This window comes from Buteo buteo, chromosome 3 (assembly GCF_964188355.1).
Source record: "Buteo buteo chromosome 3, bButBut1.hap1.1, whole genome shotgun sequence".
Taxonomy (NCBI): Eukaryota; Metazoa; Chordata; class Aves; order Accipitriformes; family Accipitridae; genus Buteo; species Buteo buteo.
The window spans coordinates 47,399,271-47,460,218 of record NC_134173.1 but is presented as its reverse complement, the minus strand read 5'-3'; the positions used below and the strand labels follow the sequence as shown (position 1 = coordinate 47,460,218).

At 40.6% G+C, this 60,948-nt stretch overlaps 3 protein-coding genes across 4 annotated transcripts; 2 read left to right on the top strand and 1 right to left on the bottom strand.

The window, feature by feature from the left end:
• Nucleotides 1-1,522: 1,522 nt before the first annotated feature.
• CHMP4C (charged multivesicular body protein 4C) lies at nt 1,523-19,790 on the bottom strand. Of its 2 annotated transcripts, XM_075023502.1 has the most exons (6): nt 14,654-17,161; nt 12,319-12,483; nt 12,035-12,235; nt 10,977-11,091; nt 6,983-7,091; nt 1,523-4,744 (listed from the first exon to the last, which is right to left on the bottom strand). In XM_075023502.1, exons 2-6 carry the CDS (start codon nt 12,393-12,395, stop codon nt 4,680-4,682), a joined length of 567 nt encoding a protein of 188 aa, XP_074879603.1. In that variant the 5' UTR covers nt 12,396-12,483; nt 14,654-17,161; the 3' UTR covers nt 1,523-4,679. The 2 variants fall into 2 exon arrangements, with proteins under 2 accessions (XP_074879603.1, XP_074879601.1); XM_075023500.1 differs by lacking the exons at nt 12,319-12,483; nt 14,654-17,161 and adding an exon at nt 19,419-19,790 and having other exon boundaries at nt 12,035-12,212.
• A 694-nt stretch (nt 19,791-20,484) lies between these two features.
• Nucleotides 20,485-32,165, top strand: ZFAND1 (zinc finger AN1-type containing 1). The gene is made up of 8 exons (XM_075023499.1): nt 20,485-20,643; nt 21,178-21,220; nt 23,183-23,222; nt 23,583-23,710; nt 23,797-23,888; nt 24,703-24,827; nt 31,057-31,212; nt 31,351-32,165. The coding sequence occupies exons 1-8, from the start codon at nt 20,589-20,591 to the stop codon at nt 31,519-31,521; spliced, it is 810 nt and encodes a 269-aa protein (XP_074879600.1). The 5' UTR covers nt 20,485-20,588; the 3' UTR covers nt 31,522-32,165.
• Nucleotides 32,166-37,359: 5,194 nt separating this feature from the next.
• On the top strand, nt 37,360-48,586 carry IMPA1 (inositol monophosphatase 1). Its single transcript, XM_075023498.1, has 9 exons — nt 37,360-37,452; nt 39,140-39,220; nt 40,427-40,560; nt 41,991-42,095; nt 43,429-43,474; nt 43,617-43,725; nt 44,460-44,568; nt 46,099-46,250; nt 46,673-48,586. The coding sequence occupies exons 2-9, from the start codon at nt 39,158-39,160 to the stop codon at nt 46,789-46,791; spliced, it is 837 nt and encodes a 278-aa protein (XP_074879599.1). The 5' UTR covers nt 37,360-37,452; nt 39,140-39,157; the 3' UTR covers nt 46,792-48,586.
• Nucleotides 48,587-60,948: the final 12,362 nt, after the last annotated feature.

The following is a 60,948-nucleotide window of genomic DNA, read 5'->3' as shown; positions in this document are numbered from 1 at the left end:
GAGATAGCACAGGGAGAGGGTGTAAAGGGGGTGGGGGAGTGGGATGCCCAAACTGTCCTGACAGGGCCTTTGCACAAAGCTCATCTCAGTAAAGAGGAAGAGAACGATCAACTCTATTAAACAGCAACTGGGGAATTACCAGGAGACTTTTAGTTGCAGGGGGTAGAAAGTCAGCTAAGCAGACATGCAAGCAAAACACGAAAACACGAGGATGTGTAGCGTGCAGAAGAGGGGAGCAGGGCAGCAGAGGGGCCTGCGTGACCCTGCCAGACACAGCCATCCTAGTTATACAAGGATGTTTAGAAATTTCTAGGCACATATTAACATTTCATAACTATATTGGCTAGCTTTATCTGTTGCACTGCAAATAAGGATCCCAAGCGTATATATAGTTCAGCGAGGGCCAGTTAATTACGCATTGATAACAAAACAATAAACCACTTAAACCATGATCAGTCAGTGAACTGGGCAGGATTTCCTTACAATACACATCTGACCGAACAGTGCTACGATGGTGGGTCTTGCAGCAGTCTCTGCAGTGGGGTCAGACATGACAAAATATGACAGCTATGTAAGATTAGACTGGTGATAGCTGGCATTTCTTTAGATGTTCAAGCTAGTCCCTGTTGTTAAGTAATTTTTTGAGAGTAAAGCTGCCTCCTTAACGTTTCTAAAAAAAAATTACATCAATAAAAAATTTAGGCACTACATCATATAAAACTGTGAGATTTTCTGATCAGAAATAGTCCCGAACATGTCCATCCTCTTCTTCCACCCTCCTCAACCTCCCCCCTGCCCCCAACAGCTGTATACACAGCAGGCATGTGTATGTACCAGAACAGTTCCTTGACATTTTGTGATGAAGTCTTTAGGCTTCACAAAGAGGCAAAGACAAGCTGCGCAAGCAATTGAACCCATTCCAGACCAGATAATGAATGACAGTCTTAAATCTTTGCTCCAACACTTTATACATATGTGTAAATATACATGTGTGTGCATACATAAAATGTGAGATGCTATACATACACACACACACTTTAAGGAGATTCTAATGAGATGCATGAAAAAAATTCATTATTTTATTTTTTTTAATTTATCCTTGCCTACAGGAATTTGTCTTCTTCATGTTTAAAAAGACCTGACCATTCTTCCTTTCAACTAAGGCCTGGAAAGTGAAGTCCACACATTTCTCAAATAATGAAGAAATCTTTGCAGGGGTGGAAGGAAAAAGTAGGTATTTTGGACACATTAAAATAAAAGAATCTCTTGCAACACAACAGTTAAGTGCAAAGGAATGCAGTCCAAACACCATAGCATATACTGCTTTCTTCTTTTTTAAACTAAATCAACCTTGAAGAATGGTTGAATTCTAACCTGATGTTGAAAGACTAATACATCAAAAATCTTTCAAAATATCCCCACATCCTCTAAGGAGCACTGTATCCTAATGACAGTGTAAGGAGAGTACTTACAGGTTTGCCTGATAGGAAAATAAATTTAACACAGTCATACAGCACAAATATGACACCAAAATATTTATTTACAGCATATATATTAATTCTTTTCACTTTATTAATGTACTTTCCCCCTTTAAAAGCTACACAGATTAAAAATGTCCAAGTCTGTTAAGAGGAGAAAACATTCTCAGAATAAATAAGAAACAAGAAAGGAAGTCAGCTATAGTACACCATCTGCTTCCATAGTCCTCGTGTAAAATATGTTCCAGTTAATAGAGAGTACATTTGCAATAACATGTTGACACTATACACTCTCGTCTGCTTACATACTAAACAAATACCATGTTGGCATGAAGAGAGACATATGTTCAAAAAAGGAAGAGCCATTTGTCCCAGCGTCATCTGAATTTACACAGGAAAGAGCCACCTCCTCAGCCGAATTAAATCCCTAGAACCCCTTTGCTTTTGAAGAAAACCAGTCACCTACTGTCTCCCAAACAAACATAGCAACAAGCACTCCAGTTCTAGAGATCTATACTGTATTTTGGTTTGTGTACATGACTATAGTATCTCCGAGCATAGCTTCACCAACCAGACACGTCCTAGCCTGTGAACTGGTATGTGAGTCTGTCCTCCAGAATCACCAGCCACTACACACAAGGTTTTAGAGAAATTCACCCAAACAACCAGTTTCTTTTCTTCACCCTTCACAAATTTCGTTCCTGAAGTGCCTGGTCTGAAATCAACAATCTGAAGACACCTGAAGCTTCCCAGGATCAACACTTGGCCAAAACATTGCTGGAGGTCAGCAGTCAGCCGCTAGCTTGCAAAGGAGATGACCTTCCATAGGATTTCTTCTCCCCTGCAGGGTGTTCATATGGAAAGTTCTTGCACAAAAACAGCAGGTCCGTGTATTCCAAAGCAGACTGAAAATCACTTTAGTTTCAAATTGGAAGCTTAGAGACCCTTTTGGTTAGGTTGTAGAGCACTTTAAATATGCCAATTACTACGTAAGTGCCAAGTATTGGAAAACTACTCATTCGACCAAGAACAGATGCTAGAAGCCAGCTCTTCCAGGCTAAGCACGGGACTATGTTGGCATGGCCTCGCATTTAGAAATACCAGATGTGTTCACATGCACAGCCAGCCTTGCACAGTAATGCAAACAGTGTACGCTAATACTTTCTGTACCCAATTCAGAGACTTGCATGGACTGCATGCCTTGAAAACAGGATTCCAGACAAGAGGGTTAGCAAATGGATTCTTACTCAGAATATTTGTTATTTTATTAAATATGCCTGCTTACAGCTGGCATCTTATCCTGAATTTCAGCAAGCATTAAAACTAAGTAACATTTCATTAGTGTTTAGTTTCCTACTGAGAGTTCAACATATATTTTTAAATATAAGGCAGTTCTTTAATTTTTGTTTTGTTTTTAGAACACACATTGAATAGTTCCAGGTTTTCTCTACTCTCAACATAAAGGGACAATTTTCCTGGTACCTCCAAACTTTGGGATAGAATTAACATGCTTAATTTTTTCCAGTAGGAAATTTATCTCAAGTAAAGTGGCAAGGCTTGATTCTCCTTTCACATGGATGCAGACCAAAAGCAATTCCACTACAGAGAATGAAAAAGTCCTGAAAAACTGAATCGCTCCACAGGGTTTGTAAATTTTGGGTTTCATCCACGGAACTCAACTTGAAAGGTTCTGAGCACGCCAGCACGCCATGTCCAGAAACACATATTAACTTACGCTTAACCTAAATTCCAATAAGCTGAAGCCCATTGTAGCCTATCAAAGCTAAACACCCAGCAAATCACAGCCTAAAGCCCACAGGAGAAGGGGTCAATCTTCTGCTGCTATAGATCTACAGAAACCAAGTCTCCCACTATTTCCCAAGTGGTTCAATCATCAGTAAATTTAAATTAATTTGAAAACAAGAAACCTAGATCAATGTGACTTTGCTTCCCACAACCCTAGGAACTCCACAGTGTTTTACTATTTCCTTGTGATTGACAGAAGGCTACTAGCATAGAGCTTAAGTCTTATTTAATAAAATTTGTTAGCACAGAGCAGCCTATCTAATTTTTGGTTTGTATTTAAATAGTGATTTCTCTATGTATGTAGTAGTTTAGCACTCAAAGTGGCATTTGTTCCATAAGCTAAAAAGCTGTCAGTTGGACAATTACGTATCAACTTTACAAGTAATCCAGAACCAGCTTTTAACCAGGGTTAAAAAGCATTTCAAATACAACATGCTGGTATTATTTCTGTTCAGAAACTGAGTAAGAGAGAAGAACCAAATGCTCAGAAATCAAAATTATTTTGAAGTTGTATAATCAAAAAAATATGTTACTAATTCATTTGAGGATGGGTATTAGAATACAAAGTAAAGACTCACCCTAGAAATACACTGTGGAGGACAACACAGGAAGGTCAAAGCTCTTCTGGATTTTTGACAGTATTAGCGGAAATCAGTTTTGTTTGGCAGGGATCTGTAAAAACTTGGACATTTCATCTTCCCCAATCACTGTAAAACTGTTCTTTAACTGAATTGGAAATAGTTCAAAATATGATTCAAGGTGACCTATAGAAGTACACAGGATATTCTGGCCAAGGTTAAAACAAAACAAAAAATCTATCCCACTTCAAAAACCTACAGAAGAGTCTCCTCTTAATATCTAGGATACTGTAAGTTGCTCCAGGCAGACTGTTCTCCATGCCCAAATGAATGGCTATTAGCTCTTGAGCTCAAAGGAACTTGCAAGTCAGGACACATATAAAGCTGTTTTGCTAATATTCAAATAGTCTGAATCAAATAACCCTCTAGGATAGGGCCTTGAGGACTTATTTGACTTTTTCATTTCAACAATGAATCCAGCTGTGTGCATAAGTGAGGCCCACAGGTTTTACAAACCAGCCAGATATAGTAAGACACTACCTAATAAAAACTGATACTAATAACAAAACAAATCTCTGGCCAAGGCTGAAAAAACTTTGATGCTTGGAGGTTTTGGCAACTATTGCATTTTTTTGTTTGTTTGTTTTTAAACTAGTTTTGTAGTAACAAATAGTAACACTATTCTTAGCAAGATTGGCCATAAAAAAAACCCAGCCTGTATGAAATGCAACCACACTAAATAGGTACAGTTATAAAACAGCATTACAGCTCTTTACATCTGCACTATAATGTTCAGCATTATAAGAAGACCATGCTCTTATGAAGCCCAGGCAGCCAGCTGCTTCATTTCATCTTCATCCTCTGCTCTCTTCCTGGTCGATGCTGCAGAGAAAGAGAGATTAACAATAACCACCAACTAAAGTAACAGTCAGAACCATTTTATTTGTTAGCATGAGGACTTGCACAGTGCTTTTCAGTTTGAAGATCTCTGATCAATTTACTGAGTAGCAAGCTAAACAAAGGTAACGCAGTAATGAAGCTGATGAGAGATGTGACTATTTTGCCCCACCATTATCTCACCATATAACCCTGAGGTTAACAATATAGGTCTGATGTAACTCCTATTTAACAACTCCCACAGAAAATACCTTTTAATCTCTAAAAGCTGTCAGAGAGAGCAAGCATCCACAGAATGCTGCCAGTTCTCTCACTGCCACTTGAGCAGGCACAAGTGACCTACCCCTGGCCAGCTGTGCATCCTGCTACCTTTCCAAATAGTGCTCAAGGGTTCTGCATGTGCAGGTCCAGTCTCCAAACAGACTCACCCCATTTTAATGACAGCAGTCATCTATTAAAGGGGAGAGAGAAATTCCTGAACTTATCTTTGCTCACGTGACATCAGTTAACTGCTGTGGTCACAGCAGCAGCAATTCCCAGCTCTGTACCAGGTCCCACACACACTTCGTCTCTCCTTTTTCTACCCAAATCTCCCATCACACATCTTTCACATTCGCTGAACTAAAACCTCACCCAAATAGTCTTCATTCACTGACCTACAAACTACATGACCTACAGCCCAGGTTCAACCTCAGGCTGACTCCATGTGTGGGCTGTGCACGTCAGGATCTGCATTCCTCCAAATATAAGTGGAACACTGTTACTGGATGCAATACCCTTCTGTGTACATTTACAGCACCAGCTGGCTCCTGCCTGTGGCAGCCATACAGCCAGGAGCCACAGTCTTGAGAGGGGCTGCAGCTACCACCTCTAGGGACTAAAGGTGGGAAGAAGACACGGGAGACCAGGGGTCCAGTCCCTACTCTAGAAGCAAGTGCCACTGGTTTACTATGCAGCTGGGGAAGGTCACTATGCCTTGCTCCATCTCTTTCCCCATCTCTAATATCTGGAGGGTAACTCGCATCTCCCATTAGAAGCATTATAGAACCATTAACTGTTGTTCTTATTTTGCCATTGCTGCGTAACAGTAAGCATCCAGTTTCATAAAAGATAAGCCAGTTTTGCAGAAGCCTTAAACTGTATTAATGTAACCAGCTAATTTTGCCTGAAGCAGTCATACAGATAGATGAAGTAGCAAATTAAGATAGTGAGAAGCACATGAAGATGGCCTGGGTTTAATAAAAAAGTCAGCTGGCACAGCTGGATCTGGAAGAGGATGTATGAACAAGCCATAAATGCCTAGACTGCAATTTGCACTGGGTTCTCCTAAACGCATTTTTTTACTAGCTATTCTGCAATTGACTCTAGTAAATGAGGCAACAATCCCAGACTGAACATTTTAAACTGCTTCTCAGTGGTTTAAGTGCTGTCTGCCAAAACACATGAGAGTCTCTGAGCTGAGCTGGTCTAGGTAACCTGTTCTGCAGCAGAATGCACCATAAACAACCTGTGCCACATGTGTGCTACCCTTGCCACCAAATATTTATACTCTTTTACCAGCATTAGTACACAGCAAGTCTTTCAGCTGATAGAGGACAACGGGAACATGGTAAAAGGTACAGTTAAAAGTTGGCTGTCTCTGGCTTAATTCAACATGAACAGGGCAGAACTACAGAAAAATAAGACTACCACTTAATGCCAGGAATAAGTCTGTTCTGTGGAAGGAAAGCAAAGGAATGACAGTATTTCTTTAAATGTGTACTTCCTGCTGCATCCTTCATTTCTAATTAAAATACCAGTGGCAAATATCAAACCACTACCCTACAAAGCTGAATCTTTGTGACGCAAACATTATGAATCTAGGTCAGACTCTAATTAAAAAAGACTAAGGATTTAATTGCCAAAAAGAGAAAAAAGGTCTTCCCATTCCTCAGTGATCTCACTACATTTCAGCAGAAGATGCATTATCATATGTGCAAAGTCAAGTTCCCTGAGTTTGCCTCCCCAAATCTACATAGAATTTGATCCTAAATGCTTTCATACAGCAAACCAGAATTCCACTCTGTTTCTTCTGATAAAGAGATACAAAAATAAGAAAATGAACCTATAATACTTTAAAGGTTAAAACACAGTTAAATACATATCTGGAGCTCCCTCTTCCTCTCCTCCTGCTCAAGCATGCCTTAATCATGAGAAAAGTAAAATGGCAAGCAAGCAATTTACCAGGGCGAGAAGGCAGCGATGTGGATGGAACACTTGGCAGTCTGACATCTCTCATTCCCTTGTTTAATTCTTCTTGCTCCAGTTCTTCTAATTCTGCCATCAACTCATCCTAAATTCAAGGAAAACATTATTTGCAAATTCATTGTTCTGACAGTGATTTCAGGCAAGGGCACATTTCACAACCATGAAGCAAAGCACTACTGAAAAAACAGTTTACACCTGAAAACAAATACCAAAAGCAGCATATCACAAGTGTAATTTTTACTAAGTGTGGGCAATAACAATAAACCTTAACTGAAAGTTGAAAGGACAATGGAAGTCAGAAACAGGACAAGGAATAAAATTAGAAAGAAAACCGATAGCATTGTAGTACTTGTCAAAAAGGCAAACGGGGGGGGGGGGGGGGGGGGGGGGGAATGTCCCTCTGCTTTGCTCAGGTTTGTTCCAAATCTAGAGCCTGTACTCCTTAATGGATTCTAATTTTAATGTGCAATTTCTCCCATTTTAAAAAGCAAACAGCTTCCACTGGTTATAAGGTAGAATATCATTACACATTATGCTTTTGCCCTATCACACAAGTCCAGGATGATATATGATTTCAGCACTGGAATCAGAGCTGTCCTCCCGGATCTTGTTATTTACTCTTGAAGCACATAACACTCTTGGGCTTTTAGCTGCAGAAGCTGATTTGGACAGATGATCTAATCCACTTGTATAATACTAAAAATAAAAAGGCTACACACTTAAAAAAAAGCTGAAATTCTTTGGCTGGAGTTTCCCAGAGAAAGGGAGCTAAATATTACATATTCATAGAGAAATGGACACTTGCCACGTTGATAAAATGGTTTAAAAAGAAACAATGAGCAAAAGTGGCTGGGGAAAAAGCAGCTGCAGCAAAGTGAGATCTACTAGGTATTGAAATAGGCTTTGCCTACACATTTATACCTTGCTTATCACCAATGTGGAAATTAAAACGATAATTACATAACCATCACAGGCCTTCCTAGACTTACTGTCCTGGTTTCAGCTGGGATAGAGTTAACTGTCTTCCTAGTAGCTGGTACAGTGCTATGTTTTGAGTTCAGTATGTGAAGAATGTTGATAACACTGATGTTTTCAGTTGCTTAGTAGTGTTTAGACTATAGTCAAGGATTTTTCAGCTTCTCATGCCCAGCCAGAGCACCTGACCCAAACTGGCCAACGGTGTATTCCATACCATGTGACGTCCCATCTAGTTTAGGAACTGGGAAGGGGGGGGCAGGGATTTGGCCGCTGGGGGACTTGCTGGGTGTCGGTCGGCGGGTGGTGAGCAATTGCCCTGCGCATCATTTGTACATTTCAATCCTTTTATTATTACTGCTGTCATTTTATTAGTGTTATCATTATCATTATTAGTTTCTTCTTTTCTGCTCTATTAAACCGTTCTTATCTCAACCCAGGAGTTTTACTTCTTTTCCTGATTTTCTCCCCCATCCCACTAGGTGGGGGGGAGTGAGTGAGCGGCTGCGTGGTGCTTAGTTGCTGGCTGGGGTTAAACCACGACACTTACTTTCTCATGTTTTTATATTTTTAAGGCCAAAAAAAGACTACAGTTTGCCTACCTGACCTAGTTCACAGTACAAATACTACGATATCATCTAAAAACTTCAGCACCAGGTCTACACCTGATGATATTCAATTGACAGCTGATCTTTCAAAGAAATGTGCAAGTTGGGGCCTCATGTCTAACTTAGGCATTTAGCTGAGGTACAACTGTGTCTTTAAGTGCCTCAGTCAGTGGTGTGAATACAAGCTTCTTACAAAGTTAGTATCTAAGTTTTTGTAAAGTCAACTGGTATTTTCTGGGAAACAAGACCTCTAGATGGTCATCTAACACTCCCACACACCAAATTAGTCCTTACCAACCTGTGCTGAACAAGTAAACAATTAAGAGGTGTGTCAGTCACAACAGGGTCTTAAAAAAAAAAAGTGAAGGAAACTGATCATGACCCCTACACTTTTAACATAATAGTGTAATGCCTAGAACATTTGCTCTTGAAGTGGGAGACCCAACTTTCAAGTTCTTCTAATCCTCAAGCATGGATTTACCTTGTTTCCTGACAACTCAGACATTGCTCTACAACTAGGCTGTGGAGTACTGCAACAGCAATAACAAATGCCCTTTCTCATTTTGAACCTAGGCCAAAAAGATTGCAGAGGTGAACTCCCAGGTTCCAGGCTTTGTCCACTGAAATGTGCGTATTTTGCATTTGATTATCAGAAACAGCCCAGGCAAGGGTTGCCCCTCCCAGCAAGCATCCTACTCAGGTGGGACAAGCTTTTTTGCATTCTTCATGACATACACTGTGTCAACCCAGGGAGAAAGTACCCTTATGTTTTTGTGTCTATCTGGAGCAGTAGAAATTACATGCTTTCATGATCTCTTTAAACCTATGGCACACATGTGAAGAGGCAATCGAAGCGTGCAGTCAAAATGTCCTTCAAAAAAATAAAATTAAATATCATCCTCCAACACAAATCACCTCATAACCCAGCAATTAAATCATTGATTCTAGCACTCTTAAACTAAGTGGCCTGCAAACCAGGTTTCCCCATTACTGGACAAGTGCTATAAGTATTAGGCTCCTATGCAAAAAGCAGGTGCTGGTACAATGATGCCCCATGTGACAGTGGCTTGTTTTCCCAGAACAGAAAACACGCCCATCAACTTAGACTAGTACCTCCTTAGGAACTTCCAGGTCAATCTACAACATGCTTACTAAGTCTAGACTCCTAAAATTTAAGCACTGATGAAAAGTAAGTGACACGGTATAGGTGTTTGGGATGGCAGTATGTTTTTCAGTTGTTTGAAGCCCAGTTTCTACAGGCCAAATCCCATTTCTCGTGCCGGTACCGATTGAATGTTTCTTGAAAAGTCTATTTACACTCAAAAGTGGAAAAACAAAATACAAAGAATCATTACCGTTTTCAACAAATTATAACTGTTAAATGAAACCTCCCCTCTCACCCCCAATCAAGCAAATATGATATAGCATATGTATTTTTCTTTGTTGTCCATTTTGGCACATAGGAATGAATTAGTTGGGGAGAATGTGAACCATTTGATTCTTTAGGGCATTCTTTAAACGATCCCTAGTGCTTGGTCATTTTAAAACGTAGTTAAAAACCAAAACCAAACTGGTTGTGATCCTGAGCCTGATCCCCAGTTCTGCATTCCACAGACTGCAGGAATTTTGAGTATACCTGACCCCTGAGTCCTCAGCCATGGCTGGATCAGAAGTAATGTCCTGCTTAGATACACAAAATCAATTCCAGTGACACTGCATGAAAGCTACTGCACCAAATTTTCAGGTGGTCTTAAATGCCTTGTGGGGGTTTCAGAAGAAAAGCACTCAAGGAAGAAACCTTATTACCTCCAACAGGAATTACTTCTACTTAATAGATCTACTTCTGTAGAAAATCTGGAAAACAGGGAGAGGACCTGCACCTCCAAGGACCAAAAAAGAACTTAAAAAACCGGTCCAAATATTCAGAATTGTGAACAGCAGCCAGTTCATAGCTTAGGAACATGTTAGTCAAACGGATGTCTATTTGGAGCACAAAAAATTATATGTTTCAGTGTCCACTTGGAGCAGTACAAATTACATGTTTTAGTGGCCTCCTCCTTCCATGGTACAAATAAGAATAACAACTACAGGAGTGCAGTTAAAAATTGTCTTTTTAAAAATGTATATATAAATAAAAATATTTCTGTATTTTACATATATAGATTTTAATTATATTATATATATTATTAATTTGATTTATTTTATATACGCGCACATGTGTGTGTATATATAAAATAATAAAATGTCCTAGATAGGGTAAACTAGGATCAAGGAATTTCACATGCACACCTTTTGAGAAACAAACCACTGGAACAAACCACTGCACAACAAAGTAACTATGCAGTCATTGAACAGCTAAAACTCATAGGCTTTACTGAAGTACTAACCTCATCAAACTCATCAGCAAAGGCCGCTCGGTTTGAAATAGCATCTGAAATTTCCTGGGCAACATCTTGCTGTTCAGTGATATCTTGCATCAAATCATCAATTTTGTTCAAGTCCCTGGCAAGATAACATGGAAAAAATTTTTAAAGATACATCATTCAAATGCTACAGAAGAGACTCAGAGAGACTTGAACAGACCCTATTTTCTTTTTCTGTCCATGGCTGTATAAACAGCAGAACTCACAGGGAATAATTTCCCTCACATACACCTTAATGTTTCTTGGCAAGCTTCTGTGTGTTTTAGCCAGTCCAATTTCTTCCACTTTGGGATTATAACAAAAGTCAAACTGCAGCCATCTGTGTCTCTCTCCCTCTCTGGGCTTCTCAAACCTTTAGCAGCCAACAGTCACATTCCCTGGGCAGATATCATCTCCTTCCCGAAGCGAGCATCTTTATAGATGGATCTTTTTTGATGTTAAGCTTTCACCAGAACTGGGGGAACTTAACACAACTATACCCCATTTAAAAGCTTCCCCTTATTGTTAACTTCATTATTGTTTCAGTTCCTGTTTACTTCTCCCAGAACAACCTTTCTGATTTAACTCTGTTTATTCAGGCAGGAAAATGCCTCATGAAACAATATAGGACATATAAAAATATTACATGCACAAAAAAATTACCCTTTCTTTTATTCAGGTCTAATGAATACTTTGAATCGCACAGTCTAGCTTATGGACTTTGAGGAGTCCACTTAATTTCTTCAACTAAGTTTTCTTCTGGAAAAATCAAGGGCAGAGGCCAGTCTCTACTGCCAAGGCAGACTTAAATAACCAGGTACCACACAGATCCTCCCTAGTTAGCTGGACTTCCTTCTAGACTTGCTGTTAAGAAAAGATATTTTTCTGCCAAACATAACATTACAGCACCAGTAGCATTCCTGACATTAAATGCCTGAACCCAAAATGAAGTCAAAACTGCCTGACTTGATACAATCGGCTGTGGCGAAATAGTTTGAAAGTGGTTAGTAAGCTCAACTTGAAAGCTATTAGAAAGCACTTACATATTTTCATGCACTTTTTTCATAGCTTGTGCAGCATAACCCATATTCTTGAGCACTTCTGTGTTGGTGTGGGAATTTTCCAGTGCCTCTCTCTGGAACTCAATGGTCGACAGCGTCCCATCAATTTGACTCAACTGTTTCTCATATCTCTTTTTTCTCTTCAGTGCTTGTAAGGCAGCTGGAAAGCAGAGGCAAAGTGCACTGTGTTTTTATATAGCAAAATGCAAGGATAAGTAGTTCAGCACCAAGCCAACCTGCAGAATTCGTAATTCTCACTCTCCTACCTTACTAGTAGGAAGACAAACTTTGACCACACCAGTTCAGCAGCCTGTTTATCACCAACATGCTGTTGCATGAACATGCTGGGAAGCCTCTTTTAGATTAACTCCTTTTAGCACCACAGGGAAGAGCAGCTTCTTCCTCCACTGCGGGAGATCTTGAACTCCATCCTGTGCACACAGGCAAAGCAGGGAAGGTGGGGAGGAAAAAGAAAAATGTCAGAGAGAAGTCAGAAAGGAGGAAACAGGGGAAAGAAAGAAAAGAAGAGGTTGCAATACATCAGTAAAAACTAAGGAAGACAGAGTAAGAAGATCTGTCATGATAACCAATGCTCCACCAATGCTGCTCTCTAAACTTTGTTGCAGCAGCAGAAACTGTCAAGTGCAATGGAAAGCCCAAATGCCCTAACCAAGCAGGTGGGTTAGATCAAAGGAGGACTCACATTTCTCTGGCTTTCAGCTGCATCTATTTTTTACAATCACTCAGGAGCATGATCTTTAAACCTTAGAACTTGAAAACATATAGAACTTTGTAGACACAGCCACAGTCAAATCCAGCTACTCCCCATTATCTTTGTAAATCCTTGCGATTAGTCTTTTATATTTGCTAAGTTATGAGCAGCATACTTTGCCCAGAGTAAATCATTACCAGAATAAATGCACATGACAAGCAGGAGGAGAAAAGGGCTTTATCTTGGCCTCGGGGTGTGGAACACACAATCTTGCCACAAGCATTTCCTGACCACTGTCCTTTCCAAACTACACATGTGCCAGGCAAGAAAAACACCAAACAAAACTAAGAGACTAAGTTAACCCATTGCTTTTTCAATGCTATTAATAGGTGTGTCCTTTCCCTTGCATCTTACATTTAAACTTTCAAATCAGGGTCAGAGCCAGCAAGCAACAGCAGCACTGCAGGCCCCCAAACTCAACCAACAGCAGCACTTACTGTTGCTGTCCTATTCAAATAATTGCCTACCTGCAGTAACACTGAACCTTGACATTGGAGTACACAACTTGTCAAATGCAGTCAGGATTACTCCAAGGAGGTGGCATAGATTTTTGGTAACGACATACTAAAAAATTTAGTGTTTTCTTGACAAATGCTTGAATCAACATGGTCAAAATCAGTCATCATTAGCTGCACAAGCACAAGCATTCACACTGGCTAATACACACAATGCCTTCTAGCACCTGCAGTAAAATGTTCCAGGACAGCAAACCACAACCACAACAGATTAATCAGTATTCAAATGCAAGATTTTTCCCAGGTTTTGGGGGATTGTCTGAAAATCATGCATATTCTGAAAGAGATGCATGAACACCAGATGATGTCATGCAAATGGCAAATGTGAGAATTGTAAAATTCTCATTGGCAATTCCAAAATACATCAGTTTGACTTAATCCCAAATAATCTTTTTACCTACTTATTACTTCTTTACTTATTTATGCTTATCATTGGTAGTGTTAGGACACCAGCCACTTCCTTCCTTAGCTTCAGTTGAATCAAAATTTGATCCTGGATTCTTAGGTTTGGAAGCCAGAGATTCCAGCTAAATTTAATGGTCTGAAACTGCATAACACCGGCTGTGCCAGAGAGGACTCTAAAGCCCTGTGGACTGAGGAGCACTAACTAGCTGATGCAGAAAGGCTTCAACTGGAGTAAGCAGCTACCACAGGGCAGTATTTCCAGTCGGTGCTTTTCAGAAATGGGACTCTGTAATGGTGCTGTTATTATTGGCTGCTCAGAGAGAAAATGGATTTCCTCAGTTACACACAAAGCAGTTGTTTTCAAAATCCTGAAGGTTCCTGTATTAACATTTAATTAAACCACACCCAAATTAAGAAACCACAGAAGCAGCTAAACTCTGTGTGACTTCACCTATTCGTAAACAGCTTTTCCTCGTTATTGTAGTGCAACATATCATCTTTATTAATTCTCTTTAGTTTTACCAATGACTTACAGAACAAAGCACTTCATAGGAAATCAATTCACACTCCTTCCTTATCAACCAAGGCTTAATAAATTCCCACATCACACCACATGACTTCTCATTTATATTAAACGCATGTCCTTAATTGCACAGTGTTTTGTTTTAGTAGCTCCTATAGCTATGATCTGAGAATCTCCTTGCTATTTGAAATCTATTTTTGTTTTACACATTATCATGAACTTTTAAGTGCTTTTCTACTGCACATACAAGCATTTTAAAATTGTGTGCAAGTCTTACAAGAAGATTGAAATGCTTCACAGAAATGCTACTGAATTATAATAACCAAACTGAAGAAGAACATATCTATCAAAAAAATAAAGAAATTGAGCAAAGAACATAAACTTACTTCACTGAAGGTCTAAGAATGGCACTGAAAAAGGCTGTTGCTCATTCCAAAGATTTCAAAGAAGGAAGACAGCCCAGGGAGGAAGAGTCTAAGCAGGGGTAGAGTCTGAGGAAGCAAGTGCAATTAATACCATTTCAACCAGGAAGAGGTGGAGGTCTTCTCCAGGAAAAAAGCGATCTCATATACTGTTTCTGTTGTGCTCCAAAGAAGCCAGTTCAACTCCTGCATTTCATAATAAAGTGGTTAGCAGTTGGCTGGGTTTTAGCATGTTTCTTGTGCTCTACTTCTGAGTCCAGCAAGCAGGATACAGCTCAGATTAGGAACCACTGCTTTTAATCTGAGTGTTTATTTTATTTTCAAGGTAAGTGGCTGGAACAACAGTAGACTATTATGTCAGCTTAACTATGCATATTAAAGAACTACTGTTATTAACAGACAGAAGGACATTTTTCCAATATCACTACCATGCTGATACCTTATTAAGGAAGCAGAAATGGCCAACTGGGCAATAGTAAGCCTGGCCACACTGAATATCCAGGTTTCTAAAGGAAAGAACAAAAGTAGCGACATAGAGTTGTGCCACCCTCCTCATGGTTTCATGACAGATCAGATTGAAGAGACAGTACAGTGATAACAGCACCTTTACCTGTCAAGCCCACCACCAACACCCATCAGTACAGGAATTACCGATGATCTCATCTTCTGAAGTAGAAATAAAAGCATTGTCTAGTAATCCTTAAAATTCCCAGGGGGAAACTGGTGAAGAAGGAAAGGAGTGTTTCTTCAGAAGACATAAAACCACTGTGAAAATACTAGATTTTATTCTTGGATACAATTCACAAACCTCCCTTCACTCCTGCAAGGGACTAATGGATTACAACTTCCGATCTCCCTTACACCAGGGACAACCAAAAGAAATGCTGCTGGAGGCCATAAAAATCATACCAACCTAAGTAAACTCATTATCAGCATTCATAATCCTTAAAACCTTGTAGGGGAAGCCACATACAGTTACAACTGAGGGGCTAATTCAAGAACAATAACGCACTTGACTTATTATAATCATTCCACTTCATGGCAAGACATTTGAAATGATCATGAAGATCAGAGAATACCTCTAACTCACAAAACAGACACACTAAAGGCTTCCTCCTGTCTCCCCACCAGAAACCCTCAGTCCCAAACTGTCATACACCCTGTCATAGGTATGACAGCCCTGTCCACATTAACACACAACATTGTTGTTTGGTTTCAACAGCATTCTGGTTACAACTAAGTCACTGAAAAGGAATGCTACACAGCTACGTAAACTCTGCCCAAACGTACCACACAACATGTTTAGCAGCATCTACCTGTAAAAGCCTACCTGTTATTCCAACTTACTATATACGTTTTGTCCTCAGTAGTACTAGGTGGCCCTTTATGGTTAAGATTTAATCCTATTCTGGATTTAAAAAAAAAAAAAAAAAAGCAGCTATGGCTTCTTTTAACAATTCTTTTCATTTAGCCATTTTTTAGGATCTGTGAAAGATTGCAGGCTGAAACAACACTCATTCACACGTATGTTACTTGCACAGGCACAGTTCAGAGAACACATTTCTTTTTAAACAGAGTTCTCAAATACTCAGTATTACTTTCTGTCCTTTAAATTTTCCTGTATGACCTTCAAAATATTGAAGATGAATGGCCAGCTCACAGATGGAGTTGGCAGCTGTGTACTGGCTGAAACTGAGATACCCCAAAAATACAGCAAGAGATATAAAAAAAAAATCTTGACTTTGTATCTGGAATGGGGAGAGATTAAAAGGCAGTGCTAACCATGAAAAGAAATACTGCTTATCATGACATGACCTCTGCAGGAGGGATTCTAACACACATCGGTGTTCTGAAAACCCACAAGTGGTCCAGCTACAGTAAGATATTAATGGGAAATGCTGGAAATGTATCACCCCAGAAGCACAGATGATTTCAGATTAGGTACAGGAACTGCAGAGATACTCAATTCACAAAGGAGAAGCCAAAAATATTTAAGTGATGTTTCACATCTATTTGCATAGCTAACGTGTTACGGCTTTTAAATCAAGTTAAGCTTACTGATGCCACGTGAACCCATCCAAGAATCATCTGAACTTGTGAAAAATTGCTGATGCTTGAATCTGCTCTCTCTTCTGTCAGTAGAACTGACTCAAACTCACATGCCTAAAAATCAATGAGATCACGCTAATTTGGTGCATTTTCTATAGATTTTCTGTCTAGATACATCTTGCTCTAGTCTGACACTCCCATTTTAGTTTCCATAGGCTTCTCCACAGAAGCAATTAAGAAAAAACATTAAAAATTACCTGCAAGGTCCCTTTGAAACATTCACTTAAACAAGGCAATGTAGATTAAAACTTTTCTTCTCTCATTTGTGTGTATGTTTACATAATGCTACAATAGATGCTGGTTAGCGCAGGTTCCCTCTGAACTATACAGTACAGTATACCAGCTAATACGCTGTTATATGTATATCAACAGCAATTAAACTGTAAAACAACTGACATATCAAATGAAGGGGTATTATTGGGGATTTAAGTTCACTCACTAGCCCACAAAATTCAAGCACTTTGGCACACCAAGGTTAGTTTCTCATTTCTCCTCTGACTGTAGTTACACTATCCTGTTTTGGCTTTAGAACCGGTTTTGGCATGAAAAAACGCCCACTCTGCACTTCTTGCCCTACTCCTGTCTCCTTACTGTCCTTAACTGTAGGTCCCTGAGCAAACGACAAGATAAAACAGAGTTATTCTTAACCACGACCAGCTCAACAATCCAGTTTGCAGCCTGGCTCCACAAAGAATTGCATAGATAAAAAACTCAGGGAATTGCATACTGAGCACAGCAGTGGAAACAAAGATGTGGGAGAAAAGCTTCATTTGTCAAACGCTGCATGCCTGAAGCACAAGGCCAACAAACACCTGAAACCAGCATCAACCGGCCGAGTTAAAGGAGAAGCAGATCCACCTTCTCGCAACAAGTACTCATTCCTGCCTGTGCACCGCCCTCTGCTTCACAGGTGCCCGAGCACTCGTGCAGCTGCCGAGTCAACTGGAGAAGTGGAACTTAACCTACACTGGGTAAAAAACATAACCCAGCCAAAGAAAACCCATGATGTTTGACAGCTGCATCCAGCTTTCTTGAAACACACCCTTCAGGGAGCTCTGCCAAGGAAAGGAAGGGAGCAGTATGAAGGCAGGAGCAAGGCAGGAATCATTGCTTCTTCCTGCAACCATGCCAGCTCAAAGTCCAGGCTTGGGATGAACTTCCAGGAGCTGGCCTGTTTTCTTGCATCAGCCCTGCCACTCGGGCATTTGCACAATGAACCCAGCCCCAGGAGTGATCTGGTCGCTGTGTCCCACAGCAAATTAGTTTTCAGCTGGATCACCTTCCTGAACCACGTCACTGTGCCAGCACACAGGTGCCAGTACCTGCACAAGGGGACAAGACAGACACTCGGGGGAGTAGAAAGTGTGGGACCGGGACAACCCTGGCAGCTCCCGTGCTGCAGAGCAACAGACTCAGCTGCGCTGCCGAACTGGCTTTACTCCCTCTGACTGTTTCAGCCTTCAAATCTGTCCCATCTTGACCCATGGTTTTAAATCCTTTCTAACTAAAAGTTAGTTTAGCTACTCTGCCTTTTGCTAATAACTATTAAATGCTAAAGTATTACAAATACGTTGAAGGGCTAACCAACGCACCTTTAATGTGCGGCTCCTCACAAGTTCTAAGTTACATGGCATTAATTTTTTACATTACCAAGCAACAGAAAGAGCAGATGAAAGAGCTACTTTCTCGTTATGTCACAAATCTTTGAAATGTTTTTCTTCTGTTTTGAAGTATTTAAAGAAAGATAAAGCTCAGAGTAGACAAACAGGACTCCAGGTGACTTTAGGAAGTAATTAACTTGTTTCTCAAAGGCCTGTATATCCCCCAAGACATTGGCTACCACCATTTGCTTCCCAGAGATGACAACATCGGTACAAGCAGGATCCAGACCTTATTATCCCTTAGTACCCTCTCCTTTGCAGCTAACAGCAGCCCCGACCAATGGTCACTAATGCTCTGAACTCTAATTCATTTTTTAGTGGTATCACGTACTTCCTATGTGATTTGAGGCGAATCACTTTGCTCCTCCTCTTCTCCAACCCTCATAGCTGGGATAATGTGAATGCATCCATGAATAGCCAGGAGATCCTCGCACGCTTCAGCTCCTTTGCTATCTGCACAACCAGTGCTCAACACCCAAGCTGTTCCCACGTTGAACAGTAGTACTTTGCGCAACGTGCACCCAGCCGATACCCACACCGACTGCGGTGCAAAGGGCAAACAGGAGTATCACACAGGAAACCACAGACAGCAAATGAGCGAGGAAGACGGCATCCTATTACCAGACCACCACAATGAATCCACCACGCATTAAACCCCAACAGATGCCAAAGACCCAAAGCCACCACCCTGTCCCACCCGGCCTGCGCACACCGCTCGGAGTCCACTGCTGAACCACGGAACGCGCTGCGCAGCCCACAGACGCGGCCCAGCAACAGCCCCTGCGAGTCCGCCCTCTCCTCAGCGGAGCCCCGCACCTAGAGGCCTTCGAAGCCTGGGGTTCAAAGCCTCGCAAGCCACCCAAGCAGCCGCCGCCGGCCCGGCAGGGCGCGGCCGGCCTTCCCCGGCGGCGGGCGGAGGGCAGCGGGGCCCGGCACGGCCCCGGCCGGCGAGGACTCACCTCGCTTGTTCTTGGTGCCGTGCTGCCGGGCTGCCGCCAGCTCCCGCTCGATCCTCGTCTCCAGGTACTCCTGCTTCTTGCTGAGCATCTCCTCCGTCTCCCGCAGCCGGGCCAGCGCCTCCTGCGGCGACGGCCCCCCGCGGCCCTTGGAGGCGGCCGAGCCGCCCCCCTTGAAGAACTTGGAAATCTTGCTCATGGCGGCGGCGGCGGCGGCCCCGGCCCGGCACCCGCCGACGGAACGGTCTGACCGGCCCGGCGCGGCCCGCAGGAGCCGCCGCCCCGCCCGGCACACGCCGTGACGGCACTTCCTGGGCCCGCGGGCGGCGGCACCGCACCTGGCGGCGGGGCGGGGCGGGCCCGGCGCCGGGGAGCTCGGCGGGGCGGCCCGCGGGAGTAGAGGGCAGAGCCCCGGGCGGGGCGGAGGAGGAGCGGCGCAGGCGGCCGCGTAGTGCGTGGCTCCCCCCGCTGTCCTCCGGTCTCACGCCGGCGGCAGGTGCGCTTGGGAGGCCGCACAGGTGCGGGCTGCCACAGCGCCGCCGGCCGGGGCCGAGCACGCGGGTTGGGGCCGGGAAGGTAAACGCTGAGTTCTGAGGAAAGGCGGCGTTTAAAAGGACGGGTGCGTCGCGGAGGAAACCACGGCGGCACCGATGAATTAAGAGGAGCGCAAAGCCGCGTTCCCCTTCCCTCTGCCTCTTGGAACCGGCCCCGCTGTCCGGGGGGCTGGCGCAAATAACGACAAAAACAAGACGCAAAAGAAATGCTCTTTCCCCCGGTAACAGCAGCCTGATGCCTGAAGAGCACCAGCCCCGCGGCTCTGGGCTGACCGGAGGCCTGAGGCGCCGCCGAGGCGGGACGCGGCCCGCTCAGCGCAGGCTGCCCCGAGCCCGGCGGGGCGAACGCTCCTGACGGGGACCCACCGGCTCCGAGCCGGCGGGGTCCTCGCGGCCCGCCCACCCCGTCCCTCGGGCCCCGCCCACCCTGTCCCTCGGGACCCGCCCGCTGCGCCGCCGGCCACGCCCCGGGGCGGGGACTGTCGCCACCCGCCCCGCCCCGCGCAGCCGGCGCGCGGTATCCTCCAGTGGCCCGACAGCCCTTGCGCGCCCGGTTCCTGCAGCTTCGCTGCCCGCACACCCCACCCCCTTCCGCCCCGTCATTTGCCAGGCGCGGAAAATGGCGGAGCTGGAGCTGGGGCAGCACTGCGGGGTGGCGGATTGTCGCCAGCTCGGTAAGGGAGGGCGCGGCGCGGCGCCGGCAGGGTCGCGGAGACGGGGCCCGGCCTCCCGCGGGCCGCCGCTGGCGGGGGCGGGGCCGGGGGCGGGGCGGGGGCGGGGCGGTGGTGAGGGGGTGCCTCCCCCTGGGGAGGGGGAGGACTGCGCCAGGCGTCCGTCCGTGGCGTTCTGAGTGGTCTCGCAACAAATTCAATTTTTAGCACAACTGGCAAGTTTGATGGCTAGCCAGGTGTTCTAGTCTCAAAGTTGATATCGAAAAAAAGTTTAATTTAAAGCATCGTTCCAACTTTTGGAATGTATATAAGTAGAATTTACCTGCTCATATGCTTTTCAGTAATACTAGCTAGGGGAGTTAAATGTAACTGTGTTACAAGAGCCACTTCTAGATACTGTGTAGATGCAGCTGCTAAGTGTCCTTATAAAGATCCTACCCCATGATATAGGTAAGCAAAAGTTAAAACATGTAAAAATTAAGCTAGAAACAAAAAAAAAGACCATGTTGTCTAACTGAAAACAAATCTCTGTTTCAGATTTTCTCCCCTTTGTATGTGATGGCTGTTCAGGTGTCTTTTGGTAAGTTCATAGAATCATAGAGTATCTCGAGTTGGAAGGGACACATAAGGATCATCGAGTCCAGCTCCCTGCTCCTCGCCCGACTACCTAAAACTAAATCAAATGACTTAGAGCACTGTCCAGATGCTCCTTGAACTCTGACAGGCTTGGTGCCCTGACGGCTTCCTTGGGGAGCCTGTTTGAGTGACCGACCACACTCTCAGTGGAGAACCTTTTCCTAATGTCCAATCTGAACTTCCCCTGACACAGCTTCATTCCATTTCCTCGTGTCCTGTCTCTGGTCACCAGAGAGAGATCAGCACTTCCCCCTCCACTGCCCCCCTTGAGGAAGTTGTAGACTGCGATGAGGTCACCTCTCAGCCTTCTCTTTTCCAAGCTGAACAAACCGAGTGACCTCAGCCACTCCTCGTAAGTCTTGCCCTCCAGGCCTTTCACCATCTTGGTCGGCCCTACTTGGGACACAATGTAATACTTTCATGTCGTCCTTACACTGAGGCACCCAAAACTGCACACAGTACTCGAAGTGGGGTTGCACCAGTACAAAGTAGAGTGGGACAATCACCTCCCTTGACCGGCCAGCTATGCTGTGCTAGGGTGTGGTTGGCCCTTTTGGCACACTGTTGACTCATAGTCAACTTTCCATCAACCCAAACCCCCAGACCTCTCTCCGCAGGGCTGCTCTCCAGCCTCTCATCCCCCAGTTTGTATGTATAACCAGGATTACCCTGTCCCAGGTGGAGAATCTTCCACTTGCTCTTGTGAAATTTCATGCAGTTAGTGACTGCCCAGCTCTCTAGTCTACCAGATCTCTCTGTAAGGCCTCTCTACCCTTGAGGTAGTCCACAGCTCTTCCTAGTTTGGTAATCGTCAGCAAACTTACTTAATGTACATTCGATTCCTGTGTCCAGATCACTTATAAAAACACCAAGAGCAGTGGACCTAAAATGGAGCCCTGGGGAACCCCACTGGTGATTGGCCACCAGCCTGATGTAACCCTGTTTACTATATAACTCTTTGAGCCCAACCCATCAGCCAATTGCTCACACATCGTATTATGGACTTGTCTAGCTGTGTGCTGGACATTTTGTCTAGAAGGACACTGTGAGAGACAGTATCAAAAGCTTTTCTAAAATCAAAACCCATCACATCTACTGGCTTCCCTAGGTCAACTAGATGGGTGACCTTGTCATAAAAGGACATTAAGTTGGTTTTCCTATAAGGTTGCAGTGTGGCATTTGTGTAGACCTAAATGTTGTATAAAACTTTCTGTGACTCAATTCAGATACATTTAGTTAAAAAATAATTGTTTCATTGAACTTGCCACGTTTTTCCCGAGCAGCTGTTGTGGAGCTTTGAAATCAGTGGAAATATCTCTAGAATACAGGTAGATTATTTTGGAAGGCATCTAGCTAGACCCTGTTTTGCACTGATTTGGGGGGCAGGGGGACGGGTGGTATTTTTCTTGTGGAAAAAACTTAAAGTTTCTTCCAAAGTTCAAATCAGGGCCTGCACTTTGATTTACACTTCATATTAGCAGAGGGCAGCTGAGATAAGATCAGATAAACTGAGGGCAGACTTGACTTTAACACGTTAGAAGCCTTCAAGGGATTTCTGCTGCTGTGGAAGGTGATTCAGAATCCATTAAAACAGACAAACTCCATTTCATTTGACCTGAATTCTCAAGCGTGCTAATGTTCTTATTCTCTTGAAATGGCTTGTTATCTTGGAGTGTAAGTTCCAAGGGCTAAATGTTTTACATACTCAGGAAGAATATGATCAATCCATTCACGACGTGAAATGCATAGGTTAGAATAAATTTTGGAGAAGATTCATTATTTAATTGAAAAGTTCCCATAATAATACTTGTCAGAGCACTCTTTAAACACTTAAATGTTTTCACATGCAGTTTTCTTTTCCTGAAATGTTGATAACGGTGTGATATTTCCTTCTTTTGCCGCAAAGCCTTCAGCACAGGAGCCGGGATGCTCATGGATGTTCTGAGGTAATCTAATAATATGTGACTACCTTAAAATTAAAATTCCATGCAACCTAACTGTATATTTTCAGATTAGATATATATATGTAGTATATAAGTATGAATTATTTAACTGAGAATTTGACAAGCTTAAAAAAATGAATCTATTCGTTTTCTGCCTGTCAGAAGTAAATTGAATTTGAGTAGGATGATGGTTGTTTTCCTAACTCTGAGCTAAACTTAACCAGGACAAAAGTAGGAGAGAATTACTGGACTGGTTTTGCCCACAGAACAGAGAGCTAGCACAGTTCTTCTGGAAAGCTGGGGTGGTGACTTGTATCTGTAATATCTGTTTATTTACACAAAATATTTTGTATTAATGCCTAGGTGAATATAAAAAACAATTCTGTGAAACCAGATCAGCACAGATCTTACCCATGCTCATACAAGGACTGCAACAGAAAGGAGCTTTTGCCAGTTTTATGTCCTTACTGTGAAAAACATTTTTGTCTAAGGTGAGTGGAACAGAGTGTTTAAACATCAATACTCATTCATTAGTGTATGGAAAAGGTAATAAAAGTTTTTACACTGTTGTTTACAGACACCGGCATCAATCAGACCATGAATGTGAGAAACTGGACACACCAAAACCTCGAATGGCTGCCACCCAGCAGCTAGTTAAACATATTACAGGCAAGTACAGTGGGGAATATATTCTACAATTTCTTCAGAAGGCTATTTTCTGAGGGTTCAGGTTTGACCAAATAAGAAGAAAGAGTGGGGGTTCCTTGTTTAAATAGCCCTAAACTCACATGTCAGCATGTAATAATGTTCATCTAGACTGAGACAAGACAACAGTAGCATATGTCTATAAAGAAAATTTTTAAAGATTAAATAGGGCTCAGGTTTCTTTCAGAATTATTGTCTTGTTTGCATTCTACAAGTACTATAATGTAATGAATTGTACCTAGCCATTATTATTTCCTTATTAATTCATGTGCAAATAATGCAACTGTATTGTATTGGGTGCGCATGCCAATCTGCTGGGATTATACCTATGCAACCAAGATGGCAAAAAAACGTGAGTCTACAACGTAATGTTTTGCAGCTTTTAAACAAGCTGTCGGACAGGAAGGAGAATGAACAGCACTGCCTAACTGGACAGTGGGGTTATGCGTAGAAAGGAGGACCTGAAACTGTTGCCATATGAATGCTGTGATGGCCTCAGGTGTGGAAACTTAGGAATTTTTATCTCTTTGGCTTTTGCAACCTATGTTAACCTCATGATAGTGTTCATCTCCTTTTCAGTGTAAAGGAGTTCTGCTAGAACTGTAACAATTCCAAATATTCTTGAATAGGAGTACCTGATATGGCCTTGGGAGGACATGAGAGGGACATGAAAGGGATGGGAACCCTGGAGATATAATGAGGCCCAGTAGGCTAATTCCAAGGTACGTTCAGGAGACAGTCTGAATCATCACACTAACAGTAATAATATTGTTCTCAGATTCTAAAAAAAATGAGGAAGCAAAAAGCAAAAAACGCAAAGGAGCAAAAAACAGTGAGACAGCAGCAAAAGTGGCATTAATGAAACTGAAAATGCACGCTTGTGGGGACAAGTCCTTGCCTCAGGTCAGTCATGTTTGTTTTCAATAATTGACTTCTCAAAGGAAATGGGAAGTTTTCTAAATTTCTTGTTCTTCATCTAGTTCCGTCAGTTTGGGTTTGGATTTAATTCTTCAAGCCCACAATCACTTATACATCTATTTCAGCCTGGTACCCAAAACCAGTCTCACGAGTCATGTCTTTTATAAGGCGTCTCTGTAGAGCAGTCAGGTCAAATTCCTTTATTTTACAGCAGAAATGTATTTGCCTGCCATACAGCTATCACCCAACACTGGGGGGACAGACAGGTTCTTTTGGGGATCCTTGGCAGAATGATGACGGCACTAAGCCTCAGTGAAAGTTAGAGGGAGTCCCCATTTAGAAACAGTTTTCTTGTTCCAGCGGGCATCTAGTGGGTGTCTGCCAGTTATTTAAGAGTCTAACAGCCTTAGGTGGGGCTTTACCCCATTTTCCTGTATATAAACTTTGGCCTAGAGCTCATTTCAGTAGGTCATTCCACTTCTTGACTGTGCCATTACTTTGGGGTCTGTAGGACAGGTGAAACACCCAGGCAACACCATTCCTGGAATTTTTTTTTTAAATGAGTGCCATTGTCAGACTGCACAGCAGAGGGCATGGGAGCGTCAGCAAACCATTGATTAAATCCTGCCACAGTGGTAAGACCATCATCTTACTGGCAAGCAAAAACTTTCCATAAGCCTGATATTATTTCAGCTCCAGTAAGGATGTAATGCCACCCCTCGGGTGTTTGAGGGAGAGGTCCAACATAATCAATTTGCCAAGTGGACCAGGGGACTTATTTCCTAGCCAAAGGTGACCTCCTGGCTGGAGTCCTGGCATTGTTTCTTCATCAGTTGATTCTATAGCCCAGTTAGTGTTGCCCTGTATCCAGCTCACAGAATATCCGTGCCAAATAAGTTTCCTAGTTGCATTTGCTATTTTGAGCTGCAAGGTAAGGCAAAAGGGAAGTTCCAGTTTTACCTTAAAAATTCAATAAGGAACCACTGCTTCCCTTACTCGGGTTACTAATATTTTCTGATGTTTCAGAGGGATGGCTCCAGGACATCATTCTGCTTTAATCATGAATAGTTTACTATGGCTCAAGGGGTGACACTTGGTCTTCAAGTGGCAGAGGGTAGGGCCATTTGTACCTCCACCAGTCCGAGCCCCTTGTCTAGTTCCCTAATACTGCTCTCTGATAGGAGATAAGTCAGGACATTTTTGTGGTTTAAAAGGGTTTCTTTTTATGGAAGGGGGTGAGGTAGAGATGTGGATAGCTTCCTTTGCTAGCAATTGTAGTTTTTTGGTAGGCAAACCATGGAGCAAGTCACCAGTGTACCCCTGATTTATGCAGGCATGCCACAACTTGGTTCACTCAGATCGCGCACTTCCAGTTTGATTAAGAAGTCTCCTGATGGTATTATATTCTTTATTTAAATTGGCCTGATGGCAGTGAGGGGCACTTGTTTGACCTCCAGGTGGGACTGAGGGAGTTAGGACCTGGCGCTGCTCCCTTTATATGGGAGGGTTAGGATTTAGCTCTTGCATTTGCAGAGCACTGGTGAAGAAGGGATTTCTGTAAATAAACACTGGCATATTTGCTTAAAGATTAATTTCCATGACCCCACAGCTCCTTTACCATCACACCTCAAATCAATGTCCCAAGGACTAGGTTCATCACCCGGGGCTTTGGCTCAATGTAATAAGGTGATAATAGCCGCTGTAATTATGCTTCCTGCAATTCATCTGGAGCCTGCCAAGGAATTGCAGGTTCCTTGCTCTGATCTTGATAATGGACTCCTCTTGCCCACTGAATAGCTAAGGTCCATAAGGTTCAAGCGACATTCCCTCAGAGGGTGAGAAAAATTCCAGGACCTAAATCTAAGTCTCTTGCCTGTCCTGCAAACAGAGTTACTCTTGCTGCTTTATCATGCCAGAGGGGCACAACCATTTAACTATTGACTGCCCAGGTCATTTTTGGTACGTTGCCTGAATTTTTCACAAATAATCCACATTAAAATCTCGAACATTAGTAGTATCCCATCTCTGTGGATTGTTCCCCTGTGGGTCATGAGTAGTGATTTCTTCTTTAGTCAAGGGTTGTATTGGTACAGAATCAATTACTTCCTCATCAGATTCATCTGGGCTGTCCCAAATGTCTCCATCCCAGGCACTATCATACATAGCTACACAGATCTTTATGGGGTCTATACTGCTACCTTTTAACAGGTTTTCAGTATGTTTTCTTGCTTTTTCTATAACTTGTGGCACTAATTGTTTTTCAAGATACATTCTTTTTTCCAGACTTGTGATCAGCCTTTAATTGGGTTAAACTTGTTCATTCCTAATTTTCCATACTGCGGCTAATAACCAGCACATTCCTTCCTTCTATCTGTCCTTCTTCACTTTACACATATCCTTCCATTTATTAAACTCATTCCATACGGCTTTTGGATATGGCTTATTGCCTCTAGCCACTTCTTGTCCCACTTGGGATCTTGCCATCTATTTTCTGTAAACCCCTTTCTCCAGGAGTCCCATTTATCAGGGAAATCAGTCATCATCACTCTGACCCAAGGATTCTGCCGACTACACCAATTTATTCTGTCACCCGACACTACAGGGACAGACAGGTTGTTTTGGGGATCCTTGGCAGAATGATGACGGCACTAAGTTGTAGTTACCAATAAATCTTTATTATTTTCACAGACTTCGATGATCAGCATAGCATAGAATTTTATGATCAGAGTAGTACAGGATTTTTATAATCAGAATCGGTGTAGCACAATTTTGTAGGTAGCGTAGCACAGGATTTTAGAGCACAGATTAGCTTATGGTTCCTAATCACCTGGACCCTCTGCAGATTGGGTCAAATCTTAACACTTGGCTTGCACTGTCAATATCACAGTCATCATCTAGGCTCGAAACATGTAAAAGAATATGAGTCACTCAGTCCTTGGAAGAAGCAGACAGTGAAGGTGTCCCTGGCCAGCAGGGGATCACGGGTTTTGCAGTCCAGCGGCAGTTCTGGTCCAAGTCCCACTTAGGGCTTATAACTTCTTGATTTTATGGACAGTGCTCTGTGTGCTGCTAGGCTTCCCTGTTCTGTGATGGGGTCATCACCACCAGGTTGGCCAGGTGCCTGGGACCTTCAAGGCCGGTAAGGAGGGGAGTAGTCAGCCTGGCGCCCCAGGACCTTGAGGCCAATAGGGAGGGGGAGAAGAAGTCTGCCTGGTGTGCAAGACCTTCAGGGCCATCAGGAGTGGGGGGAAAAGGCAGCTTTCTTTGTGACCAGCTCAGTCGTAGAGAATGTCCGTTTGCCTTATAAAATGGCATTAATTATGCTAACCTTATTAGCAGGGGTCAGGAGCAGGGAGTACCGATCACACATGGCAAACCCATCTCAAAGGGATGGGTTTTCCTGCTGGGGTTCTGAGAGACTTCTGACACAGACAGGACACAGCTTGCACAACTCTGTACCCGTCAGATTGAACCTGTTTCATATGAAACTGAGCTTTGTGTCCCACAAAGCTCCATTCTTATTTCTGCTACTTGGGTTTAATAGACATTTATTACATTTCTGGATGAGGTATGAAGGGCCTGAGATCTGTTGTTCCTGCCTTTGGGTTGCAAAAGGGTTTTGACAGTTGCTTTATGTTTCTTTCAGCCTTTAATATCTTTGATTCTCGAAGCATTTCACAGATTCTTTATTGTTTTTCACTACTGTGGCCAGTCAAACCTGGTGTTCAAGTCATTTCCACATATCAGGATTATGTTGGGTTTAGAAACACCTTGATTCTTTCATCTAGGGTTGCACTTTAGATCTGTACTTACGCATTCTCTTAAAAGAACTGCATTTAAATTACTTTTCAGCACATTATTATGTTGGAACACCCAAAGTTTAGGCCTGTTATATTGATTTTGTAATACTGAAAACATTGTGTGATAGTCTTATTGTTAAGCCTTACCTTAGTAGAGTACATTTAATTATTGTTTTTAAAACAACTACAGCTATTCCATTATTGAGTACTCTTATGAATTTCTTCTTTTATACTTTTTTATACTTTACACTTAGAAATTAGGTAACTCTGCTTAGGCAGAATTCATAATACAAAGACCTGCTTGTAGCATTCTTCGCAGATAGTACCACTTTAATAAATATGTGGTGGAGGGAAAATGATTAATTTCAAATATTGTGGAACATAATTTAAAAAATCCACCCTTTATATATATATAAGAAAATTTTAAAATTTGCTTCCTAATTCCAAAGCCAGTAAGCTCTAAAAAGTGTAGCACAAATTACTGTATGCTAATTTCTCTTACTATTCATTTTCTCATTTGGATATTAATTGTTTAATCATCTAGAACAGCGATAATTCTAACACTGATAAATTAAGCTTGTTAACCTTCAGCACTTCTCTATTTAAATTGCTTCCTAGGGTCCTTCTAGCCTTCTTCTGCCCAGTTTGTTCCAGTTTGATGACAGATTTTTTTGAAGAGAAAGTTTCTGGAATGCCTTTTAGACACATTAGTTCTCTCATCACTATATACAGAAGATTGACACATTTTTCTTGGGGTTGCACAGCAAAAGGACAGGGTGCAATGTGCACAAGTTGCAACATGTGAAATTCCAATTAGATAATAGGAAGAAAAATCACAGTGAGCGTGGTTAGACTTTGGAACAAGCTGCTCTGAAAATTTGTGGAATCTGCATCTTTGGGATGTTCAAAACTTGATTGTATCTGACTTGGAGCAACCAGATCTACCTTTATAGTTAGGTCCAGCTTTAATGCTCCCCCTGCTTTGAGCATGGTTTTGGACCACATGACACCAGAGGTCCTTCCTGACCTTTCTTATTCTATGATCAGGAAAATCAGACTATCTGAGAAATACCTTTTCTCTGACCTCTTTGTTGAGATTAGCTTTCTGCAGGTGATTGCTTCTTTTGATGTCAGACCTGGTATGGTTGCCCCTCTTGAGACTGACCAGCTCAAAACAGGAGGGCCATGCTGTAAAATAGTGTTAGTTATTGTGTCCCTGACTGACTGGTATTTTCTTGGATATGGCACAGAAATTCCAGGAGGCATATCCCATAGTTAGGGATGCAACAGTAGAATGAGCTGTTTTGTGAATTAAGTTCCAGTGAACTGCAGGAGACTGTCTCATCATCCTTGGAACTGGAGGAGCAACTGTAGGAAGGTACTGGGGCACTGGCAGCACTTGAGTGAGGTTAGCATGTGTCCATAATAGGGTGGCCACTGTGTTGGCTGTTTTACAAGTTGTGGTCATTTACATTTTAGCAAGATTCAGGTCCTGCTTCCCCAGCCCCTTTGTAATGTTCCTGGATGTTAAAAGATTTTGTGTGTGTGTGTGTGGAGAGCACTCAAGTTCAAAGGAAAATGCGCAGGTTGAAATTCAGATTCAGTTTTATGAACAGAGCTGGGGAAGAGCGGTTCCGTATTTTTCTGGGGGAGGCATAATTAAATCCTTTAAAAAGAAGACTACTGTCTTGTTTGAGAGTGTCTGGCTTGGACTCAGTAAGAGCGGTCTGAACTGATGAATATACCAGTCATGCTTACTCTGTGTCTTCTGTTGAATGTCAAGAAGAAATAAACCTGAAGAAGGGATTGTCCCAATCGCATTTAAAACCTCTCCCTCATAGGTTACCCTTGAAATTTCTTAAAGAAGTCTAGTAGATACTGAAAGAGCATTTAGTACATAAAAGGAGGAAAAACAGGATAAAGGATTACCTGGCCATGACCAGAATGTTGGTTTGTGAAGCAGGCATTTCTAGTATGGTGAATTGTTCTAACTGCCTTTGCATTCCAATTTGAGACATTATACTGCTGCCAAAAGCGAGCACTGCTTATTTAAACTCACCTTTTTCTCCCCAGAGTAGTCATTATTGTCTAGTAAACCCAGGGCAGAGACCTTTTCATGTCTGTCTATATATAACAGTCTAGCTGTGGGACTCTGGCAAAAGATGTTCTCTCCACCTTTCTGAACTTACTATCCATCATATACATACCTGCAGCTGGAGGGGATGTGACTTGATGATCTCATTTATATTGTGCAGTAAAATGGGGCCTTGGTCCTGATGGAATAGAACAAGTTTCAGTTGGTAATTTTTGGGTTGAATTTTAAGTTTTCTACTGAAAAACTGTTAGACGTGTATGACTGTAATTATGTGTTTCTTCTGTGAATAATTTTTCGTTTATTTTTCCTGTTTTTCTAGACAGAAAGAATTTACTTTCAAGTATTTTTACCAAAGGGGAACAAAGAGAAAAGCAGGCCCATGTTCTTTTGCAGTAAGTGGAGTATTGGCAAAGTAGTAGATTTTGCATCTTCCTTAGCAAGCCTTAAAAATGACAACAACAAATCAACATCCCAGGTAAATCAAACAAACATTTTCCAGCTTGTTAGGGTTTGATTTGGGTTTTTTTTTCCCCTTTTTTCCCTCCCCCACCCCGATTCTTGCATCTCAGATAGGCAAATCTTGATGTTAATTTCCATGCTACTTGTCTTACAGAAATTGAGATTATGCCATACTGCCTCTGGAGAAGCTTTGCCATTCGAGCACACATTGGAAACATGGCTATCTGATAAAGACTATCCATTGTACAATGGTGGAAATATAATTTTGGAGTATCTTGATAATGATGTTCTATTTATAGAAGACACAGAGTCATACTTCAGTTAATCACTAAATTATCACAAATAAATAAAATCAAAGAATTTTTTAGAAGTGTGGTATTCAAACCAAGTCCAGTTTTCTTTTAAAATCACTGGTACCCCAGAATCTGTCCTCAGTTGTAAAGGCGCAGTTCCCGTCAATTTCTCAATTGCTTGACTGACAAAAGAACTATGTCCTGAAAGGAAAATTAGTTATTATAATAACTAATATTACAGATACTCACTTTCTAGAATAAATTCTTGCTTTATTTGGCTGTATAATGTCAATAATGTTTTCCTAAATTTTATATTTATTTTTGTGTAAATAATGGGAAAAGTATGTATTAAAATCAATAAATAATGAAAATGTAAACTTGCAGCATATCAGTTCTCTGAAGGAAAGAAACACATTACATTATTGCAGCATCTTTTCTACATCTACAAGAACAGATTTCATTGAGTTTGGAATCCAGCACTGTCCATGCCCCAGGTCCACATTTTCTTCTCTCTTCATAATAGCATAATGACATTTAGAATGAAAGCTTTCTGAAGCAAAAGTAAATTCACACAGATGTCTGTCTTGTGTTTGTAAATCTCAGCATCACTGTGTGATTAGGTGGGCGATAAAAAGAGAACTTGAAATTATCCTTTTCTAATTCTTGTGTAAAAGAGGAATAAATATGATAAGAAAGGACAAAATACAGTTCAGCTAGAAGCATAGCATTCAACAGCTTGCAGTTCCATCCTGGCATTTCTGACCTTAGGTAAATCTCTATTGTTTCCTCTTCAGCAGCCTGCAAGATGGACTTACTAAGTTTTAAAGCGGTTGCTTACAGTGATTGTACATAAAGAAGTTACACCTCTGGGTGTGTACATATAACCTATAGAATTAATGGCTTTCTTAATTGTCAGTGTCTTAAAATTGTTTGGTGCTCATTGAAGAGACTGTTCAGAGTATCAGTAGTTGATGTGCTCCAGTTTTTGGATCTCTTTTGGTGGATTTCAGAGCTGGATTGTAAATTAAAAGCAAACATAGCAAGAAGAACCACAAGACTATTTTTATCACAGAGCTGTTTTGAATTACTGAAACACAAAACTACATAATGTTGCACACAAATATTAGGGCCAGCACTTTCCTAACCATAAGTTTTGATGTATAACCAAGGAGTCTTCCATCATCTTTCTTGAATGGGCCTGTTACAACATAAACTCATTCTGCAGTGGCCTTAAGCCTGTCTCTATTTAAGCTAGAGTAGAACCCTTTCAAGACTAATCCCTCCAATTTGCTTTCATCTGTTTGCAATTATTCAGCCAATGTTCTCCAACTGAGGAGCTGGAAAGGCAGTCCTACAATGACAGAAAGGATAATGTATGAATGGGTGTAGACAGAGGAGTGGAAAGCTCAAGCCTCAGCTCCATTTGCAAAGCTGTAGTGTGTTTCTACCACTCTGTGGTGCTGTGCAGTGTGAATGCACTACTGAGGCAAACCTATTTATTGGATACTAAATAGGCTAGCAAGATTGTCAGCTGCAACATGTAAGGTGTGATCCATTGCTACTGAAATGACCAAGTGGCTTGTGATTAGGGTGCAGTATTCAGACAGGGGGAGAAACCTCCATCTGCCACAGCCTGACTCACTGCTAGATCAGTGTGACTTACCTTTCAACAAGTCTGAGAAGAGAAGAGCTACCTTTCTTTTTCAAACACAGGCCACTTTCAGGTAACTATCTTCATGTGCTGTTCTCATGATCACAAGGATGTTCCAGCTTGTATGTGCACATGACTGAATGTGCTCAGTAATGCCTGGAGATGTAACTGGGCTACAGGGAGACTGAATGTCTACATTGTTCAAAAATGTCAATATGATGCATTTCAGGGACATTACCCTGCCATTGCAGTTCATATATAGAAGTGGGGAGAAACTCTATGGGGAGGGCAGGGGACATAAGGCTGAGGAATATTAGTCCTGTGAGAAACGGAGTTTTGGTTTGGAGAGCTGACATGAGCAAAGAGGTGTACTCAGACCTGCAGGTGGAGGTGGACACTGCACCACAGTCACCTGGGCATTCACAAATCTGGGTTTGGTATTTTGGCTCATTCAGTTACCATGGTCACTAAATGAGAAAAACTGTCCCAACTTTTTCTCTAGTACGTGCTTGCCTAAAGGGAACAATTGTCCACTGGCTATAATGCTAGATTCTGGTTCATTTGTACCAGTTTGAAAACAAACAGATAGCCATGCATGACATACCCATTCTAGGTACAGCTGCAATAAAAAAAAAATCACAGTGTAAGAGGAGCCTGCCTTAGCATCTTTTCCAAAGGTACTCTCCATTGGCAGAACAGTAATGTCGTCTTGTTCAGGTGGCTGTAAAGTATCGTGGGGTGTGGTACTACCAAGTAGTATACCTTTATAACAATTTAGGAATATCTGTAGGATTATTATATATGGATTGGGCTTGCATAAAAACCAAAAACATCTCAGTAAGCATGTCACTGTTAATTGTTCTTATTTCACTTTACAGTACTTTTCACTGTAGTTTTAACATGACTTAGGTATTGATAAATTATTTTACTGGATGTGGTGTGGATGTCACAAAAAGGAGGGTGCTTCTGGTTTCCATGAAGGAAAGGGTCTTCAGTGGCTGAGTATTTTGGAAATCTTTGGTTCCTGGCAGCTGGAAGTATATGTGCATTTCTCCCCTTTCCCCCGCCTATCTCTCCAGCTGTTTGTCATCTCCCTTTCCAGCACAAGAGGAACAATTCCCTTTTCCCTTGTTATTTCTTTTCCTCCCTTTCCTCCGCAATTCTCTATTCACCTTTCTTTGCGTCTTAGGCTGCTGTGGTAAGGAATATGCAGTAAGAGGCCAACCATCATTGTGGGACAAGAGAGTCGGGGAAGAGCCCCAAACTGAACTTGCTCCCCCTGCTGTTGTTACAGAAACAAGTGGAAAATGCTGCTACAGAACAGGGTCATTTTTCTTCAGCAGAAAATCCTCATTCTCTACTTACTCCCTTCCTTCTAGCCCTGATTTTTCTGCCCTAGCAGCTGCAGGCAAAATAATTAAAGTAACATTTGTTGTGGATAGAGAGAAGATAGACTTGGGATGCAGGAAGTAAACCTCTGGGGAGATCTCAAAGTTTTTACCAGGAAGGTTGTTTTCATCAATCACCAGTTATTACTAAGGGCTAGCAGCCTGTAAATGACAGTATAAATATGGGAAGTCACTGTTGATAAGACTCTAAAAAGTTTTCACATTCACTTTCATCTTATTCCAGGAATGTGTCTGGGATTGTATATAGAACCTCATTCCACTTAGTCTTCAGAAACTGAGAAGCAAAACCAAATTAAGGTAGTCTGACAGATAAATAACTGAGGAGAGGCGAAAACTCTGTCCTAATCATCAACTCTAGGAACAAGAGCAGAAACTTTCCCAGAGCTTCAGTATCTTGCCTAGGCTAGAATTGCTCACATTGTAGCTGATTAGACTCTAGCATATCTTTACTTAGCATATGCAACTTTTTGTTTTTCTAGAGCTTATTATCTTAGTACATTTTCATAGGGAAAGTTAAACAACTGGATTTGAAAAACAAAACAAAACACTTTGGAGAAGACATTTGACAATTGAAACCATTGTTAATTTTACAGGCTTGTGTTTAGAAGTTGCTGAACTGTTTCACTTCAAAGTTAATAAAATGTTAAACTCACTTCTAGTAGATGTAAAGAAATTGTATGCAAAGTTGCTTAAGTGAGAAGAGGAATTTGTTCAAAAGAAATAATGACTTTATTATAAAAAGTACTTTCAGCCGAACTGTTAAAATAAGTAAATGTCAAGCTTTTTGGTTGTTATATCTGTATAGTAATTTTAGAGAATGCACAAGGTCAAGGCTTTGCAAATATTTTAAAGCTGAAAATGCTCTTGGTGGCAGCTCCTGGCCTTGTTCCACTTCAAATACTGCTACAAAATTGCCTAGCATATATTTGTGATACACCTAACACAGTGTGGAAAGGGTTACATTAACATCAAGGGCTCAATTTTGCTTGGATATGCAACTTTTTAGATCAGCTGGGCAATGCTGTAGCAAACAAGAATTAATACATCACACTAAGAAAGCAGGCAGTAATCACTTATACTTTTATTTTCATCAGTTTCCTTTTGTGTATCTGTTTCAGAAAAGTATTTGCCTGGGAGTGATCAGTCTGGTTTGAAGACTTTTCTCAATAGATCACCTCTGTTCATCTTGCTTATCTGGTGTCACATAAAAACACACCTCCTTGCATCTCAGTTCTCCTCAGAGTAGCCACTTAAATGAAACAAAAAATTTCCTTTCAGCTGGAATGGAAATTGTGGTTTGGGTTAGGGAAATTCTTACACTTCTGAGAAGAGTGTTTCGGGCATTTCTGTTTGTTTTACTTCTGCTGATTTTAGGATCAATGCGGAATTTGAAATCCCATTCTAAAGCCTATAAAACACTTGCTGTAATGTTAAGTATAGTATTAACAATATCAAAGAAGCCATTTTCCATAATACAGGTGCGGTCCAATACAGCTTGCACTGAGGCATGTTTGGCAGCTTGCCTCAACAAAGACTGAATCAGAGCAAAAGTGCCTCTTCCAATTGGCTGTATGCTTCTAGTATAACCTCGTAAAGAATGACTTGCAAAATAATTAAAACACACCTTATCATCTCTGCAGTTCTTTAATGGCTGTGAATACTCTGAATACTTTAAAAAAAACCAGGTTTATAAGGCTATTCCTGTTCTTGAAATAGGAAGGAGGGAACATGAAAAGGGACAGTGACTTGTCCCACACAACAGCACTGCTGGGAATGGAAACCATATCTTTACTGATGTGGAAAGGACAAAACTACCCCCATTTGGCCCTGAACAAGTGCCTAGTTGTGGGTTGGATTAGCATTGGGGAAACAGGGTAAGGCTGCTTCTTTTGGTGATGTAGTCATTTTATGATCATTTTAAGTCATAAAGCAAACTACAACCCTTGTCCTGTTTAGAGTAGATTATCATTTTACAGATGACAGTAGATTATATCAGTTGCAATTTGTGACTACAATACAACACCTCAATGTTTTACCTTTACTTGATGAAAGACAATAGGGTCAAAAGACCACAGAAAAACAATGAAACTGGTATCAGTCAGTCTTGGAAAGGAAAGCTTTTTTCCCCTCTGTATAACTTTAATTATAGTAATCTTGCAAATGCATCATTCGAACTGCAGATTATTTTCAAAAATCTTTGTTTGAAAGCTAGGGAGTTTTCTGGAAAATGTGTTTACTGTATATTTTAAAAATACCAGTTCTCTCTGGTTACTGATTTGGTATTATTCTAATTAGCAGAACTGACAGCAGGAGGGGCTAGTGAGGGGGCAAAGGAAGCTGTTTCACGGGTGTTGGGTTTCTGAGGGAAAAATCAAGACGTTAATGGAGAAGAACCACATCTGTAAGAAACGTGATCGTTTTACTCTTTTTTAAGCACTGTAACCTGAATTGACGAGATGCTGTTTTACTTCGAGGGGACTGTTACACGTACTTTCATCTTCCTTTTTCACGGCCCTTCATACTTTTTTCCACACACTGAGTAACGCAGTCTCGTTTTCAACAGTGGCGCCTTCAGCACCGAAAAGCCCAGGTAAACGCCAACCCCGTGCTCCACGGGAGAGCACTTACGGTGCCTTCATCCTGCCACGTCCGACTATTAAGCAGAAGTCCACGTGAAAGGCTAATTTCAACATCTTCACTGTTATTTTGACGGCGCCCGACGACCGCTCCTTCCTCCTCACGCCCCCCCCCCCCCCCCGCGCAGGCGCAGCGGCAGCCAGAGCACGGCGGGAGGAGGAGGCGGGGTTAACGGCTTCGCCCCTGGCGCCTGCGCACTGGCGCGGCTGCGCGCCTCAGCGGGAGCGACGGTGGCGGTGGAGGTGACGGCGCGGAGGGCGGCAGGGGTGAGCCTCTTCTTCCCCCCTCCCTCTCTCAGCCGCCATTTCGGGATGCCGTGAGGGGGATGCGCTGCTGCCCCGGGGGCTGCGTGGCCCTGGGGCGGGGCGAGGCGGGAGGTGCTCTCACCCCGGCCGGGCAGTGTGGGCCGCCCGTCAGCCCTTCCAGCCCGGGGTCCAAACCTCTACTCTGAATGCGCGACCTAGTCTGTGGGACAAACTCGTTTCGGGGCATCCAGAGAGGACAGAACTGAGCTGGGGAAAAAAAGACACTTCTTCCATGTAGGACACTTCCAATGTAGGCGCTGGAATTTAAGTAGAATAAGTGGAGTTAAGGTTTTGGTGAAATGTAAACGATCCTTTTTCCTCTGCTACATGAGTCTGTGTCGTTGTACTGGATGTCAGTGTACTTAAGGTTCCTCTAGTACTACCAGTCTTTTATGGATATGAGAGTAACTTTATCTAGTGCTATGGTACCCAGTTCTGTGTCCTGACAAATTACTTCTGCGTTTATATAACACAACCTATACTTTAAAGGCTATGATAAGTAAAGAACGTTATCAACGTAACTGAAGCATCGTATCCTTTGCATTTTACCTAGTTTTTCTAGCCATCTATCTGTTTAGGACCAAGGCTGAAAGAGGCAAGGACCATTAGATCAGCGTGATTGGACTGGGGACTCGTGGATCATGTTAATTGCACAAGGTTTTTTATGCTGTTCCAGTGCTGGATTTTTTATGATCATTTATCTAATCTTTGTGAATCTGCAAGTGTTACAAAACTATTACCCGGCTCATCACTTAAATCTGAACGACCCAAGTAGGAAATACCTAGAAGGCTTCTTAAAGGGCTAGAGCTCAAAAATGAAACAGACTTCCAAAACTCAGAATACTGTTGCGTGACTGAATGAGTTTGTGGTCTGTTGGGGGTGTATCAGAAATAATGTATGATATGCTGATTTGTATTTTACATTGCTCATGAAAGTAGAGTTGCATAGGAAATAACGCATCTTTTATTGCTTCATAATACTTAAGAATATAGAAGACACTTTTAAATGACTGTGGGATCTTGTAACTTTCTCATGTAGAATCAAAACCATTTCATATCTGTGTTTGGAATAAACCCCCAGAACAAAGCATGGAGGACTAAAATACAGAAAGGATAGATCTTGGGTTTAAACTTCTAATCTTCTAATTTAAGATATTCAAAGTCATTTAAACCATACTTAAAAATAGACTAAGCTGTATGTCAGCAGTCTTCTGCAATAAATTACAGTGAAGATTCTAGTATTTCTAAGCAAAAAGGCCCTGAGCTGTACGCCGTATTTGAGAATGTGCTTGTGTGTAGCCACACTATTGCTTTTCACAGCTTTTATGTACATTGAGGTCAGCGTCTAAATGTGTAATCTTGTATATGCATGTGTCTTTCAAGACTGAGGCTCTGTACTTGTTAATGTTTTATGTTATGCCTTTTTGATAATCACAAAATGTGGGGAAAAAATCTCGTAACTTAGTCTAAGGTTTTAATGCTTTTTAAGTGGAGGGGTGGAGTTTTTTTCAGAGAAAGGATAGGACAAGCTTCCATATTTGAGCAAGGAGAAAACAGTACAGTCCAGAACAGGGGGACTAGAAAATTAGAATTTGTAAAAAAAAAAATGCCCATATTTATTTTTGTATTAATCTCTCATTTTCATAAGCTGTATATCTAAGAAAAGATGGCAGACCCTTGGCAAGAATGTATGGATTATGCAGTTGCTGTAGCAAGAAAAGCTGGGGAGGTAAGTATAAACTATTATAAATAACATTATTTATTGAGTCTAGTATGTATATGGCTTCTGAAGGAGTTTGGTGTTGGATATTCTTCTGAGGATTATTTTGTCAAAAACATAAATTATCAGAATCGTTCAGTGATGTTCAAGATTGGAGTGTCTTTGATGTTTACGGCTTGGTTAATTTAAGAAAACAACTTTACACTTTTTTTTGGACCAGAGTCTAGTTAAAGACTAAGCATTATCTTTTGTTCCTTAAATTTTATTTAAAAAAAAAGAAAAAATTCTGAATTGTGGTAAACAAGGAGCATCTCTGGTTTTCCCCTTAAACTGCACCTGTCTACCTTACTATTTTACCACCTGAAAACTGTTGACAGTCTTTCCTGTGAACACCTCAATCAACTTTATACAGTGGCTTGTTGTTGGCACAAGATACCATATCGAGTTCTCTTCATGAAGACGGCTTTACTTCTATAAATAAGAAGCATCCCTTGCCGTGGCAATACTTTGCACATGTGTGATCTAAGATGGCTTAGAACAAGAAAGAGTTTGCACATCTTGGCAGACAGAGCATAAGAATGGTTACCAAATGTTCAGTTCTTGGTGGTTCTGCTTGGTACATTTGAATGCTATTGCAGCCAGACAAGATGGCACATGTACTAATTCTGTCCCCTGGAGCTGCAGAATCTTCAGAACATTGTCCCTGCAATGACCTCATTAAAGTCTTCCCTCAGAAAATCTTTCGAAGTTATAGTAAAATAATTTTGTAGGCTGTGAGGCATGGATTCTTGCTTAAGCTGATTCTGATAGTTTTAAGATCATAAATGCAGGGTCTGGTTAAAAATAGCTGACTTAAGCTCAGTCTTAAGTGTTTCATTCAACTCTGGTATTTAAATTTATAAATCAAAAACTTGACCTCACAAAATAGAGCTCAGTTTCATGTACCAGTGGATTTTCTTGTAGTACTTGGATTTAAGGTCATGTAAAAAGTTTGTGCTGAGTGGGGAGACAGATAGATAGATAGATGCAAGGGTAAGCCCCAGCTCCTGCAGTTAAATCCAGGTTTTGTCACTGCTTGTGTTCATGTTTTCTATGTGCAGTATAGAAAATGATGGTAAAAATGATGCTCAGATTTTTGGGAAAACTAATATTTTCCATACTGTTAATGGAGAAAGATTTTTCTTTTTTCTTTTTTTTATTTAATTTTGTTAACAGATAATCCATGGAGCACTCAAAGGAGAAGTATCTGTTATGACTAAAAGTTCACCAGTAGATCTAGTGACAGAAACTGATCAAAAAGTAGAAAACTTCATTATTTCTTTGATAAAAGAAAAGTATCCTTCTCACAGGTATGGCTTCTTATCAATACACTTTTTATAGAAGAAGGGGAGAGGTGACTGGAAGAAGAAAATGGAAAGTTTATGATTTTGCTTGGTAAAATTTCATTACGATTGGCATGCTGGAAAGCTACAGAATTCTCTCTTACCCTCTATAAATTAAGTATTTTAGAGTAGTAGCGGGTTGAAGTTTTGCCCAGGGCTGTAGTAACAAAACAAGGTGTCCCCAGGGTCTACTGACGTGAGTTTAGCCTTGCTTAAAACTTATACTGAAAGTCGCTTCCAGTTGAGCCAGCTGTAAGTAACTTCTTGGTTATTTGTGTTGGAGAATCAAAGGTGGCCCCAAGATACCCAGAATCCAAATTTCTTGTATGCTGTTGGCTGTTGAAACTAGCATGCCTTTGCTGTCTGTGCTGGATGGGTCGCGTGGTACTGAGTGTGCCTTTGGCAAGTCTCATACAACTTAAGAACATCAAACATCCTTAAAAGAAGACAGGATCTTCTGATTCTACATAACTGAAAGTCTGTCATACAAAATACTGATTTTTTTTTTTTGTATTGCTCTTTCCTTTTTTTTTTTCCTCCCCATGCCCCTCCTCCCCCCAAAATAAATCTATTCTTGAAGCATGAATTGTATGTATTTTACTTACTTACATGTAACATTCCCATTTTGACATCTGAAACTATTATTTCAGGGTCATTCCACAAGTCTGTGTGCTTACACTACTTTAGTTAGGTTACTGACATTTCGCATCACCTCAGTTGTTCCAATTCTATACATATTTATTACGCTTCACATATATAGCTACAATAAGAAAATCTCCAAGAAAATGCAAGAAAAATTAGCAAATCCACTTTAAGGAAACTGTATTAAACTTGAGACTTCATCCCTTTACCATGTTACCATTTTGTAATGCCTGTAAAACTAAACAGTTTTGAGACTAACAGCTTTCTGTCATATTTGGGTTGAAATCAGACTGCAAATTTAATAGCTACTGCACTGGTGTAACTAGATGCACATGACCACAAAGATTTTCTTCAGTTAAAACACAAGCTAAAAAGTAGTGGTTTATAGCACAAATAAACTGAAAGGCGTAAATAGCTACAAGTATTCTGACCAAAATTTGATGATGCTGTCACTGGAAAAAATGATGAAAACTGAAATGTTCTGAATACTAAATTGCAGTAATGGATATTAAAATGTAAAGTTCTTTTCCCCACATGCTGTGCTTATCTCTGACATCATAAAAATTGATGCAAGCTTGGTCAGATGTGATTGCTGCTTTCTAGAGAAATTGTGTATTTCTCAGCTTTTTACATATGATCACTGGTGGTACAAAAACCTGCATCTCACTTTAAAAATTTTAATTTCAAGGACAGTGTTGTAATTCAGATATTTTAAACAGTTTCTTTGTATCTTTTAAATGTCTTTGCTACTCCAGCTTCATCGGAGAAGAATCTGTTGCAGCTGGAGAGGGCAGCATTTTGACAGATAACCCCACATGGATTATAGACCCTATTGATGGAACTACCAACTTCGTACACAGGTCCACCTTTCATTTTTTTATGTTAGCAACTTCAACTGATTACCTTTTTTCTTTCTCCAGTTCCATGAAAGTAAAGTTTTTTTCATTTTTAAATTGCTTTAAAAGAGATATTATGGACTTGTTAATAGTTACAAATTGCTATTTGCATTTATTGAGAGCCATTGAGCAGTTTTTGTAATCATTTTAGTATTTCTGTAAGTATTATAATAGTCTCACTCTATAACCAACAGCAGTTGTTCCATGAGAGGCCTGTACTATATAGGAGGGATCAGCAGCTTTTGGCACATGTGCCAAAGATAGGTGGGCAGATTTTAACAGTAAAGCAACAGAACTCAGAATTAGGAGTTGCAGCATCTTCAGAGAGGTGATAACAGCTCCAAGTGCTGATTTCTAAGAAACTTCAAATTCATTGAGATCTAGGAGCCACTACCATGAAAGCAAGCAGAATATCACCGGTAATTGTCTAGTGGTAATTTACACCAGGACGAGGAGGGGACTTTCAGTGTAATGCTGACTACCTATTCCTTCTGTCTTTCAAACATGACAGATTTTGGCCCTGATGAGCTTTTCTGAGTGCATGTGATTCCAATTTTGAAATGACTGCTGCGATGTGTGCCAGAGCTTTAAACAGCTGCTGAATCCTGCTAAATAATGTGTTGAAAAAGCTGTAAGAAAAGAACTCGTTCTGCTGGTTTTACAGACTTAAAAGTCTGTATTTTTTTCAGATAGCAATTAAAGCAAATGTTTTGGAACTGCAAATTTTCAAGAGTAAAAAATAATAATAAAAAAAATTAATTGGTTGATTGTTAGAAACTTGACTGAGACGCAGCCCACCATGTCCTATAGATTCCCACTGCCTTCACTCTTCCCCCTGCATTCTTCCTTCTCACTTCAGTATCTGTCTTTCTCATTGCTTTGGTGGAGAAAGTGGAGGTGGGGGGAGAGGTGACTTGTTTCTTTTGATGAGACCATTTTGGCCAGCTTGTTCCTTCTGAGAAAGGTTAGTAGTATAGAGGCTTGCTTGTATTCTTTGGCTATAAAGTGACAGTCCCTAAGCTAGTAACAGTTGTAACTGGGATGACAGTCCCTAAGCTATAACAGGCTTAGTTTCAGTGGGTGAAAAAGTTTGTATTTTAAATGGTAATTGGTGGTGTTGGGTCTGTTTTCTTAGTAAATTGTGCAAGTTCAGAAAACTGACATTTCCTATATAGTCCAAGTTTCTTTTTGAAATATACATTACATTTAACTGAACATTGTTTTTATTGAGAGTAAGCTTGGTAATGAAAGAAGCATAGTATCTCACTATAAATCAGTAAAATGTTTTGTTTTGTAGGTTTCCATTTGTGGCAGTTTCAATTGGCTTTGTTGTAAACAAAAAGGTATACTTTTTATTACTTAATATCTAATCAATCAAAACCAAATTAATTCCTTGTTGCTAGCTATAACTAAGATCTGCATTTTCACAGTAAATAGGAAGAAAGGGGAAAAAAAACCTCCAGGTGTTTTTGCTTTTTCTTACAGATAGAGTTTGGAATTGTGTACAGTTGTCTAGAAGACAAGATGTATACTGCCAGAAAAGGAAAAGGTGCATTTTGCAATGGTCAAAAACTTCAAGTATCAGGCCAAGAAGGTAAGCTGAACTGAGTAGCTTGTTTCTGGTAATGATATTTATTTTGCAAACGAGGCATCAACAGTTTTAGACCTGGATATATTCCTGTTTCTTAGCTCATAGTTTTGTTTTGCAAAGACAGGCTTTTTTGGCCATGGTTTGTTCAGTTTTGAGAAACAGCTTTTATGTTCTCTTTGATGCATGTAAAACATGCTTGTGATCTTTGCAAAATCAGGACTCAGCAATTGAAGATTTTACTCCCTGTGTGTCTGTGTTCTGGGTTTTTATTTGTTTGTTTTTAATTCCCTGTATGTCTGTGATCAGTCTATGATTGTTCTTTAGAGTATGTAAAAAAACCTACCAAACAGTTCAACTTCTTCCAGGTGTGAAGTAGTGGTTTAAATCACTATCACTCTTGTATACTTACTACCCTATGTAAAGTAAAATCCACACTTAAAGCGGGACCTTTAAAGATATGAGGACTGTTCTAATTGTTATAGCAATAGAATTTAATTACTAATTACATCGGTTAATGTATATGCATAATTGAACCAGATCATGCTTTGTTCACTTCATTTTTATTTTTTCCTGCCATTTTCCATGTAAGAACAGATTTTTAGACATTCAATATATGTAATATTTGTATTAAAATACTTTTATTCAGTCTTGTAAGAAAGCAATGAAGTAAACTCTGCTAATTACTGTTCTTATATAAGCTGTACTGTTGGAAAAGTGAGGTTTTGGGTTTTTTTCAGACATTACAAAATCCCTTTTAGTAACAGAGTTGGGATCAAATCGTGATCCAGAGACTGTAAAAATAATTCTTGCCAACATGGAAAGACTTCTCAGTATTCCTATTCATGGGTAAGATACTTCCTATTTTTTATATTTACTGGTAGTGTTAATATTGTAAATATGTAAATATTATAATTTTTAGGAAGGACTGGTTGCATTACATTTGACACTTTAAATGTGAAATATGATTTAAATGTTTTTGTCTTGTAGCTTCTGCAGAGAAACTCTAAGTGTGTTTTAACTTTTTCAAGCTGGGACATATATAAGAGAACCCTAAAAATCAGTATTGGGAAGCAAAGTATTTTTGGTTTTGTAGGACTAAAAAGTGTTGTATTTACTAGTTAAACAAATGAAATACAATTTTGTGGTTTTCTTTTTTTTTTTTTTTTTTTTCCCAGAAACACACAAGGAATAAAACTGGAAAAACAGAAGCTATATAACATTTCTTACTTTCCTTACTCTGTAGTAATGAAAATAATTTGGTTTTTTTATATATATATTTCAGAAGACAAGAGCAGATGTCCCTTTCCTCTTTCAACACCGTACAGTTTTTTTGAATTTGTCCAAGTAGATGAAAGTGTCCATAAACTGCTCTTATTTTGGTTAGGTTCCCTGCTTTGTCTCCTCCAGATAAGCTAAAGCCTACATTTCTGCAAACCATTTTACGTCTAAATGTGGTTTCAGTAGACGGTTTTTTGTTACGCAACCCTACTCATGTTTCTGATCTAAAAGGGGTTGTAGTTTTATGCTGAGATTCTCAAGATTCTTGTTTTGACACTTAACATATAGGGTTTTTTCTACTTTCAAAAAGTCTTCTGATGTCATTAAAGAATATATGCTAAATTGTAAGTAGGGAATACACTTTAGGTATGTTGTTGGTTGAACTTTGGTATTTTATTTGTAAAAAATAAATTGAGATTGGAGTTGATTTAAGTTGCTTCTTGCAGTAACTTAGCTGCTATGGTTTACAATTTAACGTACGTGTTACTGATAATTGAAATAACTGCAATTATTTGTACAAGTCACACTTACTGACTAAGGGCATCAACATTTCCAAAAGAAACTGGAATTTGTAACACAAGGGGTTTGATGAAATTACCCAGACCAAATTTATGCTGTGTAATTTATTTTTTGTGATTACTGCTGTTACAGTGTTTTGCAAGTCAGTGATGCTTACTGAGCATCACCAGAGAAACTGAAGTAACTGTTTTTTCAATGCTAAGAACAGTGTACACTCTACTTGAATTCTTGTATTCAAAAAGTGAAGTAGAGTATCTGTTACTGTTTCATGGGTAGATATCTTCCATGATGTTTTAGGTTAAAAAGGTTTTTTTGAGATGTGTTTTCACTCTAAACCAAAATTGTTTAAGAGAATTCATAAATGTAATTTCTGGAAATTTTCTATATTTGGAGAGCTCTTCAAGCTACTTAAGCAAAACTTCATTCCAAACTTTTTGTTTCGCTGCAGCATTCCGTCACATTTTCTCTCGCTCAGTTCACTTTGCGTATGATGCTTCTGTGTTCTCTGTGCAGTGTACACAGACATCCTGACTTTCTTACAAACTGTTCTCAATTAACAAACAAATATGTCTCCTTTAGGATTAGAGCCGTTGGTACAGCAGCTGTGAACATGTGCCTTGTGGCAACGGGTGGAGCTGATGCCTATTATGAAATGGGGATTCACTGCTGGGATATGGCAGGGGCTGGAATCATTATTACTGAAGCAGGTGGAGTACTGCTAGATGTATCAGGTAAGTATGCGGGCATGCATGATACTCTTTTGTCCTTTTAAATAGCTAATTGGGAGGAAAATATAGCTGAAATGAGAAGGCAAAGAGTTTTTTCAATCCTCTTTCCAAATTACCACTACTGAACAGAGTTCCCATCCAGTTAATAGAGCGTCAATTGTATGTTCTTAAGCTACAGGACAACATTTACTCCCTTGGCTGAGCACCTGGAAGAGTGAAAAAAGACAGTAAACATACACTGAACAGAATTTAAATGTAGCTTGTATGAGATACCTATTGTGTTAAATGCATTTTTACCCAGGGGCAAACCTTGGTCCTAAATAGTAATATACCATTTACACTTGATTTTTTCAATGCTCATTTGCTTACCAACTTTTCATTTTCTCCAGATACAAGCTAATTACTTTGCTTGCTTTGATTTCTAGGTGGACCATTTGATTTGATGTCTCGAAGAATAATTGCAGCAAGTAGTCGAGCTATAGGAGAGAGAATAGCCAAAGCACTTCAAGTAATTCCTCTGAAAAGGGATGATGCAACTAATTGAATACCAAAACTACACCTTAAATGTAATTATATAAATGTTGTCTCATACTCCCATGTGGTGGTGGTTCTACACCTTGAATCTGATAATAAGATAGATGGTAGTCTTTCAATACTTGTGTGAATGCTAAGTTGTGTTTTGAGATTGGACCAACATTGTAAGTAAGCCTTTACTGTTAAGTATTTTATTTAATATCTTGATTACATAAAGAAGCAAATATATACAACTAATATTTTCAAGTTTTATACTACACTGGAAGGCATAGCAAGAGACTCTTTGATGTATAGATAAATAAAACCCTCTAGTTCTGTAAGTGACAGAACAGAATTCACTGTCTTAACACCACATCATCACATCTAATCCTGAACCTAAAAAGATGAAGGCATTACTGTTTATCCAATATTTCTCTCTCTCATCTGTTGTTTTCTTCAGTGTCATCAGTGTATCCATTTCCTTACCTTGTTAAGGTTTTTGTAGAGGTAGTCCACACATTTCCAACCTTTTTTTAGTTGCTTGTAGTTTTGGCTCTAATTTAAAACCTTTATTACTTAGCTGTCATTGTTCTTGTAGTCATCGTTCTTCCTTTCTTATGGTAGATAAACACAATCTCTTCTTTAGCCTCTTATGTGGCCGGTACGCTTGCAAATTCATTACAGTTGCAAAAATAATAGTTATTGTGCCAGAAAATGTGTGCATCTCCCAGAAATAAGTTCTAAACACACCTTCTATCACTAAATGGATTTACTTTAAATTAAGATGAAGTATGATTTGCATTTGACCATTGGAATCAGCTAATACTAGGTCCTCTATCTTATTCTTGGCAGTTATAATTCCTGTTAATTTTTCTTGGGCTTCTCCACGGATGTGTGTGTTTCAAAGTCTAAGAAATCATTAAAATCCAAGAGAGTTTTCAGTAACTCAGCTGGCAAAAAAATAAGCCTGTAGTCCAAATTTTTTACATAATTTTCTGTAAGTTATGAAAGCAGTGACCAACCAGGATCAGGTTTCCATTGTTATAGAGTGTACAGGCACAAAAGAAGATACATATCTAAACCTAAAGGGTTTGTAAATCTAGGAAATATTCGTAATTTCATTCTTGGTGTCAGTTGTTCTAAACTTTGAAAACTATACTGGTTCTTTGAATTTTTGTATTTAAGATTGTAAAAAGTATCAGTGTACTGTTCAAATAATTAATGCACTTTAAAAAAAAATATTTAACTTGGATCAGTTTTTTAGACTGATTTTTCCGTGTCTAAAGTTTCTGAAAGAAAGTTGTCTCATTGGTGGTCCAGTCAAGACACAGCAATGCTTTGGAAAACCTGACTTTTTGTACTGCTGTACCACTATTTTTATTTTGGAAAATGGTGTTCTCTGTCTTGAAGTTTCAACAGAAACTTATTATGTCTTATTATACATTTCAGTCTTTTATATTCGTTGATTTTTGCAGATTTTGCAGAAATATTAATTTGAATTTGTATCTAATGCCAGATGATTAACGTTAATGAGATCACCGTGCTATTTAAAGGTTTTGTCAAAAAGCCAGACTTAGATTAATTTTATTTTTTAAATTCCCATTGACAAGGATAGAAACTTTTTGAGCATTGCACTGTAACTTTACTGCTGTAAGTGATGTGAGATCATTATTTCTTGAGAAGTATGTCTACTGTACCATTTCTGTGGCTTTTGTATAACAAATTCTGCATAACTTCTTTAAACTGATTTATGTGTGAAATGGAGACATATCTAAAAAATACATGAGATGGGAGAACACATTCAAAATAAATATGCTTTAGCAGCACCAGCTTCAGATGTACTTCCTTTCTTAACATTCATCAGAGTACAATGCTGGGTCCCAACAAGCTGGATTTGTGGGCTTCAAACTTAGTCTCTGAGTTGAACACTTTCTCTTCTTGGCCTCTGATGTAGATAGATCATAAACTGTTGTGCTTTAGGTAAGTGGGATTATGTATGCACCTGCAGTAGGTTTTTAGAGTGTATATTCCAACACCTTCCAATGAGATCATGGTGCATTAGTAATCTCCAACCACAGAGCTCAAACTTTACAGATTGTCTTGCCTGTGATTTGTTTTGTAGGCCCATCAGCTGGTAGCTTTCTCACGGTTAGCTTTCCTAATAATGCTCCTCGAGGAACAATTTATATGAATTTCCCATCTTGGCCCTCTCTATTTACGTTAAAGACCAGCCTAATTTTTTTTTACTCTATAAATGGCAGCTTTTATCAATTGTCTGCTTTCTTTTTAATTTTGGTCTCCCTTTCAGGGGGATCAGAAGTCCCTGTTGTTTGCTACTTTGCTAAGCGTTATCTTCTCAGATAACTCTTCATCTAATGTGTGGCCACTTCTTTCATCATGTCAAAGCACACCAAAATGTAATTATTCAGTTTAAAGGCATTTTCTTTTTGATTCTGTGCTATCCTGCAATTTTAGAAAATGTTTGTAGTAAATGTTTTTTGTAGTAAAACAGAGAAGTCATGATTGCTGTGTAATCAAAATGATTTTGAGAGATTATATATGAGAGGTAGTCCCTGAATGTTCTAAACAGTAAAATACCTGTTTTTATTGCTTTGAAAGATGGAGTGACACAGATAAACATCTTAAATTTTTATTATATATAATTTAAGATAAAGTTACATATTTATGAGACCGTAAGACAATCAGAAAGGAAAACCAGTTACCACAGATTGAACAGACTGTCAAATTAAGGTCACGAATATTTGTCATGAGGACATCAACAGTCCAGTGTACAGGAAGCTTTCTTGCGTAGCTTCTCAGTGAACAACTCATGACTTCAGCTGGCAAATTCTACTGTGGTTTGAATCTCAAGTCTGAGTGAGGAATGCTCAAAACTTAAAAGTGCAAGAAGAAGATCAAGCGGTCACATTAGCAACTGGAGCAAGTGGAAGATTCCAAGAAGTACTGCTGGAAACTAAGGGCTGTATGGGCAAATTTAACCAGTCCCTTCACCTTTACTTTGAGAATTTGACTAGTTGGTCAACTTCATCACTATAGTTGTAACAGGCCCTACTGCTATTCTTAAAGGTCTTCAGAGGAAGGGTACTGATTTTTAGTCTGAGATGAAAACAATCAGTACTATAAAATAGGTAATAATGATTTTGAACACTAATATGTATGAAAAGGGGGAGGTAGCCCTAGTCTACCGTGCTGGCTATCATCCCTGTTCAGTAGCCCTCTTCATTTACTGATTTGCCGATAGTTTGTGATTGTTTTCTATGACAACCTGCAAAGCTGTGCTTCTTCAAAGCAGGGTGTTCCAGTAGATTCAATCCTGCAGAGCTTTTCCCAGCATGAAATATTGCCAAAGAAAAAGTCATAAAAGGTTTCAGGCCCTTGTCCAGCCCTGTTAAGCAGGCTGCAGGAAATCCCCTCGCCCTGTCCACCCCTCAATGAAATATGGACTATTCCTCATAATATCTGTGACCCAAAGCTATGGTTTTAATTCTGCATAGTCTAATGCCTAGGTGTGAACTAGACATTCTGACTAGATCTAAACAACAACCTGTGACCTCAATATGAAGCAATTTAAATAAGGGACATCTCTTTTCCTGAGCTTCTTCCCATCCTCTCAAAGCCAGCTGCTAATTCAGTTCTGTTCATTACCTGTGAGTGAAGTAATTGCTTCACAAGTCTGATCCTGTTGCTAAAGTGCTGACGGGCAACTTTCCAACAGCACATTGTTTTTGGATCTACAGCAGTTGGCATGGCTTCCTTTGTTTGCACAAACTCCAGGCATCAGAAGGATATATTGTCAGTGATGTGACACCTCAAGAGTCTCTGCCAGAGCCAGAGTCAGCCAGATCTGGACAACGTAATCCATTCAGTCTCTGGATTACTGCTTGTCCTGCACCAAAAGTGACAGTGAATGTATTCTGTCATGTCACTCTGGTTTGTACAACCTTCACACAAAGATCCGCAGCTTCTCAAAGATCAGCAGGAACTTCTGAAATGTCCTCTGTGCCCACTATCAGCTGTCTGCAACAACAGGGCAAACAAAATCTGATGCACTTCAAAGCCGTGTGCAACATCCAGAACAAACAAACTGGAGGGCCGCGCTCATCTGAGGGCACATCGTGCCACTGTATGAAAGAGCTACAAACTCTTACCTGCTTGAGGAGGATGGATTAGGTCTCCCACAGTAGAGCAGAAATAATTTCCTAGCATAATTCAAGCTAGTAAGATGCTAAAAATAATAGATGCTAAAAAATAATGGTGTGCATCCTGTTCCAGAAGCTTGTAGCCTATGTTGATGACTCTTACATTAGCTCAAGTTTATACATTGTGTGTCATACTTACTCTTGGTTTGCACAACTGCAGCGACGATTTTTACACTGAGAGGATTCTCCCTCCACCAATGTTGCTTTAGTTAGGAATCAGGCTTTCCATACATCCATTTAAGTGAAAGGAAAAAGAAGCCCAAAATGCAACAGCAGCTACTGTACCACAGCGGTAGGGAAGAACAGAAGCCTACCCCCATTTTATGCAGTGGAAGACCAAGGTTTATATTTTGTTATGTCTGTCCTGAGCTCAGTAGAGCCCACACATAAGTACCACGTAAGACCACAACCATGTAAAGCAGTTAATTCAGAGGAAGTGATGCTACCTCAAATACTTGAGAACTAGTTTCATAGGAGCTCTTCCTCAACTTGCTGTGTTAAATCTTCCTCGTCTGCGATCCTTGGAGAGGTGGTTCTGTACTATTTATCCTGCTTGTGTACACAGGCAGAGTTCAGTCTTGGAGAAGAGTCACGCAGACTTAAAATAAGCCGTACACCTCACCGTGCCTGAGAAAACACTAGATGGCAGCCGGAGCCAGGAAAACACCAGCAGGTCCAGGATTCCTTTTTTACAGATCAGATTCCCTTTTCCACTCCTCCCTCCCTTCCTCCTTCTGCTCTCTGTAATTCTTGTTGGATGCAACTGAGAGCGTATCTGAGAATTATTCAAAAGAATGATACCGCAAAATTTTGAAGTCTTGGGCTCTGTGTTTTTGTGACTTGACAAGAAATTTGAAACGGGACTTGAGTCAGCAGCATTAACATTCCCTCCTTTCCAATGTAAGTATATTGAAGATTGTGGTATCTATCAGAAGAACATGAATCTGAATTCTAAAATAAGATAAGAGCCATACAAATGATTAGATTATACTGCATTTAAGGCTGTAGTCATTTCCCTAGATTTTTGCTGTCATAAATTAGGACGTGGCTTTTAGAAGCCTTTTTTCAAAAGCTGCCAGATAATTTTCTGGGTGAGCGTGCATATGCAGATACAACAGCCCTGGGACCACAAACCCAGACACAAATGAGCAGCTCTTTATGATATTTGAGAAGCAACTGTTTTATTTTTCAAAGAGAACACAAGCCCAGTATTTTACCTCCAAATTTGTTGTGATGATGTAAAGACTCTTTACCAGCTGTGTCTGCATTGTCCCTATACCATATAGCGTATTGAGACTATAGTTGTCAGAACCTGTTCAAGCTTGGGTAGGTAACTCATCCCCTTATTATTTCACAGGTCTGTGTGCTGCATCCTCTAAAAAGTTTCTCTGCATTTGTGTCCTTGCCTGGGAAGGTAGTGGCCTAGATATTAAGTGCCAATGCACTACTGACTAAAGGTTCGCTATTTATGTCAATGTGGCTGGTTAAGGGTTGCCTCAACAGTGTTCTCGGGAAAAGACTTTCCTGCCCTCCCTGTGATATGTCTGGAGATGCCCTGCTAGAGCACACCGTCCAGAAACGTGCCCAACGATAGCAGGCTGCCAAGCGCAGCTACACGGGCTGTTGGGCAGGCCCCAAGGTACTCTGCTTCCTAGCAGCGAGTAGCAAAAGGAGAGATGTGTCCTGGAGTGTCTGCAATGCGCTTTCAGTACGGGTCAGGGGGACTTAAAATGAGCAAGTTACTCTAGTGTGGATCAGAATGATATAACTCTCTTCTACTATGACTTCTCTATGTGTTGTAAGACAGCTACTCTCTCCTTCCTCCAGCTATCCTCAGTTGCAAGTTCCCCTTTGGACAAGAGAAAAGCTCCAAATGCTGTTTCTGGCAGTGGGGACCTTGGCTGAGCACAAATGGCCCAGCTGAGAAGACGTGTCGCCCTGGGGAATGCATGGGGCGTGTGGTCTTGGGGAAGGTAGGAGAGGGGCTGGCCAGAGAAGGCCAACAGCAGCAAGTTGTTTAATTAGAAGCAGAGAAAACCTTAGCCCAATAGAAATGGTGGCAGATAAGTGACTACCAATAACGATTTTGGGGAAGGACTTTGGAAACTAAGTGGGTGAATCTAAAACTGTATATATTGCTTGCTTGTTTAACTGCAGGGTGTGCTAGCTTTGTGGAATTACCACTTAGCACCCATCTTTGCACAAATATGAAATAAATAATGTCTTTCCTGAGTGTGTGGTTATTGGCTTATTGCACTCCAGGTGACAAAACTGCTTTTCAGACAACATAGAATGGTCACTCTTTTCCAGCTCTCACGATGAACAGGGAGGGTGACATCTGTATAGTTTTTCTATATAGCCATACAGAAAGCCTCTGTAGAGATTTTCAATTTTCTATAACTTCTCCAGAATAATAAAAAAAGTTAATTCGGGTCTATGAGTTCATCAGGATGACTTTATCTATTATTAATGGCAGAAACCTCCACATTACTGGATGTTTGCATTGGCCTTTTGTAGGCAAACAGCTAAAAAATATTTATTTTCACCTCACAACTGAAGCTAAAAATAATAAAAACTTGCTTTACTTCTGCTTCATTATACCTGAAGTTGTGATTACAGTTCTGAACAGTCGTCCAGCAAAACACATTTAAAGGAGAGTAATGGTTAATGTTATTAGAAATTCCTGATTCAATATTTATTCAGTTGTAATTAGCAATGTATTAGCTGTGTAAAAGTAAATTGTATCCCACTTCATCTGTGCACCTTGTTCGGCTCACTGTGTTGAAATGGAATGCATAATGATAAACTGTCGTAGCGGGGGAGGTTAAAAGCTTTACTTCTGTAGGCACTTAGATCTTAATAGCAGTTTCCACTGAAAGGAAGTGCAGACCCAGACATAATGATTCACATCAACAGTCATTTGTGTATCTGACACTGAAAAACACTGCGATTCAGTCAACTGAATCAATCAAGAGAGAAAATGTTTTCCACTAGTGTGCACTCCTGTTCAGTTAATTTCTCCTATCTTTTATTTAAATATCATGGGAAATTAATAGCTAGTAGACTCTACCAGAATTATTTATTTCTGCCCCTTGTGTACCTGCCAACCACTTAGCCTAATACCTGACATTCTAGGAAACACCAGCCCAACTCTATGCTCAAGTTAGTTCCTCCAGTTCAGCAGGCTCTGTTACTAGTATTTATTTCTTCTTTTTCCTGAAGTTTTCATTGCAATCTTCAATGCACCTCAACTGAAATCATGTTGATTATGTCTCCTTGGGAATCCAGAATAGAGAGCTGATTGCTTAGTTTTCCCATGCAATAAACACAGAGAACTAAGGGTTCCTCAAAACAGAGCGGTCTTCAGCTGGAAGTTCTTAAAATTAATCAGTAGGCAAAGCTGAAGAATGACAATGTGTCTCGAATCCTATTCCTAGCAGAAATTTAAAACCAGACCTCAAAAAAGGATGTAGCGGAGACTGAAGTTGCCAGTAAAATGAAATTCACTGAGAGTTGTTAAACATAAAACACATCTGTCTCAGTAAGTTCTTGAGCTGAAAGTGGCTGATAGGTAGGAGTGTACAGGGTGGGAGGTTTTTTTTTGTGGTTCTCCTGTTCTTACTGTGGTACTGGAGCAGAAAATGTTTTTTTTCACATGGCCAGAGACAAAGGCACCTACCTTGTACAGGAGGCAGAGCATGCTCACAGGTCACAGGGGTCCACATTTAGTCCCTTCTCTGCTTGAGGAGGCTCAGACCTCCATTCTTGGAGAATCTCCTAACTACCAAAGAAGAATTTGAGGTTCATTGGACTGGAGAGCAAGCAAGAAAGACTACAGGGGTGTAGTTTGCTGGGTAGACTGCACACCCGGACATGAAATAGAGACTCTTTGGTTCCAGTTCCTGGTCCAACAACTGCTATGCATTTTAAATTAAAGAATTACAGACAAAATGTACAAACAATGGGAAGAGAGAGAGAAATCACAGCCTCTTTCCCTCTCTCAGGTAAGCGTGCTCTTCACTGGAGTGCTGATTTCTTTAGGCTAGGATACCCTCCTCTCTTCCCCTTCAGAGTGACACAACTTCAAGAAGTGCAAAAAAAAGACCATAAAAGTACATCCTGGTCTTTAAATGTCAAAAGAAGGTGGTGGCCACAACTGTGTTTTCTGTAGAGTCTGGTCCTGGTGCCTCCAGAACTTCAGATGAAGTATTCTGGGAGAACTTCTGGACAGAGACTCAGTATGATTTTTGGTCTCAGATAGGTAAAATATTTGCCAAATTGTGGTGTCCAAGATGTTCAGGATTGGCAGTACTAGGCCATTCTAGGCATTTGCAGAGTTGCACCCTCTGGGCAACTGAGACAAATAATGCAGTATTAAGAGAGATTAGGTGCCTCCAGTGGGAACTAGATCTGTGGGGTAATGAATGTGGAGACTTACACACCTACGTTTCACCATGCTGCAGATGCTTCAGCACCTTCTCTGTCTGTCCACGGCCCTCACTGCGGTGTGTCTGGTACCAGCAGGGAGGCTCCGATCCCCGGGTTTGAACGGGACATGGCCCAACCGCACGCAGTCAGTAGCTCCTTGGTGTCACGCTGTCATCTTCACTCCTAGAAAACAGGTGATACGGGAAAGTTCAGTAATTATACTGTTCCTGAAAACCGGGGAGCTACAACAGACTTCTTCCACTTACAGGGAAAATGAAATATGATATACAGAACAAACATACAGTACAAAAGCTGACTTTTCCCAGTCACTGACACGCAAGTAATGCAAGGCACAGACTTGTTATAGAGGGTTCAGTATAACCTTGGCAGTTGTGTGGAGATGGTTGAGGGTTTTTTCCTCCCATTTGTCCATTCTCCTGTGGTTACCTGTTCACTGAGAATTAGAATGAAACCATTTCTGGAATAATCCCGACTTAATGGGAGATTTAGCATTCACGTCAGCAGCACAGGATCAGATCTACAGTCTGATCTGGCAGACATTTGTACATATTTAACTGAAGAATGTACTTCTAGATTACAGGGAGATGGTTCAACTGCTTGAGCATGTGCATATACATTTAACAGACTATCCGTATAAAAATCTCTCAGATATTTCTTATTTAGCTTATATTCTATGGTAACAAGCCTGAGTGAATACTTGGAAAATGAAATGAACACTAAAATCAGTTACTTCTGACTCCAAATGTGGCTCTGCTTCAGAAAGGTCTGTACCTATGCAGAGCCCTGTTGTTCTGTTGTAACCCAGAACAAAGCTTTAGAGAGTACTCTCTGGAAAAAGAGATGTTTGCACTTATTAAGAGAATAATTTTATTTTAACATACCAGGCAGGAAAAAAAGTCATTGGTCAGTTTTCCACAAATATTTAAAACTTTTATATTGACTTAACCTTCACAAGAAAAGGCACCATCTGCACAGAAGATGGAACAGAATATAAGAAAGCAGGAAGGACTCAGTTATTGTTTTAAGCTATAAGGACACTAATGATTTTCTAAAGGTGGCATCAGTTACAATAAAAATTTCCCAAATCAGATTAGAGCTCTTGAGACAACGTAAGCACCAAATAAAATAAAAGAAGTGAGATCTGCAAATACATTAATAATATTATTTGGATTTTGGAGGCAAGACTCAAAGACTAGATAATACTGTGGGCAGATTAAGAATAGTCTTTCTTGCAGCCTAAGTTGCCTTGGAGAGGAAATTTTATTGTATCAACCACATATCAAATTTTCTGCTGTATTCATCTTTACCTGAGCACACTCATTAAAGATTTATTTTATTTGAAGCCTTTCCCCCGCCGCCACTTGCGTCATATCTTCCAAGATATGCAAGATGACATGCAGAGGCAGTGTCTCGGATGTGTGACTCTGCCATTACAGTCTGTGAAAATTTGTCCCTAGCATTTCCAAATGCAGTACAGTAACTGTAAATCCACTCCCACCCTGCCTGTTGTAATGTCTTCTGTTAATGACTTCAGAGACAATATGAACTTAATGAACTCAGACTGAAATACCATTAAAGACAGGATGCATTTATTTTTGAAAAGGGTATGTAAGGGAGGGCTGTCTTATGGTGGCAGAGACCTTGCAAACTAATGATGGAGAGGTGTCCTGGTTTCGGTTGGGATAGAGTTAATTTTCTTGTTAGCAGCTGGCACAGTGTGTTTTGGATTTAGTGTGAGGATAATGTTGATAACACACTGATGTTTTAGTTGTTGCTAAACGCCGCTGTTGAGTGCTGCCATGCTGGACATACTAGAACTTCAGTACGAACTGGAGTCAAAGGCAGCCAAGTGGTACACCACAACTGATATCTCTAATGCATTTTTCTCAGTCCCTTTGGCAGCAGAGGCATGACTTCATTCTGGCCACAATAGTCTACTGTTAGTCTCCATTCTCCATTACTCGATTAACTCTGTCCCAGCCGAAACCAGGACAAGAGGACATTTTGCAATAGTTTTCCACTAGAGGGAAGATGTTTGGGTAAACTGAAGCTTTATGAAACAGAGTGTTCTTGGATTGGTTTGATTTCAGCTCTTAGTTCACTGGCTTTTTAGAGCAGACACATTCATAGCAGGTACATAGGCAGGCCTGAAGAGACGTACAGCAGGTACTTTGACTTACTAAACAAGATTGTAGTTGATGCAATTTGAGCTAATTAGGTGAACTGAAAGTAGGGCAGGAAACCTAGAAGGGCAAGGTAGTTCTATGTGTAACTCCATTGATTTCATGCTGGAACTGCCAGTCATATATTCATGAGCCACAGAAATGACTCCTGTTAGGAGCATGAGAAAATGTTGTTACTCTGCCAAAATCCATATACATCTATATTATACATATTTATTACATAGCTGATGTCCAGATATATCAAAGCAAAACTGGTTTGGAGAAGCTAAAATTCATGTATAAATTCATGTACGATGAAGTTCTAATCTTTAAACTTTAACTTGGTAAATACTAATTTAACTTGTATGCACCAATTTGCTTTTTTCGTGGCTAGGCTAGGAGGCCTGTTGCCAAATATTTTCTGCTCAACACCCCCTAAATGCTTTACATTACTGAGCCTCTACATTTAGCAGTGACAAACCAACACCGTGTTGGAGAGCAGCAGGCGGCACTGGTGAACAGTCCCTTTTCCCCCAGCTTCTGGGGGTACAAGTGTTCTGATCCCCGGCTGCTTCTTCAGCTGCAGGTGGCTTTCTGAGTAGCCGAGTGCTCAGCAGCCCGACCCTGCAACACCACAGACCTGAATGAAGAGAGCAGTCTATTCTCAAACATCTTTAGTGGATGACAAGCCATTTGATTAATGCAGGTGCATTTTCCCTTCCTTGAACCTCCCACCCGATCCTGTCTGTTGGTGGGATGCTATTGATTTTTACAGCTTCATGTACATCGAACAAAACGTTTTGTCACATGCTTACCTTTAGGTTCACTTGTATTCCCGGTGGCATCATGGAGCACACTTAGGGAAACTAAACACATGCCTGGGAATATGTCAAGACCTAAAGGTCTACCCGGCTTGCGGGTGGGTAAACATTGTGACCGTGGTTTGTAGGACTCTGTAATACACAAGGACATGTAGGCTTTTATCCCCTAAATTTCTCTACCTTATTACAAATTAACACAAATACCACAAAAATCACCAATAGCAAGTATACCTATGATTAAAAAAGTGAATATATGCATATATCAAGCTATTACAAATGATGATCAGCAATCAATAGTATAGTATCAATCATTAGTATGGCAGCAGTTAATAACAGCATCAACCAATTGTATAGTAACAACCAAGTAGGTATATGCTACTACAGGTTACTACAAACATTATTAGTGAAGCAACTTATTAACAATGTAGCAGCAGATATACTTATGATAGATTACTTATACAGGTATATAATACTGGGAGGTATCAAGTAAATTAGACAGATTTCAGAAAGGGCCAAACCATCCCAAAGGAGAGGACAAACTGATCCCAGAGGGGGACCCAACCATCACAGAGGTGGGAGGAAAAACTCCCAAAACTGGGCCCAAAGGGAAGCCAATATGATAAATAGACAGTCTCACTTCGGAGATGATCTGTTTCACCAAGCCTGGAGTCAGCCAGGCATCCCTGGTGAGCATCCAAGTGCTCGTAGAATGTCTGAACGGGATTCAACCTGTTTAGGAAAGGAAAAGCATGTGCAGCATGGGAAGTTCTCGGAGAGAGAGGCTTCATGCTGGATAAAAATTAAGTTCCTCTTAGACCATAGAGGCATAAGAGGGTGTAGGACGTTGCCACCTTGAGCAGCCATAGATGCTCTTAATTTTGATTTTTCATCTGTAACAGCCAACAGATGATGCTGTTTTCTGTTCTTTTAGAACCATTTTATTTTCCCGGACTGTTTCCACTTTTTTCAGATGATAAGTTGCTGTCACAGTTTCTTGTTTTGGGGCTTATTGATAGTATCCTAGGATGTCTCCGGTTTCTAGGTACCCAGCTGTACTCCAAAGATGCCAGTTGCACTTCTCAAGGGTGTTTCTGGTTCCCAGGACGAGTGCCCTGGCTCACAGTTCCAGGCTGGCAGGCCTTTCTCTGTCAGTATTATTCAGCAGAACATTTTCTTTTGCTCAGTAATTTTCACCCTTCCAAGCAGGCCACCTTTTCAGCTGTTTACATCAGGACAGGCAAAGACTTCAGGGTTTTGCTGGAGCAGAGCCCCTCCCCCCTGCAGGCACCAGTGCACATGCTGAGCCTGCAGAGGCAACCCTGACATTTCTTAATAATTGTGTTTGCTGAAGCTCTCTTTTGTCATGTTCACTCTTTGGAATGATTTTCTCCTTGTTGCTACTGCTTCTCTTGATAAATACCTGCATTTCCATTTAGCACTTAGTCTCCCACAACATATTTTTTTATATTTCTCTACCATGAATGTTCATCCTTTGATTAACAGCTCCAGAGACTGATCAGTGTCCCAGCTATGCCACTGCAAAGCAAGAAGCTTTAACATGAACCACAGCAGTAATGTTGGAATTTAATTATGATTACAGCTGTTAGAAGCAAAGATAAAAGATACATATAAATAGTGATCTTCACAAACATCACTAGCATTTGATGTGATAAAGGCTTTGATTCTCAAAGCTATGTAAGTGCCTGACTCCACAAACCAATGGCAGGGTTCTTCTCTTTTTAAAGTCAGGAAAAATGAGGGGGTTCATTGCATTTGCAGTCAAATTTTTTTTCTTTGAATGCCTTTAATCACTGCAAAAAGGGAGGGAGAGAAGAGTCAGGCTCAACTACAATTTTCCATCCCTGACAGATGCTTGTTTAAGCTGTTATTACAGACCTCCAGTGATGGATGCTCTGCAGTTGTCACCTTCTCTTTGTGCCACTTATGGTTAGGAATGGTTTTACTAATATCTAAAATGAATCTTACTAAAATGTAAGCTCGTCTCTTCTTGTTCAGTCCTGTGTGAGCGTGTAAAACAGAAACTATTCTTATACTGAGTAGAAAACTCAACAGAGTTGAACCTAAGTCAGGGTCTTCTAGAAATCCCAGGCCTTCCATTTTTACAACAAATCATGGAGAAATACAGTTTTTCATGTAATTTTGTACTAATTTCATCCTACCTGAGTCTCCTTAACACCCTTATAAGAGCATACAAAGTGAGTGTCAAAAGCCCCCATTAAAGTCAGGACAGAGGGCATATTACTTCTTCCCTAACCATAAGACCAATTACCCTTCTGAAGGAGAAAATACAATTGAATTGACGTAATTGCTCTTGACATTTGTGTTGGCAAGTACCAGAATTTTTTTCATCATCCAGACACTCACAATTAGTTTTTCAGCTGCTGTTGGTAAGGCCTGTTATTCCCTATTTCCTCTCCAGTTCTCTTCCTCTCTCCTAAGGGCAGGTGTTTTTCCTGAACTGTTGTTCCCCTCCCATATGTTCTTCACTGAGGTTGCTTCAGCCTCTCGTTAAATA

What these genes read in the sequence shown, in the direction of transcription:
- CHMP4C (XM_075023500.1), bottom strand. Translation starts at nt 19,614, where the DNA reads ATGAGCAAGATTTCCAAGTTCTTCAAGGGGGGCGGCTCGGCCGCCTCC. An exon ending in TTGCTGATGAGTTTGATGAG is followed by an intron (nt 7,092 to 10,976) that starts GTTAGTACTTCA and finishes CCTTGAATTTAG; the next exon opens with GATGAGTTGATGGCAGAATT. An exon ending in ATCGCTGCCTTCTCGCCCTG is followed by an intron (nt 4,745 to 6,982) that starts GTAAATTGCTTG and finishes CTTTCTCTGCAG; the next exon opens with CATCGACCAGGAAGAGAGCA.
- ZFAND1 (XM_075023499.1), top strand. Translation starts at nt 20,589, where the DNA reads ATGGCGGAGCTGGAGCTGGGGCAGCACTGCGGGGTGGCGGATTGTCGC. An exon ending in GGCGGATTGTCGCCAGCTCG is followed by an intron (nt 20,644 to 21,177) that starts GTAAGGGAGGGC and finishes TCTCTGTTTCAG; the next exon opens with ATTTTCTCCCCTTTGTATGT. An exon ending in GGCTGTTCAGGTGTCTTTTG is followed by an intron (nt 21,221 to 23,182) that starts GTAAGTTCATAG and finishes TTTGCCGCAAAG; the next exon opens with CCTTCAGCACAGGAGCCGGG.
- IMPA1 (XM_075023498.1), top strand. Translation starts at nt 39,158, where the DNA reads ATGGCAGACCCTTGGCAAGAATGTATGGATTATGCAGTTGCTGTAGCA. An exon ending in TAGCAAGAAAAGCTGGGGAG is followed by an intron (nt 39,221 to 40,426) that starts GTAAGTATAAAC and finishes TTTTGTTAACAG; the next exon opens with ATAATCCATGGAGCACTCAA. An exon ending in AGTACTGCTAGATGTATCAG is followed by an intron (nt 46,251 to 46,672) that starts GTAAGTATGCGG and finishes TTTGATTTCTAG; the next exon opens with GTGGACCATTTGATTTGATG.